Source organism: Botryllus schlosseri, chromosome 14, assembly GCF_051294905.1.
Source record: "Botryllus schlosseri isolate E-star chromosome 14, Bs_hap1, whole genome shotgun sequence".
NCBI lineage: Eukaryota > Metazoa > Chordata > Ascidiacea > Stolidobranchia > Styelidae > Botryllus > Botryllus schlosseri.
This window is the reverse complement of record NC_137249.1, coordinates 19,308,570-19,380,658: the sequence shown is the minus strand read 5'-3', so window position 1 is coordinate 19,380,658 and position 72,089 is coordinate 19,308,570. Positions and strand designations below refer to the sequence as shown.

The 72,089-nt window shown below is 40.1% G+C and overlaps 3 protein-coding genes, 1 long non-coding RNA gene and 4 other non-coding genes across 9 annotated transcripts in view; 3 read left to right on the top strand and 5 right to left on the bottom strand.

The window, feature by feature from the left end:
* LOC145455766 (NADPH oxidase 4-like) overlaps positions 1–13,623 on the bottom strand; it is a 13,658-nt gene extending 35 nt beyond the window's left edge. The window contains exons 1-15 of one of the 2 annotated variants that reach the window (XM_080333761.1): positions 12,898–13,623; positions 9,129–9,224; positions 8,957–9,067; positions 8,810–8,891; positions 8,441–8,538; positions 7,056–7,156; positions 6,910–6,990; positions 5,831–5,958; positions 5,350–5,498; positions 5,075–5,233; positions 4,333–4,456; positions 3,907–4,273; positions 2,891–3,008; positions 2,655–2,830; positions 1–1,138 (exon numbers count right to left, since the gene is read on the bottom strand). The exon at positions 1–1,138 is cut by the window's left edge and continues 35 nt beyond it. In XM_080333761.1, the coding sequence (XP_080189887.1) occupies positions 1,018–1,138; positions 2,655–2,830; positions 2,891–3,008; positions 3,907–4,273; positions 4,333–4,456; positions 5,075–5,233; positions 5,350–5,498; positions 5,831–5,958; positions 6,910–6,990; positions 7,056–7,156; positions 8,441–8,538; positions 8,810–8,891; positions 8,957–9,067; positions 9,129–9,224; positions 12,898–12,954 (1,968 nt within the window). In that variant the 5' untranslated portion in view covers positions 12,955–13,623 and the 3' untranslated portion in view covers positions 1–1,017. The remainder of the gene's footprint in view (positions 1,139–2,654; positions 2,831–2,890; positions 3,009–3,906; positions 4,274–4,332; positions 4,457–5,074; positions 5,234–5,349; positions 5,499–5,830; positions 5,959–6,909; positions 6,991–7,055; positions 7,157–8,440; positions 8,539–8,809; positions 8,892–8,956; positions 9,068–9,128; positions 9,225–12,897) is intronic. The other variant, XM_080333762.1, reaches the window with a different exon arrangement.
* A 10,872-nt stretch (positions 13,624–24,495) lies between these two features.
* On the bottom strand, positions 24,496–27,311 carry LOC145455808 (uncharacterized). Its single transcript, XR_013920423.1, has 2 exons — positions 25,817–27,311; positions 24,496–25,130 (listed from the first exon to the last, which is right to left on the bottom strand). It is a non-coding gene; the product is annotated as an uncharacterized LOC145455808 (long non-coding RNA).
* A 2,795-nt stretch (positions 27,312–30,106) lies between these two features.
* Positions 30,107–32,920, bottom strand: LOC145454959 (uncharacterized). Its single transcript, XM_080332886.1, has 6 exons — positions 32,738–32,920; positions 32,545–32,678; positions 31,177–31,250; positions 31,043–31,111; positions 30,507–30,590; positions 30,107–30,419 (listed from the first exon to the last, which is right to left on the bottom strand). Exons 1-6 carry the CDS (start codon positions 32,837–32,839, stop codon positions 30,250–30,252), a joined length of 633 nt encoding a protein of 210 aa, XP_080189012.1. The 5' UTR covers positions 32,840–32,920; the 3' UTR covers positions 30,107–30,249.
* A 3,872-nt stretch (positions 32,921–36,792) lies between these two features.
* Positions 36,793–36,865, bottom strand: Trnak-cuu (transfer RNA lysine (anticodon CUU)). The gene has a single exon. It is a non-coding gene; the product is annotated as a tRNA-Lys (tRNA).
* A 7,721-nt stretch (positions 36,866–44,586) lies between these two features.
* Positions 44,587–49,554, top strand: LOC145456337 (uncharacterized). The gene is made up of 6 exons (XM_080334409.1): positions 44,587–44,890; positions 44,952–45,085; positions 45,144–45,217; positions 45,286–45,354; positions 47,182–47,265; positions 49,286–49,554. The coding sequence occupies exons 1-6, from the start codon at positions 44,699–44,701 to the stop codon at positions 49,429–49,431; spliced, it is 699 nt and encodes a 232-aa protein (XP_080190535.1). The 5' UTR covers positions 44,587–44,698; the 3' UTR covers positions 49,432–49,554.
* An 843-nt stretch (positions 49,555–50,397) lies between these two features.
* Trnam-cau (transfer RNA methionine (anticodon CAU)) lies at positions 50,398–50,469 on the top strand. The gene has a single exon. It is a non-coding gene; the product is annotated as a tRNA-Met (tRNA).
* A 1,534-nt stretch (positions 50,470–52,003) lies between these two features.
* Trnam-cau (transfer RNA methionine (anticodon CAU)) lies at positions 52,004–52,075 on the top strand. Its single transcript has one exon. It is a non-coding gene; the product is annotated as a tRNA-Met (tRNA).
* A 13,000-nt stretch (positions 52,076–65,075) lies between these two features.
* On the bottom strand, positions 65,076–65,147 carry Trnam-cau (transfer RNA methionine (anticodon CAU)). Its single transcript has one exon. It is a non-coding gene; the product is annotated as a tRNA-Met (tRNA).
* Between the last annotated feature and the right edge of the window lie 6,942 nt (positions 65,148–72,089).

Genomic DNA, 72,089 nt, shown 5'->3' with positions numbered 1-72,089 from the left:
TTCTGCATAATCGGCCGGTGAATTTGGTAACTTGTAACAGTACAACATGAATGGAAACATGGAAACACCAATGTACATACGGATTTCCGGCGATTTTAGCAACCGCGTATATCGTGTGGTAATAACGCAAAAACGCTCTCGATATCGACCATTCGTAGCAAAATGCAGACGAATTTCTTGAAGAAAGCTGCGGTACACATATATATTATGGCGACACGTAGGAACAAGTACGGTGAAATATAGCAGCTTCATATTTCATACGTTATAAATACGAATAAGGTAAACGAAGTTAGTATTTAAAGTATTAAATAAAAGACACGTGTCATCTAAACGGAAATCCTAGCGGTTTGCGGTCCGGAAACATATCCATAGTCGTACGAATGATAATATAAATAAATTTATGCCCTGCGAATAAAACTATAGATATTGCTGACATGTAAAGGCAGTAATTTCAATACATATATAAATCTTAATTTAAAAGTGAAGACGAAAAGATAGTAATCATGGTTTGATGCTATTTTATTATTTTGACAAAAAGAAAATAACGCGGAATGAAATTCGATAGAAAAGTCACGGCTTGACAATTCTGTGGAACATTAGAGTTTTCTACGGGCATCATATTCAAGGTAGTTCTACAGTTCCTTTTCCGTGTACAATGAATACGAAATCGTGCCTAAAATGTGATTATATATGAGGGTTGTTACTCATTATAAATTTGTAGAATCCAACTCAATAGAAAGACTTCGTATCTCTGATTATGAACGAAAGGTTCAGAAAGTTTCGTAACCGAATAGACCATAATCGAATCGAAGATCACAGTCTTGATGTCTCTTCTATTCTTAGAGGCGATCTGGTGAGATAAAGGCGTTTAAGCCAAATCGAGTTTGGATTTCATATGCTCCGACTCCGACGTCGTCGTTTGTGACATCATCAAGACATTACGTCATTTCTTACTTTAAATAAAGTGTTTTTTTGAAGAATCTTTTGGAGTCCTTGATTTGATTGCTCTCTTTCGCTTCAAAACGACTCCTTGTTGAAGACGAAATTCGCTCTGGTTTTTGATTTGGTGCGCAGGCAATGCTCTCGAACCGCGTTGTTAAGTGATTTGGAACCACAGCAGAAAACTCCGATCGTAGATCTAAAATACACGTAACATTGAGCTGCAACCTGTCGGGAATTTGGTCGAAAAATTAAAAATGAGTTATGTCCAGGTGTGGTCGGTTAACAAGTATACTTAAATTACTAAACTATTTAGTTTTTGCAATTTTGATTTTTGAAAAGGTGAAGGAAGTTTTGGGGTTAGGTTTCGTCACCATACATGAAATAGTCCCAGGGTATCAGGGTGATCTAATTTATTTCTGAAGATTCTATCTATGCTTGGTGCCATTAGTGATTTTGCGTTAGTTGCGAAGATGCATCTTCTAATTTTGGAAGTATGCAAAAGTATGGCAGACATCAACCTTTTATCTGAATATCCGGACCCAGATGTTGAATATCTATCAGAATTATACGGCGTTAAACCTTGTGATAATGCTGACAGTCGGTCGTTGTTTGGGCGGAATTGTTCTTTCGTGAAAATGTGTAGCCGTTTTACCGCTACAACGGCACAGTCGAAGGTTTAATGACCCTTAGTTGCAAAGTAAATGCATACAGGGCAATTCCATAAGTCTCGTCCATAAAATGATTTGCAGTCGCCGGAGGCTTATTTAAGCATGCTTGTATGCGTACATTGTCGCTTGTCCAGTCGGATTTGAATACTCAATTCGCTATGTAGTACAGTTTAATCTATGTTTGATAAATATCCCACCTTAGTGTATAAGTATGACGCCGTTACTTCGTAGTAAACGGCCCTAAAGTCATGCCAATAACACTATAACTGTAACTTCGCTTCAACCTTTCTCAAGTCTACGCTACGTCACTGTCCCATCGCCGTCATACGAATATATGGATACAGAGATTACGACCACTAGATGGTGGTCGTAAACAGTAAAAGCGATCATTGACATGACATCAGTGGCATCCTGACAATTGCCAGGTGGTTTAAAAGCGGCAAATTCATGAAATAGCAGCACGACGAAGTCGAAGTTGAAACGACAATCCTACCAATAAACCGCCAATTCTGAAAACAAATGTAGAAAATGACTTTAGTGTACGTAGAAGCAACGTACCCCACATTATTGTTGTTGTTACTGATTTGGGCCATTCGTAGTGTCTTTGTGACTGCGATGGTCATTCACACCAGACAGATACTCTTTGTCATGATTCCATATCTGCCAACTTGTGGCACAGCCCACTTCTAGGCTTTTAAGATACCTCTTGCGCGGGTTAGACGGCGAGCAGGAGCCTACATAAACCTCCAACACATGGGACGGAATGCTGGAGTCATCATCGGTCGGACTCGCAACCGCAACCCATTGGTTTTGCAGTTGTGGATCATACCACTACGCTCTGATGTCGGCATCTCGCCGCAACGTACCCAATATGATCCTGATATAGGTAGCGTAATAACTTGCAACCATACCGTACTTCCTTTGTTTACAGCACGATGACACTTGTTATCGGTTATCTTGGTAGTAGCGCGTCGCATGAGCTATCTCGAATCTATTTAAGTGCAGTATAATCTCTCGAGTCAAAGTTTGCTGACAAAATCTCACCTTTGGTGGCGTTCGGACAGCTCGCGAAACATATCCTTAAATTGGGGCCTTCCCGCTTGCAGTCGACACCTGCTCAGACTCGGATATTTCTCTGAAAGGCACCGCATTTCCCCGAAGTCGGCGGAAGTCACGTGAAGATACACGTTTAAAAAGTCGGGCCGGTTGCGATTCCAAAGCTGGAACAGCGAATATCAATGAGTCAACTTCTCAGCGTGTCGCGAAGTGTATCGCCTCACCAGAGACTGAACTGCGTTGATTAGATCGATGAACCATTCGAAAGATGAAACCGATCGACATGTCCAAATTAGGTAGATACGTCGAAGCTTGCGCTTTTCCAATAGATTGTAGTTGAATCTGAAAATGGAATTGCCGTGAAATGAAACTTGCAGCAAACAGAAAAACTAAGACAGCACGAAAATGTCTTCAATTGTAAATATAGTAATTGAAGAGCTTCTTAGAGGTACCGAAAACCGAACGTCCGTAGCCTACACCAGTGGTTCTCAACCTTTTTCACCTCGCGGACCGGTAAAATTTCAAAAAATGTCTGGCGGACCGGTGAACTTTCAAAATTGAAATGAAGCAAAATGCAGAGTATGCAACCGTTTTTTGCAATTATATGGGACTAGAGAGTGAAATTTAGGGTATTTTGATCGTATTTAATTATTATTCATGATGGCATCCATGTGATTTTATGGCAGTGAGTCTGCCGAGTCGAGGTAAAATTGTCTTGTCCAGATAAACGTGCTACCACCGAGAGACCTTTACAGTTTTTCGCGCCGAACGACGTGGGCTTAGTAGGAGTAGTAGAAAATTGGAAATTACATTATACGATGGTGGACATGCAATGTTATTTCCATTCTCTACTATTTACTGACGATTACCCCTAACGAGTGCATGTCAGCCGAAAATCTTCGGGTTATAAACTATTAATAATATATATTATTCAGAAAAGTATACTTCTATCATTATACAAACGTTCTTAGGTCGATTTGAGAAAGGATTGAAATAGTAATTCCCACAGGGAATAGATGCAAACGTTCTATCGCTTTTTGAGTGAGGAAATAATAGTAATATTAGGATTAATATAATTCAATAAAATGCAAACTTTTACAATGCAATGCCTACCAGACGTAACTACAGTGATACCATGGAGAGTAAATATTCATCTTCTGCTTATTCTACGGACAGCAATCGCTGCCGACCTGTGTTTCTCAAGATATACGAGCCAAAGATTGCATCTGAGAGTACTAACCGAATCATATTTAATACAGCAGCATATGGCGTTATTCCAATGCCGCCTGCAACACACACGGACGTGCTGTATCGAAAGATGTCTTGCATGGGCGTGCCGTACGGACCATCGACGTAGAAACGAGGTTGATGCATAATTTCTGATGACGACGTTTCCAGAGCACCGTTTACAATCGCAATTTTAACGTCCGCTGATTGTTCCACTTTTGCGGTTGAAATTGTCCGATTATGTGTTTGGTTGTAAACGGTGTCTTCGCAATTTAGTAACGCTTTTGGAAATAATTCAACGGAATCCTGCCGTTCAGAATAACTTCTGCTGCTATTCGCGCGTTTGACACCATGGTTAGTAAAGAGATCCTTGACCTTTCCTGTATTAATACAAAAGTTATATAAATATTTCATTTGGAGAGCAGGAAAATACACCTACCGGTCCATTCTCCAGTTACTGCCATGTGTATAGTGAAGTAGGGATGATGCTTTGTTGGAACTGATGTGAGAGTAAAGGGATGAGATTCTATTGACGAAACCGAGGGGCAACGAATCCAAATGCTCTGAAGCGACAATACAAGATCTTAATTGGATACACCCCATGAAGTAATCGACATTATCTTCCCAAAGCTATAATTAGCTTTGATATAGCATAATCGCTGTCGGGGAAGTCAACAGCAGTGGAATGGATTGCATGGAGCTTCGGCTTTTACACTAAATCGATATGCTGCTACGTATGAGGATCGTAATGAGCTGATTCTACGACCAGAATCACCTGGAATATATTTCTGCTACCTTATTATTGGTGAGAATAATTGATTTGATAAGAAAATTTCAGGAATTGAAACTAATCCCGAGCCCGGGTGAAGAGGCGTGTTTCCAGTTCAGATTATTATAGATCCGCATTTTGCATTCATTATATTTGCAATTTGCTATATACATTAAAGAACCAGACGCATATGCAGTGCATGTACAATTTACATCGTACAGCTGACTATCAGTTGTCAGAATTGCACGTTGCACAGCACAAACAGTATACGCAATCTAAGCGGTACCTAAAATAACTCTTATATACGAGTACAAATATCTACATCAGGGTATCAATAATTTTGCATTGGAGGTATGGAGTATGACAATTGGATGGCATACGGTACTGGTACACATGAAGTACTTGATCTTACCTGCCCTGGCTCCGCGGCGATTGATTTATTGAAAAACTCGATTTCAAGGACATCGTTTGGATGTTCAACGATTTTGGTCGTTGACGCAGATTTTCCGAATAAACGAGTTCCTCTCTCGATAATATACAGTGTCAATGGAATCAACATCCAAATCCATGCCTTAACGAAATTCAAATCACAATTGTAGCAAACTGTTTTTAGAACCCCAAACCATGTGAATAATGCTGAATTGCAACTGAATACGATACGATGTATAATTTAACGATCATATTTACTTCGGTTGCGCAGGACTTGAATTTCGGTTCGGGCTGTCGGCAAGGAACGTAGTTCGGTACTGATTCGGATTCTTCAGACGAGTGGCCGAAATATTCGCCTTCTGGTATGGGACCTAATTCTGGGACCACAACCATATCCCCTGATAACCCTGATAAATTATAAGTGTCAATAGGTGCCAAAATACAGATGATGTTATTCGCAATGCTACACAATAGAGTTTCCTGGGTTTAGTATATGCCATAAATGAGCGGAATCAATTCTGTTATTTTAATTCCAAATTGTGACTTCATTTCGTATATCATTCAATCTTGAATCCAAGTCTCGAAGGACGAGTTAAACTATTAGAAATCCCATGTCTAAATCTAAATCCTATCACGAAAATCGTCAATCTAAATCCGATCGTAATCCGGGCAAAATTTCCAAATGCGGTTCTTCGAAATTCCATTCGCATCTCTGGCATACCAACAAAAAATTACTCACTCGGGTTGCCTTCCGGTTCTGGCTCCGGTTCGGCAACAAAAACAGTCCCGTTGGGATCATCGCTGTTGAATCCGACGAAGCAACCAGGAATGTGTTCAGAGATGTTGGTCTGGTACTTTAGTACCCCGCTAAATGCAGATCATTATTTTCATACATTATGTCCATAACATTAAAGTTACAAATGTCGCACTAATTTATTTCATTTAGTCCGCGAGGGGTCGAGTGCGTGAACACTTCTCTTTCTTATTATTGAACTCAAGTGCAGGATGCGTGCACGCTACCATATGGTACAACAGAGATAACAGTATTCTGCAAGATTTAGATGCTTTACTATGTTTCACCCGGGCTACCCAACGTATAGTCACGGCACCGATATGCCCAGTGCAGTAACATCGCTGATGAAGTGGACACGTCTGACGTTCCTCCGATTCCCAGATCCACAATTATATTGAGACCACGGAGAATTGTCCTGTCTCTAACGCATTGTATTTTTTGAAGCGGATACCATCTCCGGTAATGCAAAAGGCAACGTAAATTTGAATTGCCTCGATAGGATAATGAACATAATGCAGCGTTCTCTATTGTATTTCTGCGCCTTTTCGGTGATTGAATCACTTTAATCCCGTATAATAACAACGAAACCGATGCCCTTCTTATGTTCAGCACTCAAGTCACTTGTGATATCAGATGTAGGTTTAGAAAATGATGTAGCCGCTGACCAGCGCCAGTTGTAATTTGCATATAGACCTTTTCGTTCCAGATATATAATATCAAGTTGATAGAAAATGATCGACAATAGCCTAGGACCTTTACCAGGGAGCATATTGTATTCATCTCTTAAACTGAACAGATTGCATAACATAAAATAAAGGGAAAATGTTACACAAAGAAGAAAACCCAGCTGATTAGTCACAGATCACAACCCATTATGACAAGAGACAGAATGTTACGGGTACGCTGCTGAATGTTATAATTGCTATAGACGTGTCACAGGCTAGACCAGACATGATGTAATGTCTCAATGTCCCAAACAACGCAGTGCACAAGCATTTGATATATTAAGATCCATACCATCTCACCTGCAAGCGTGTAGCAACAAAAGAATGTAAAAAAGAATAAATAGATGATGAATCTTCCAAAATCTCCGATAATTCGCTCTTCTAACAAAACATCGAGGCTGTAATTTGTTTCGGTATTCTCACACAACACATCACTATCATCTCACCTGCTGGAGCTGGAAGCTGAGTATGTGATCATGCATAATAGTATTGCCATCGAAATCCCTGTGATTCCAGGAACTGACGTCATGATCAAAATAATGGGATGCTGAATTGGAATACAAACGCAATTATTTACATGTTCGTCCCCGAGGTTAGTTACGTCACCGGGTAAAGAGTACGGACTTGCGAATGAGTCATCGAGTGATTCAAGTGATATCGCTAATTTGTCTGTGATCTTATGGGTTTATGTCTTTTCAAATAGAAGTGCGGCAGACAATGGGACTATTCACGAATAACGGATATTAGGATGAGAACTTCCTGCGTGTGGGATTGAACAAAGCACAGATCGAAGTTGGAAGTCGACTGACTAAAACCTGCAGTAATTCAATAAATATTCAAATTGAAGTAAACCCGAATATTTTCGGCTGACACTCCAATATATTATGCAAATAGATAGTGAAGTTATATTGAAATTCATATTGAAATACATGTACACCCGAATATTTTCGAGGGACAGTTCAATCTATTATTTAATTATATGCTGAAGTTCTATTGAAATTCATATTGAAATACAACCCAGCGGCGAGATAGCGTAGTGGTACAATCCCCAGCTACAGCACCAATGGGTGATGCTACATGTAGGCAGCTACGGAATCAATCAATACCGGTAAGAAATATCGGCCTGGTGTAAATGACCATTGTAGTCGACAAACACCATGAATACCACAAAAACAAAACAAAACTCCCGAATATTTTCGACGGACACTCGAATATATTACTCAATTACATAATAAAGTTATGTGCCTCTAAGACTTATAAAACCTGTAGCACTTTAAGAGTGTCAAAGCTCACTGCACCATTGAGGGACATAAGAAGTAATTCCATTCTGTTTTTAAAATCCGTCGGGATAGGACCAGGTTACACACCGACGCCCAGCAGGCGTGTACTTCAACTTGTCTTGCCACGAGGGGAGGTAAGACTAGACACAAACTTACAGAAACCTGATACTTTACCGATATCTTCCTAGATACCCATACATCTGAAGTACTCTCATGCATTTGGGAAATATCACAATCAATTCGATGTGTGATTAGGTGTTACAAATCGGGTGATTTTAGTCGACGAAATGTAAAGAGTCTATGGTGTTCGGAGGGAAAGAAATTTTCGATCAGCGCTCCAATGGCTAATCTAGAGACCCAGTGGATAATATCCGCATACATAGTGTCAGATACCCATGCAGAAATTAGGCATAACGCATAATGGCAAAATTTGCAAATTTTATTACCTTAAGTTGGATAAAGTCCACGTATCGTAACACGGTTCACACATTACAATCCCCGTGACATTGTGCTAGCTTGTAGGCTACTTACACGATACACAAATAGCTAACCTGATTCGAAAAACTGGCGACGTTGATTTCGCCGTATCTCTTGTTAAAATGCTTCGAGAAATTGATTGAATTGAAAACATGAGCTCCACAGTGAATAGCTGAAATACGCATATAATAGTATGACATACGGGGCATATGTTATGCAAAAAATCAAAGAGTGAAGATATGGAGGGTGGAGGAAACCAAATAGCGAGAAGCCCCTGACCCAATCACTTTCCAATTTATTTTATTGCTTCCAAATCAATAATTGTATTGAGTTGGATGAAACTCGTACACATGAGAACTCACACGTGTACGAACCACTCGGCGGCTTATAAGGGTAGTAGACACTACGATTAGGTCATAGACACAATGATAGTGATCGTATACCTGCCATGATGCATAGCATATATCCGCACGCAATATGAAACGATTTGCTTTTATCTAGAAGTCGTCGCAAAACTCTGCATGTCTGAATGGACAAACGATACAATTAGTGACAGTGCGATATTATCTTACGGATCACAAGATATTCACCAATCGATAACCTCTTATCACACGAGTTATATTCCGACACATAGGAAGTAATATGACACAAGCATTCAAATTAATGCATGCCGCGGTGGCCCGGCTGATGCATAGTCCGTACTAAAAATAAGATCAACATTTTTATTCCGTCTATTTGCAGCAAATGTGTTCGCCAACTTACTCCGAGCATTTGGTGCAAGTAATAAAACTGCGGCCCGTAATAATAATACAAAAAGGTAAAGTAGAAAAGTATTGCGTTGGTCGCGGCCCACATCAGCTGAAAAATAAAACAAAATTCAGTTTGTTTTTGTGTGCATATATTTCCGTTTAAATAGCTGGTTCGAGGTACAGAACTTGAAGAACGCGTTCTCTTACAAGATCCATTGCATAAATGCATACATTCATTTGAATTCGAAAACTTTTCGGGTGCCCTTTTTCAAGAGTTATCGGCAGCTATTTGTTTCATTGGTATAATCCAGTTATTCATTTGACCAAGCCAAAAAGAGTTCCTGTATATGCGCCAATTTCTCATCAGTTTATTGTGCTCTGTGCGTGTCGTCGTTTTATTTACATTTGCGTTGCTACTATAGTACCGTATGATTCGAGGTTTGCTGTTGCCCTTGTGACAATGCGAATTTCACGGTCTGTAATTCTGATTGCGACGTCATACTTTGCCATAACTCTTGAAATAAATGTAGTATTGCAATGGATGATGTAATGAAAGCAATATTTCCGCTTATAAACAAGGGTGATGACGCTAAATAAACCAGAACACCCTTCCCAGAGGATGAAATGAGCCTTTGCAATGCGCAAAAAATTATTGCTGCATTATTCTGGTGTGCTGTTAATTAATGCACGATACCATGCTGCGCTAGTATCGTATGTTACAATGTCGAATTAGTTTTAGGTCACGGTATAACATCGGTACGACCGGCCCGATTCGGGGTGGCGAGATAGCGCAGTGGTATATTCCGCGGCTGCAACACCAATGGGTGCGGGTTCGAGTCCGACCGAGGTCGACTTCCGAATTCCGATACCTAAGTGTTGGAGGTTTACCTAGGCTCCTCCTCGCCACATCATCCGCGTCAGCGGTGCCTTACAAAAGCCTAGAGGTGGGCCGTGCTATAAGTCGGCAGTTACGGAAAATAAAAAGAATATCGGCCTGCTGTAAATGACCATAGTAGTCGAGAAACACCATGAATACCACAAACCAACCAACCAACCGGCCCGATTGCTAAAAACCTTCTCCCTCCGGGTACAGCAAATTGGTTGATTACGATGATAATGATCTGTTATGTGCTGAGAGACCCAGCATTCTCGAGATATTCGTTGGACTGGCATTGATGGCATCGACAAATCACCGTGAATCTTTCCGTGGTGTCATTAGAAAAGCCGATTGACTACAGACTATACAGAACAATAGTGAAGTTACTTTTGAGTCATCGCATATTTGACATAACGCTAGCATGACCTGTTTTCGCGTACTATACGTATGTTCCGTAAAAAGTATCGAAAAAGGATTTGGCACATTTATATTTATTCCAGGATAATACATGCTGATAACTTGTGACTTGAAACCGTAATCTCTTTAGGGGAAATCGAGTAGCAACATGGCATGATTAGGATGATCGCTTAATTTCCAATATATTTTAAATGGCTTATTTCCGAATGAATGATAATTATTCATTCGGTTATAACCGAAATGTCGATATACCCCTTCCCTATCTATCCCTTGCCGTTTCCTAAAAGCTGTCATAGTCTCTTGGTATTTTTATTTGACATTTTACCTATTATGCGCATCCGGAAACCTATTGGCTGTCCGAGCATCCAGACATCTTACATCGAATTGGCCTGTTCCTGCGAATACGGAAACCGCGATTGAATTTCCACTGCACAAAACCCAGCCTTATCCGACACGTGAGGCATGGCAGAACAAATCCAGCTTACACAATATATTTTGTCAACCGGCTGGCCAATCGGCAAATTATGTTTGCCTATTTTGGACTGCGCCGCTGAATATATAGGGAATTGTAAGTTCTCATTAATCACGACAGTTTCACTCAACTTTTATTTATATTTCATTGTAGTATACCGGGGTCTGTTTCAGTTATTTATCAATTTTAAATGCCAAGACAGTCTAATTAATTTAACGAATGCAAAGTTAAAATGCATTTTCGAAGAAACGTGAATTAGACTACATGGTATCAAAGATTTTCTGTCTAGTCAAGACGTAATCGAATCCCGTTTGAGAAGACTCCGATTTCACCCAGTGAAAGCTTCAGAAATACTGTGGCAGATTTTATGTTTATGCCGTAAATGTATCACAATACGGGTAATCGGCCATGGTCTATAAACAACAGTAATCTGAGCATAGCTAGTGTCAAAAAGCCAATTCGAGTTACAGAAATATGTGTAATATTTTACTTTGTTTGCGGATGGCTCAAGAGTTAATAGAGCGTGTTTAGTTGAATCAATATCAACAAGGTGTCTTCTTAGATTACATTTGGTTTCAACTATTTTACAATATCTCTTAACGAGTCGATTACTACCGCGCCGCGCGATCAACCTACTTCCATTGAGCAAATTTCGTCGAAATTCCGATTTGAGATTCTACGATGGCAAAGTTACGCGGGTTCACAAACCGTTCAGATCATAATCTATATTTTAAATTGAGGTGCTGATCCATTATACCCATAAAGAATGTCGTCTTTAATCAGGTATTTCGGCCAAGCTCTTTAATAAAGGCAACCGAATTTAGTCAGTGGTTACGATGATAGAATGTTATATCGAAGAGACCATAATGTGAACTCTCACATGACAGTGGTGTTTAACTTTTCTTATTGGCGCATGGCGTTTGGCGATCCTCTTAATTAACCAATATTTGCTTTACGCCCCAGACAATTTGGGCCCGAAGCGCCTGGCTTGAGATATGAAGGCGAACAATGATCATTAGAAAATTTCGATGGCGTCACGAGTGAGTTTTCCAATATAATTGCAAGTATCTCTCGTTTAATCTATATATGGGGAATATTTATTAAATCAGCCGCTCAGCTAGCTTCCAAAGGCTCGACAGCCCTTTAGAAGTCAGCTGAGTGGTCTTTGGAAAGTGAACGCAACAATTGACACCCCACTTGATTTAAATCGCAACTTGGACGATGCACGAGCACCAGAGAGTAAGTTGCGTAGCACGGTACATTATTATCGAAAAAGCTGCGTATTCACACCCGTATACCACCCTGGTGTAAGGGTGTGAATATACACCCGCGGAACACGAAACCAGAATCTATCTAATGCTAATTACTCGACTTTGTTATGTTATCCCGCTTGGCTGAAATTACAATGTGAATGGTGATTATACACTATAAAGTGTGTTAGGGCTGAAGGAAAAATACGGTTTGGCCATAGTTTTGCAAATGCGATGTAGATCTTTTTTTTTTGAATAAGCGCGAGATAGTAATGCAGCTGATTAACAACCAGCAAAAATACATTTCAATTGAAATATTGCGATCATAAATATCTGACCACCTTTTAGTGCGTTCTCTGTCTTATTATCAGTACCCGAAAATGGGGATCCTTATTGCGCCAATACTGGCAGTGATTGCCTGCTATTCGCTGTATAGGATACGAATAGTACACAATTCAGTACGACGAATGGCGGTAAGAATTACGATGGTCTCTGAGACAGAACAGTGTGTTCCCATAAAAGCGAGAAAAGAGGATTAACTATAGGACTGAAACGCGTCAGAACATCAATAAAAACAAATTGCATTCGAAAATTGGTCTTGAGATATTTCTAGCTTTGCGTTGATACGTTTGGATTCTTGCTGATAAAGAGACGTGATCTGTACTCTCTACATGTCTCTTGACTCACACTGTATGAAAACAACTTAGACATCAAATTAAGTGATATTTGCATCTATCGAATCGGAAGTCAGAACAAAGAAACTTACCAAAAAAACCGCCCTGGCACCGTCATTCGCCAAATAATTCTTCAGTCGCGTCACCATTACTATTTCACGAAGATAAATATTATTTGAATGGTAATATTGGTTGATTAATGCAGCCAAGAACTATCGCGCTATATTGCTGTCCTGCAATAAAAGTAAAATATGTTCCCACTGTTAATGTACAAATGCATGTCTCATGGCAGGCCCAAAATGCGAATCTACTATAAAAATATACGGGACGCAGATATAGGACACAGATGTTAAATCTGCCACGGCACGCTTCGCGGCATTATTGAGCTACCGAATCAAGGAACATAATTAGTTTTATTCACATAAGACACCCGCGAGCACACAAAACGTGTGCTATACTGTCAGAATAAGGACCACAATATCCAGAGCTGTGCGTGTCGGCATATAAGCCGGTCTTTAAATTTGTAGACCCAGTGCAATCCAATAGCACCGAACACCCAATTTAATTTATATATCTGGAGATTAAGACAATGTGTTTGCCACCTTACTACACCAACAGTAAATTCAGTTCTACTCGTTACTTAAACGTTTGCCTGTACTTCTCCATTCATTCTAAGTAATTATAATCGGCAGAGGTGCACCAACTAATAGACACCCTTCCGAAGCAGATTCCCGTGTCATAAGTCTTACCGGCACGGCTACTAATTTCATATCAAGGCAAAAACTGAACACGTAACCTTACGAGCCACGCTCTTCAAGCCTATGCCAATACCAGCACCCAACGTGTTTAAGTACACTTACAAGCGCGGCGTGATTAAGTCATATACTTTAATATATCTGTCTGCTTCTTTTCGGGTCACTTCTTTGTTCTCAAGCCTGTCCAGCTGAACGAGCCTTTTCAAAACATGCCGAGTACTAAATGTGACTCTGCCGGCGAATTCACGCTTCGCTTGTCTCGCATATATGTCTCGTCAAAACAAAAAAGGATTTTCTCTCCGAATTCACAGCTGATTTCGCCTGCAAAATTTTGCCGTTCACGTAGTGGCGGCAAAGCGACGAAAGTAACGCTGGATTACAGTTATTTTGGTCGTTTCGAAACAACGTTTGGGATATTACGAAACAATATTACTAACACCGGCAAAGAAGACTATTAATCAAACGCCTATCCGGCAGATGACTAAAACACGTGCGGAAGTTTAGTGCTGGCAACGGAAGTTCAGTGCTAAAAGAATAATGTACATTGTACAAGTACATTAACCTAATATGCTCCTAAACATGCAAAATTACGTGTAAATAAAGCGAAACGGCGTACGCAAATGTAGTTGGCCTGACTACACCCACTAAATTATAAATGCGTCATGTTGATTAAACCATATATTTGATGATATTTCGGCCGTATCATATGAAGTAGAGAGATAGTTCTCAGACCCCAATCGACAAATGAATGTATCTCAAGCACCAGATATCGTGTATCGTGATGTCCATTATATAGTGGATGTCGACAATTGCCCTTAACCGTATATATGTGGCCGTCAGGTTCCCTCCCAATGAACTATCAGATCGTCTTGGCTTGCTGATTGACAGCGCATTCCACGAAAGAACTGGAATGTGATGCGTAGCCTACTGTGAGTAATTTGAGGTTTGTTTCTAATAAACGCCACAGGATTCACACCTTCCCTCGTGCTGAGAATTTGAGTAACACGTAGTGTATCATTTCTGGATTTATATGTCAAGAATCATGGTGTTGATTGCTCAAAAGCACTCACGAGAAAACAATTTCGCTATAAAGACCCATGATCTGATACCAGGTCCGCATGAAGAGTCTTTGTTTGTGCACATTGTGCACGTTTCCGTCACTCCCGGAATCTTGTTTGTCTCAAAAATAGCGACATCATAAGTCACGTTATATTTTCTGCCGTCTAACCCAGACACGATGTTGAGTAAGTTATAAACGCCTATAGTGGATTGCGCGAGGTGTTTTCTTTGTAATATTGAAAATTGACATCATTAAGAAAAGCTCTTTGATAATAATAGCCGCGGTAGATACGAGCGTTCGCACCTCGGGGAATGAATGTCGGTGTCGTAAAATTACCTTAACTGTTTCTGTGTAACATACTTTAAAGTTGTGGGCGGAGGTCGCGAAGTATAGATTATTGCACACTATACGAAATTACATTAGATTATACATCCCTACCGTGCCGTAATATCTATATCGCTTCAGTCCAATATGCTGTATTTTCATTTGACCCATAAGCAATGTTCCCTCTAATTTTTCACGAGTCTGCGCGCACTCACCAGCGCACTGCGCGGTCCCTTGGACAACAGTGAATAACGACTAAAAAAGGTCATCACTTCGGCTTTCATTTGCGTATTTACGCGTATTTTGAGCCACGATTCGAGTAAAAACGAAGGTTTAACATATATTTCCAATGCGACTTTATTTGGATCTCGCCATCTTCAAATTTATACAAAGTTCGAAGCTTATCAAAAGTTCAAGCACTTCTTTATACTTCTGTTCATCGACGTACTAACTTTTGTCGTTAGAAGCGTGTGTGTGAGGGGTGTGCATGTGCACTTGTCCAGCTCAAATCGCCACTTGAAATGTTGATTGATCGACTGATGGATTATTTGAAGGCGCACATGGTAGATATGAAAACCGTCTAGCTGTTATCGTCTGTTCGCGACAACCCGTAATCAGTACCGCCATTCCAACGACGCAGCACGGCCGTCGAGGTAATTATATTCGATTGATCGTAAATATTCCGAGTACCTTTTTGAGAACCGTTGATCTCTAGGTCCATAATTCCGTTAATAACTAATTCCGCTCCATTAAATCAGTATGAAATGACTGGAGGAGAATCGATTCTGGTTGTCGCCCAACCGAATACGCCGAATGGTGATGAAACGGATTCACCTATCATAAATATATTACGTATGCTCTTGTTCATAAGCGTTAGGGCATTGTCACTATTATTGTCTGCCAAGGAAAGGAAAGGAAAGATGTTTTTGATGTTTTTGCGGCATATACATCGACCCATGATACACATACACACAAGATGCTCTTGAAAGATGTTTTTGATGTTTTGCGGCATATACCCTGATTCATGATACACATACACACGATCTGCGCATATGCATACCATGAGTGGATGATGTGCATAGGCTGCTGGACAAGGAAGGCGCAATTTCTAAGTCTTGCAACACCTCTCCATGCTGTCTCATTAATGCATGAGCGCCAAGCGGGGAAGTCATGGATACCAGTTTTACTAATCTGTTTTTGGTCTGACCCGGCCGGGAATCGAACCCACGGCCTATACCGATCAAGAAGCCGGACGCTTCACCATTACGCTATCTTGTCGGCGTCGACTATTTACGAAACTCTCTTAAAGGCTGTTGTTGTTGTTTGTGTATTGGGTATTGATTCAACGCGGCAACGCGTTGTCACAAATCAAATTAAGTCGCAAGGATGCACGCATGTCACCTGTCTGTACCATTGATCAGTAAGACCACTAAAGCTTAGGCAAGTGCACTTTCCAGTGTTTGCTGTTTCGGAGCATCTACTCGTAACGTTGGTGAGGTGTATTAGCTCGGTACATGCTGAGATTTTCCTTCGTTGCTTAGATATTCAGGATAGTTTGGGAAAGTGTGTTACACGCATTGGTTCTAACTTAGAGCACTGATTAAACCAGTGCGGTCGAATCGCATACACTCATGTAAAAACGCAACATTTAGTAACTCGTGGTGCAATCTAATAGTCTTTTCTCCACTGAATACGCTACTCGACATACTTGGTATATGCATTTTACTGTCATCTCTTTAAAGCGAAAAACTTTGATTATCCGTAGTAATGGGGACTTGCAACCAATCTTCAAAAAATGCTCATATCAAAACATCATTTTCAGAATACATATGCTCGAGAAGAATCCATTAAAGGGTTCTGGAAGCGGAGCATGGACATTATGGACAACCATATAACAATCACGTATAATAAAGTCGTCTTTATGTTATTGTTACAGCAGCAAACACAGTTTGTGTTACTTCAACAAGTTTGGCGACACATTTGGGTGTAACAAGTCGTATACTTTGTGGATAGTATCTAAGCTAATACAATCATATTACACATCCAATGTTGCTCAAATTTACCCGACAATTGACCTGGAATTACCGTTCATAAGAGATCCATTATGCCGCGCTACCAAGCCGGAAATGAAGCCACCAACCACGACCCACCACCAACAACCATAATGCAGCAGATGCAGCAATTCACAATGAAAAATACTAACAGCTACAGTGCCCAAATCATCATTAGCACTGCTCTTAGTCGGTGTCTGAATGTATTTTTACTTCCAATTCGATCCATTACTTCTATATGATTGGAGTTATAAATGAAACCAGCAGTTCCACGACAGCTATGAGACGGTTGCTGACAGTGACGGTTCAGGTCAAATTGATTCGGTCACTGCACCATACTAATAACAATATTGGGTGGCTGGTACAGTTGACTGTAGTTCATCTAGCCTAGGGTTACCATATTTTTGTGAAGCAAATTCCGGACACTCTTTAGCGCTCACTAGCGGATTTAAAAATGAGGTATTACACATTGAGTGTCAATATGACGTCACACGAGCAAAGCATTGCCAAACGACTGTATACAGGAATGGAGTGGGACACATAGGTCATGAATTGGGCCCTCTGAAATGTGAGCTCTGGTGATTGCTACTTGCTATGGTGTGCAATAGATTTCTCCACTGGCCGGATGAAATCGTCTGGCGGGCCGTGTTTGGCCCGTCTGGATTGTGTTTGACAGCCCTGCTATCTACTGTTAGGTCGGTGCGGCTATCTGATTGTGTGTTTTTATTTTAATCAGGTCCGAATCAACATTTTTTCCGCCCCCTTCCGCCCAAAAAAAGAGCACTGATCTCTAACCCAGCATAGGGTAATCGATGTAACTTTTTGGACAATTACTATATGCATTTGACTGTGAAATTTTATGAATGAATTCTTCAATAATATTGATTCTCCCATTAGGCTACCATAAAATGCACCAGCAGGTTGCACATCCGGTGATTTCCAACCTTTAATAGTCGCGACCTCATTTCAAACTTTAAAATGTTCCGTGTCCCAGCTAAAAACTTGATAAGCTGATTGCTAAAAAAATTTAACTTGCCCAAACTTACTCCCGGCCTAGGACGGTGATTACGTCCAACATCATCGCGATCCCCAGATAAAGGTAAACGACCCCAAGATTTGGAACCACTATCTGTGACTAAAGCATCTAATCGGCGTTGACCAACTCTAGTACTATACCGTTTGCTTATAATTGCGATTACCATTGGACTTATTTCAGTAAATGATGGTAATTTATATTTATTTTGATTGCATTTTTTGGCGAAAGTGGTGCCTGGTGCCCACACTAATATAAATATACGTGTCATTACCTCGCGCGCAGCGCGAAGAAGAATTTTGAATATCATAAATCTGCTTGAAAAAAATATTGTTTATGTTGATTTACGAAAAACTTTTCAGCCTACTTCAACCCTTCAAAATTCCGGACATTTAGGCATATTTTAGAAATTCCTCCCGGAAGCAGATTTTTCAGCGAAATTCCGGACATGTCCGGGAAATTCCGGACGTATGGCAACCCTAATCTAGCCGCCATTCAACAAAAATGTAGTTCTTGTATAGTTTGGGTTTTCAGTGTCACCCATTGAAATAAGTAGCTAGTAGCCTAACGAAGCTGTTGCAATTTTTGTACGCATCGCACTGATTATATCGCAATCAAATTACCGCAATGGTAAACATCGCCATTCAATCATACCAAGCCAACGCTCAAATCGCAACCTCTGCCGAAAAAGCAATTGTAAGGACACCAGTATAGTTATATCGGTATGGCATAACCCTCCGAGTGAGGACGAAGAAGGGAACAGAAGAAGAGCGCGCGCACGATTCTATATTCTTGCGATATTCAGTGCAGAACCTGCCGAAAAACAAATCAGGACGAAACTAACAGTCTCGTCGGCTTGGTATTTGATACCATTGACGTCGCTTTTTCACCTGAATTTCTTCACTGGAATGAAGTCATCATCCTATACAAGGTTTGTCTGATTCGTTGTACATGCCGTTCGGGACGAGAGATAAACAGGGATATCTAGTTCTAGATATCCCGGGAGATAAACGAACGCAGACTGTATGAGCCCCGTTATTGAAAATAGCTTCGGCCTCACAGCGGTAACGAAGGTTATTTTGGTCTTCAATTCGGCGATCGGTTATCCTACGTCAATGGTGGCCAACCTGTGGTTGCGATGTATCGTTATGCGGTCGTTAACGCGTAATCTAAAAAACATGTGCAATTGTACGCGCAATTCCGATTTACGAATTGTCCCGCAAGTAGACACACTGATTAAATAGCATATATTCACAGATGAAGCTCGTCATTCTTTGAAAATGTTAACCGTGTTTGGAGCGAGAGTCCGAAACTACTTTAGTATCAACTTCACAATCTCTACCTATCATCAAGCTCAAGCCTGTAACTGTCACTGTGATTGCTCAAAGGTCACCACCTTCGCCGTCAGAATGGAACGAAAAGCTATGCTGAGATTTATTGGTGTTATGGTTCTTAGAGTGTTTTTCCAACAGTTTGTGGTCCGATTGTGCTGGCGTGCACTTGCTTTCGCGTTTTGTCGTGATTTAGTTTTGTCCTTGCATTTTGAAATTATTCCAAATTTGCAAGCCCTAGTAGCCGACGGAAATGTATAGAATTGTTTGAAATTAGAAATATGTGAAACGCTGCCACGAAAAATATTTTTAGAAAGGAAGTGGACAATGATGCTCAATTGCTCTGTAATGGGGGCGCCGAAAGTGGTCGCGTGAAGTTTTTGTGTCCCGAAAAGGGGTCCGCCCTGTTTGTGACATGAGGCGTACTGTTTCCACAATTAGAAACTGTCATGTGCAGTATACTCACAAGGCAACAGCGAAACGCAAGCGCTGTCTGCGATGTGAAGTCTGCAAGTAGTTAATTTAACATGGGACACCCCAATCCTATGTCTATGTCTATTTATAATTGCCGATGGTCCACATCTCTTAAGCTAATAGTAGCAACTGTATGAGTAGTGGATCCCGTCAGTTTAACGTCGACTTAATTATTTTAATTAATTATGATCGAGAGTAGACTGTCTGTACGTTTGATCTGGACAAGAGTGGGATGCCTCTCATTTGCTGCACTAAGTTCTCTTGGTATTGCTGCTCTTGGTTTAGCCGTTTCGAAGCCAAATAATTCTCATTTTACTCTCAAGTATACAGAAAGAAATATGTGAAAGGATTTGTCACAAGTTAAAGAACAGTGAATAAATTTCTCTATTTGTACATGAGCATAATTCTACAAGGCTATACGTCTTTGGTGTGTATAAACTACTAGAATAGTACTCATTGCACACATGGGATAAATATCTATAACGATTAGTGTATTTGCTCATAGTTTACTCTCATTGGAATCTGTGTGAAAGCAAAATTTGGTACCAGAAAGTACCGATACGGCTTGATTTGCGCCCTACATTGCAGTGAAAATTCAGCAAATACACTTATTTTTCACCGACGTGTTTACAGTCTGTGTAGTTAGAATGTATATTAAATTGGCATATATTACGGTAGGGTTCCAAATCACATATTGCATCAGTAATCAAAGCAAACTATAGGCGAGAGAGCAGATATACGGTCATTAGGTAAGGTATGACCTTATCTGGTAGTCCTATATGAAGTTAGTTGTGATATGACAAGCGGACAAGCTTCAAATGACTGCATACTAGGGTTGTGACTAGGAAAAAAATCGCCTGTAGCAGGAATTGATGAGAATTTTGATATAAATTTAAAACAATTATTATCATTTTGTTCAAATCCGAAAAAAAATGTCCCGCACAAACCAACTTCAATTTTCGACACTGGTCCAAATATAGAAAAAATTTACAATTCAAAGGTATTCTTTGCTACAAATTTAATCTTCATATATGTGTCCTTTTGTACTTCTGGTAAAGTTCATTCATCAATTTGAATTCCCTTTCTGTTATTATGTTAGTGCCAGGGACATCTACGACGGACATATCCGATTTCCAATGGGGTTTTGGGGCACTTTATCGCTGCAGGACATTCTACCGCAAAGATAGCAGCAAATAATCTTTGGTATACTCTAGAGCCCGATCGATATTGGATTTTTGGGTCGATACCGATAAAACCGATATCTCACACATTGACCGAGAACCCCAATACATTCATAGTACGTAGTACTGATCTGGAAACCAAAGATTGGAGACGGGTCATTATTCCCACACACCGAGCTAGTTTTGATATTGTGCATTCAATATGCTGCTTTCAAGACAATTTGAAATCAATGGTGACGCCGAGATATTTTGCTGAGTCACATATTGAGATTTGTTTATGATTGATGTTCACAGTGAAATTATGACTGGCATTATTTAAAACGAGCATCTCGGTCTTATCTGCATTCAAACTTAGTTTGTTTGCTTGCAGCCATCTCGACACTTTTGGGAGTTCCCTATTCACAGATGCATGCAAATCATCGACAGTGTTGGAGGTTATGAAGAGGTGAGTATCATCAGGAAATAGCGTTGTGCGGAATAAAGATGCATTAACAATGTCGTTAATATAAATGAGGAAAAAAGTCGGTCCAAGGACTGAGCCTTGTGGCACTCCACAAGTTATATCTCTGGTAGTCGTTCTTAATGTCCCCAGTTTAACAAATTGTTTGCGGTTTGACATGTAGCTTTCAAGTAGAGTTGCTGCAATACCCCTGATTCCATAGTGTTCTAGCTTGTATCTTAAGATTCTGTGGTTAACTGTGTCGAAAGCTTTGCGGAGATCGATAAAAATGCTGCAGCCACTTTCTTTTTGCTTGATGGTTTTGTAATAGTCCGTTACAATTGATAGTATTGCATGGTTGGTATTGTGGTTGGATCTGAATCCATGCTGGGTCGGAGACAGTACTGCATTCAATTCAAAAAGTTCTTAAGTCGGCAGTCAATCAGTTTCTCAAAAACCGTGGTAAGATTTGGCAAAACAGATATTGGTCGGTAGTTAGAAATTAGCTTTTTACAGCCTTTCTTAAACACTGGCATTACTCTGGCAGTTTTCAGTGCATCTGGGAAAATGCCTAGACGTAGCGACTCATTAAAGAAAATGCATATAACATCACCAATCAGACATGGGGTGATTACTTCGTGAATGTAATCGATTGCGATTACGATTACTTCTGAATGACGCGATTACGATTACGATTACGATTACAGCAAAATCAGGAAGTAGTCGATTACGATTACGATTACATTGGAAAAGTAATCACGATTACTCACGATTACATTTATTTTGCATCTTAGAAATTATATTGGAATACAATATATGGATTGCGCTGTAAGGCCTAATGAGATAACAACTTTCTTTAAAAAAGATGCGACATTTGTTTGTAACGTCATAAAGTAACCATTGCCCATTTTATAGAAGACGATTTATCGCACCCAACGATTTGCATTCTTGCTACGTCAACAACTGCCGCACCCTAAATTTCCTAATGGGGTGGAGAGCGAGCTCGAAAGGAAATCAAAAGTAGGCCTAATTCGTAAACCAACACAAATTATAGACTATTTTTGAGAGATTTCGTGAACTTGAAAATTGTCTACGAGCATCGCGATTTAAATGTCTCTACATAGCTTGATTTTAAAATACTTACGTCTCCTCCTCAAGAAAAAAAGCATGCATAATTTATAGTAACAGGCATTTAGATGCCAGTCAATACCGCGCCACGACACACCAAAAGACATGCAGTTTCGGCCAACATACGAATCCACGAAGTGTGCTACTAATGAAAGACATTGGCCGAAACTTGGGGTATGTGTCCGCTGTCTATTGTCAATAGCCGCGCTGGGTGGGCGTGACTAATAGTATAGTCCGGTCCGTCCAATTTGAGCCCACAATGCAAATGCCGCCCGGGCACCCACAGAGCATTAAAGACATGGCAATTTGTGTGTGCGTCTCACGCAAGTATTTCTTTTAGTCTGCTACGTCTGGGCCACTACAATGTCTCTTTGATTATATAACAGACCGGAGGTCACGAATTAACAACACCCCCTAAAGTAATTATTACAAGATACCAGATGTTATAATTATGAATTACGTGCCCCCAGGTCATCAGGTATGAGGCCCCAAGATCAACGTTTCGAGTGGGGGACGATTTGCTGTTTAGGTCCTGATTCTAGCTACAAGCCACGCTAACATTGTATATAAGCCAATGGCTATGGCGGCAGGTCCAAATGTTGAGTGAAGCATTGTGAAATAACGCGCCCGTTTCAAGTAGAATCGTATGAGAATAAGAGAAAGTGAACATAAAATTCTGCCTTCAATTTAATACAGATAATGTAATACAAGCGGCCAATACGAGAAACGGCTCGGTTGTGATATATCTCAGCAGCTGTTGATTTTTAATGCTTCGTCGTGGAAACCGTAATGTTTTATTTGACGAGTAGGCCTACAATATTTCAAACCTTTGTCCGGTGTACTACTGTACGTTCGTGCTACAGAAGCCTACTGCTCGCCAAGCAGCAACGGTCAAACTGCGTTTAACTAAGCATAACCAAACAGCAATACAAAAGTTACTATTTTAAACTAGGAAGAGAGGTGATTAACTATCCTGATAACCTGATATACAGCAGGGTGAGTGTTCTTACAATCACACCAATGTACATCGAATATCTATTCACTATGTGTGGATTGCTGGATACTTCATACTTACGCAAGACGAGCAAATCTAATAGGCCACTTCTGACGTAATAATGAGCAGTGTCATTTGGAAATCTGACGTTTGTGCTATCACTAACTGGTATAATCCTTGATCATGTTCGCGAATATTCAGTTTATGTCATAGTCCTGTACAAATAAAAAGTAATCGTTCTTTCATAAATAAATCGATTAAATATGGGAAGTAGTCGATTACGATTACGATTACTTAGGAATATTTTCGAATGTAATCGATTGCGATTACGATTACTTGAAAATGCTGTAATCGTCGTAATCGATTACGATTACTAATCGCGATTACCCCATGTCTGTCACCAATAATATTAAAGACTAGCTTCAGAAAGTGAGTTGGGATGAGATCGGGTCCTACTGCTTTGTTACTTTTCATTTCAGATAATACGATCGCAACTTCTCCTTCGCTCGTCGGCTCAAGAAAAATGGATTTCTGAGGGCCAGGACTCAAGTACGAGAGAAAGTCATCGGAGGAGTTTGGTATTGAAGCTGCAAGATCCGGACCAATGTTGCAAAAATACTGATTGAACTTTTCTGCTACTGCAAGCTGGTCTTTGATGATGCGAAAATGCGATAATGCGATAATATTATGTTGGCTACCAATGTATTGTGGTTTATGAAAACCCTTGCTCATCACTTCAATTTGCAGTTTCACAACTATCCCATCATCTGCCACATGAAATTGGCCCTGCCACATCGTGCTAAAGAATTTGAATCTCGAACGCCCTTAAACCCACGCGGTATTGAGGAGTATATTGAAATTGTCAGCAATACCTTCAACAACTACAAAATTCCTCCACTCTCAATTGACAACTACAACCGCCATTTTGAAAAATTTATTGAGGAACTGCGGGCAGCCCTCGACACATCTTTCCCAATTAGGAAAGTCAACCGCAATGCAAGGCGCTTGAAATCGAAACCCTGGATTGGTCATGACATACTAGTTGCGATCAAAACAAGGGATTGGATGCATAAGCACTACTATCTGCAAGGCACCATCGAAGGCAAAAAAGTGTACAAAAAATATGCAAACCAAGTAACGCATATGAAAGAAAATGCTAAAAAAGCATACTTCCAAAAAAGATTTGAAGAGTGCTCCAAAGATCCCAAGAACACATGGAAATCCATTGGAGAAATTAATAATAATAATAATAATAATATAATAATTTATAGAGCGCCGAATATAACAATATATCATTACGACACTAGGGCGCTGTACATAAAAGGTAATGCTCCCAAGAGTGCTGATGACATCGAGCTACTCGAGAATGGCAGCATCATCAAAGACCAGCTTGCAGTAGCAGAAAAGTTCAATCAGTATTTTTGCAACATTGGTCCGGATCTTGCAGCTTCAATACCAGACTCCTCCGATGACTTTCTCTCGTACTTGAGTCCTGGCCCTCAGAAATCCATTTTTCTTGAGCCGACAAGTAAAGGAGAAGTTGCGATCGTATTATCTGAAATGAAAAGTAACAAAGCAGTAGGACCCGATCTCATCCCAACTCACTTTCTGAAGCTAGTCTTTAATATTATTGGTGATGTTATATGCATTTTCTTTAATGAGTCGATACGTCTAGGCATTTTCCCAGATGCACTGAAAACTGCCAGAGTAATGCCAGTGTTTAAGAAAGGCTGTAAAAAGCTAATTTCTAACTACCGACCAATATCTGTTTTGCCAAATCTTGCCACGGTTTTTGAGAAACTGATTGACTGCCGACTAAAGAACTTTTTTGAATTGAATGCAGTACTGTCTCCGACTCAGCATGGATTCAGATCCAACCACAACACCAACCATGCAATACTATCAATTGTAACGGACTTTTACAAAACCATCAAGCAAAAAGAAAGTGGCTGCAGCATTTTTATCGATCTCCGGAAAGCTTTCGACACAGTTAACCACAGAATCTTAAGATACAAGCTAGAACACTATGGAATCAGGGGTATTGCAGCAACTCTACTTGAAAGCTACCTGGCAAACCGCAAACAATTTGTTAAACTGGGGTCATTAAGAACGACTACCAGAGATATAACTTGTGGAGTGCCACAAGGCTCAGTCCTTGGACCGACTTTTTTCCTCATTTATATTAACGACATTGTTAATGCATCTTTATTCCGCACAACGCTATTCGCTGATTATACTCACCTCTTCATAACCTCCAACACTGTCGATGGTTTGCATGCATCTGTGAATATGGAACTCCCAAAAGTGTCGAGATGGCTCCAAGCAAACAAACTAAGTTTGAATGCAGATAAGACCGAGATGCTCGTTTTAAATAATGCCAGTCATAATTTCACTGTGAACATCAATCATAAACAAATCTCAATATGTGACTCAGCAAAATATCTCGGCGTCACCATTGATTCCAAATTGTCTTGGAAGCAGAGAGAGAGAGAGAGATATGATATTCTTTTTCGCCTGCACCATCGAGATGCTTTGACGACGGAGTTGCGATACGGCCCCATGAGGTCATCTAGTCTGCGCCCCCGTTTTTTTTCTCCTCCATGCTATCCGTAATTGCTGAGCGCCTAGCAGGATAGCTGCGGATACCATTTTTCGAGTCTTTGGTATGACCCGGCCGGGGAACCCACGACCCACCGCTCGACAAACCGGACGCATAACCATTACACTATCTCGCAGCATATTGAATGCACAATATCAAAACTAGCTCGGTGTGTGGGAATAATGACCCGTCTCCAATCTTTGGTTTCCAGATCAGTGCTACCATCTACTTCTCTCTTTTCCACTCTCATCTGCAATATGGAATCGTAGTATGAGGAAATGCATGCACAACATTTTTGTGCAGAATTCGAACCCTGCAAAACCGTGCGATACGGCTGATCTCATCTGTACCTTTACGTACCAATTTATCGCCTTACTACCGTAAGCATCGAATTTTGCGAGTTGATGAACTATATCGCTTCGAAGTATCAAAAGTTGTTCACAAATATTTCTCCAATAGTCTGCCTCCTGTGTTTGATGACTTTTTCATACCTGCTAAACATGTCCATTCCCATTACACGAGATCCTCGTCTAAAGGAAACATCTACTTACCCCCACCCAATAGCAACCTAACTAAGAGATCTATCGACTACTCGGGACCTATCATCTGGAATGCATTACCACCACATATCCGTGAATTGCCTTATAATGGATTCAAAAAAGCCCTACTTGATCACCTCTTGTCGTTACACTAACACTGTTGCCCTACCTCGCCCAGACATTGCTTCATTGATCATTTGCCACCATTGTTTAATTTTTTTTCTATTTTCCTTTAACTAAACATTTCTTTACAGCCAGACTGTTCAGAGTCAAGTGTACCTGTTTGATGCTGGTGTGATCAGACTAGATGACCTTCACGGTCTTATCGATCATTCCTATCTAATACCGAATACTGTGCACGCATATTTTCTGTACCACCATCACTGCCGTTTGTTATGTATTTTGGTTCGATGAAAATAAAGACTCTCTCTCTCTCTCAACAACGCCATTCCGCCGCCCAGTATCAACAGATGCTGAGTCACATATGATATGACATTTTCAAATTTTCATCATATTCCTCTAATCGGTATTCTAGACCGCTGAAAATATGTTGAGTTGTTCTACTTTCGCCTTTTCGAACAACCAGTTCGATTTGTGTCAGACAAGTTGAAATTAAACGATCTATATAGTCTACATCTAAAATCGACATTATTAATTATTTATTAATTATTTAATTTTGACTGTAAGCAAGAAAACGATAAGAATAATTCAATATGAGCGATCAAAATTTACCAAAATACTATTTTAAATCTTCGCAATTGGAATTGGGCCAGTTAAATTAAAATCAGTCGGTATATATATTATATAGTCTGTACCCACAAAAAAAGCCTATCCTTCATCCGGTGAAAACTAGAAAAATTTTGTTACCCAGTCTCAAGTTTTGGTAATTTTGCAATCAGGACACAAAAGTTCATCGTTTGTGACTACAGGACACACAAATTTTGATTTTTTTTTCTTGTCGTAACGCTACTGCATACGCCTCCCAGATATGTTTTTCGTGCCAGGAATTCGCAGGGTGATAACATGTCTGCTTCATCATCACAGTCCCTAGTTACCATGTGTGATTAACTGATTATGACCAAGTAACAGCATGTAATTCTGCCATCGGACAGCACCTATTGAAACACCCATAGTGTGCAAAACTTTACAATAACAATCGGTTTTCCATAGTTGCCCGTGGTCGTTCTCTTTTTCATTTAAAAGTCTTTGAATCAACCATTATAAAGCTGCCAAAGCCGATCCTCTGTCGCCAGAAGGAATATCTCTACACGCTGGGAATCTTTCATTAGTGTTGTTTTGTTATTCGGCTGTTTACAGCTAGGGCTGGGCAAAATCGAGTACCTGAGTGATTCGATTCTGAATCACGTACTATGCTTCGAGTCGAGTCGAGTATTCGAGTATCACACATTATGACGTCATAACAGAATGTAATATGTCAAAGTTCAAATATGTACCTTTTATGCCACAGCAAAGAATATAATGCCTGTTATCCACCACATTAAAGATGCTTTGATATTTTTTCGACCATACCGATTTCATTGCACTTCGTGACAAGGTTATGGGATGATTATGACTTCGAAAATGTGTTATTTCACGTAAGCTTTGTAGCTTTGTACTATGTTTCGTATGCTTCAATGCAGCCAATCAGTGTTTTAAGCCTTCCACATTGGAAACTAGCATCAAAACTATAATTCTCGTTGATAAATTAACTTTCAGTGGCGAGGAGCTTGTAATTTCAGTACTCGAAAATATCGTCTTTTACTGCTCGACTCGAATCATTAAAATTAATACTCGATTCAGATTCGAGTACTCGAATCATTGTGCCCAGCCCAGAAATGTCTTTTTCAGCCTTTTGTCGCGAATTTAAATCTCATTTACTCTTGTCATATTGAAGTTAGTTAGATTTGCATTGTAATTGCCGTTTATTGGATTTGATAATCATACGTTGCCAAATTGTTTCTTTTTTAGAATTTGAACTGACAACTCTGTACATTTATCCATCTTCTATTTATTTGTTGTTTTCATTGCATTTCATTCTTTAGTTTACTTCTTAATTATTGTTGCCTGTTACTCTGTTGTTGTTCCAACTTACCACTGTTCTACCTGTTTTTAATTTATTCTTGACGCGAGACTCTATTAAAAGACGATTTTTGTACTCCATCGCTGCAGCTGACTAGATGGTCCCTAAGGAACCGTATCGCTGCAACATGTATTTTGTTTTTGAATGTATTTTTTTTGCTCAATAAAAACTCTCTCTGTCTCAAACTCTCTCTGTCCTATTTACAGCTGATTTTGTGTGTGCTGTACCGTAACCGCGCGCTGTTTACTAGCGTTCGAGCTACTCTGTGTATTTGTCATTATCACGTCACAACGCCAAAATTTTATCTATATTTCGAACTTGGGTAACCTCATTTACTGTCGTTCATTGCTGAAAAGAGCCAGTCGAAAAGCTTCCAGTGGAATAAATTTGGCAATATGAACGTATTGTTTGCTGCAAGAATTGTTATATTGTTCCCATACGCCGATATTTGCGGTTCAAGTGTTCCGGAAAGGTCAAATTGCTGCTACCGGGTTGCTTCAAGTAATTTAGACTCCCTAGCACCACCTGCCGGGGATATATGTCGTATTATTCTGAAGCTCTCGATTTTATGAAAGAACTCATAGACCTTTATTGACAGTTCACACTTCCCTATGGATATGTTCTCAGATAGGGGTTTCATGGTGGAAATATGTCTTACGAGTACCAATTGGTCACAAGTATACCAGAAAAAAAGAGTTTTGCTTTTTGTAAGGCTATAGGGCAGGGGTGTCAAACATACGGCTCGCCAGACGATTTCATCCGGCCCGCGAAGCAATTCTGAGTAGATTTAAAAATTCTTTTATTTTCCAGCACATTTGTAACAAATGTTGAGAATAAATGTGTTGCGACTTGCTACTTAAAAATCCAATAATCCGAGTATTATCTATATATTCTTTTAAGGTATTGGAGTCAAAAGCACGTACGAGTACGAGGCAACATTTTGGAAACAGTTGACTGGTAGGGCCCGCAAGCTATTTGAAGGCTTGAATCCGTTCGCACCGTAATTTGAGTTTGACACCCCTGCTATAGGGGTTAGACCGTATATGGGTAACTGTTCTGCTTTCAAGTCCGAAGTGGTGAGCTAGCGATGACTTTCTATGCGTCAATAATTAGTCAAAACCCCTCTGAAACCGTTTTCGACCCATAATCCACTAATGTACAGTTAGTACAGGGATATCTAAACACAGTTTTAGATATCCCTGGCTAGTAGGCGCTTATCCTGGCTATCGTCCTCGCAATCCCATTCAAGTTGAAAACGGCAAATATCATATCTTAATTTGCCCATCCAAAACGTTTGAGAAGGGGACAAGACATATCTGACTCGAATATTTATTTAGGTGTAAGCCAATATAAAAATACACAGACAAAAGAGTTGATGATGCGCATAGAATGAAAAAAGTTTCACAGACGATCCAATAAAATATTTCCCGTACACTTATAAATGCTTCACATTTCATTACTGAACTGGTCTTTTTCCTAATCGATTCCGCCTGTTGATAATTTCCTTACAATTCAACTTGATCGGAATTGTCGTGATATTATTTTGCTTGAGAACTCCATGTATTCGTTTCTCTAGCAGCGGCGTGACTCGCTTGTGCATCGTGTAGGCGGTAACTGATACATCACCTAAGAAATATCAAAGCAGTTTTGACATTTGACAGAAATTTGATTGGAATTGGAACAGGAACTTGACGTTGCAATCGAAGAACGTACCTGTTGGCATGCATGTAGATGTTATGAAATAGTTCTTATAGTCGGTCAGGAAAGACACCAAACCAGCCAGTGGTGAGTCAACGACTGAAACAGAACATATTTCTATAGTGAGTTATACGAAAATACGCCCAGACAATCATTTCTCTCCACCAATTCTCCACTAGCTATTACTCAATTTTGACCGGTCGCTTGTAAAGCTTTGTGGTTGGACCGTACCCCTAACTAAACCCAACGAATGCAGCCCACCCTCTATTAGCTATCGATTCGAATAAGGGAATACATCTCAACTTGGCTATTCGGAGCAGTTTCGTATACTTCCTTCATTTACAGACTTCGGATTACAGGTTATGATTAGTTTTATGTTATCATTTATTGATTAAATATGAAATATTACATGGATTGCGACCTAATCTCCCAATATCCTATGGTCAGTGCACTCTGTAACATGTGAGTGATTTACTCACCTGTCGGTTAATCTACTGCTATGAATTATACAAAAGATAAATCCAGATTATGATAATATATTCAAAACTAACCTTCGCGAAATATCTTCAATCTGTCTTTGATCGATAAATTGTGAATGAGGACGTTTCTCCAAGCTCTTCCTGAAAATACAAGAATATAAGTGGTGAAACGTCCATAGATTCTGAGCGAATAGTAGCGCTGTTACCGAAGCGAGGTACTCTGTACACAGCCGGGGACTGGTACCGTCCTGTGATTTCATATATTTGATGTGCTTGCGACCTATGGCGAAAATAGAAAATGAATATTGGCAGCAGTGCCGTACAGCGAGTTTCAAGGTCGCAGAGCAGGGGTGGGCAAACTACGGCCCGCGGGCCGCATGCGGCCCGCCACGCCGTTCTGTGCGGCCCGCGAGAGTCTAAAGAAACTTTTTAAAAATTTTGATAAAATGCGTACTAAAAATCGAATTAATACAGGGACTTGATTAACTATTTCTTAGTATATTTCACCATGATAATTCTAAGACAGTGGTTTTCAAACTGGTGGGCGCGCCCCCCTTGGGGGTGTGAAAGCATCTGAAGAGGGGCGCGAAGCTGAGCTCAACTTAAGAAAATTTTCGCGCTTCGCGCGATTTTCATACCATTCATAGTTGTTGCTATGTCTTTAGTCTGAATTACATATTTAAAAATCTCTCATCCACAGTCGTAACCTTCCATGCCATCAAACTACCCATTAGGTTTGCTAGCTTCCTGGTTGCGTTTTGTGATATGACGATAAGGGGGCGCGAAATCTTTGACCATCATAAGGGGGTGGGCACGTGCCTTAAAAAGTTTTAGAACCACTGATCCAAGGTAAATACTTAATATCACAGTGGGATAGCTGCAACGAGATTGACATCATTTGAATCACCAGTGGGCTTTCAGATTGGCCACTTCATTTTCAATTATTTTAGTGATATGCTCATGAAAAACGATTCGGGCGTGTCTTAGGTAGATTCGTTGTCTGTATGCGTAGAATGGGGGTATTTATATTTTATCTACACATAGTAGACGTGTTTGAAGCTAACATGGTTATTATGCTGTCAGCATTGTGTGTCCTGGAACTGAGCCCAAAGTGGAATTCGTAAATCTATGAACAGATCGCTGCTCACAGATTTATATTTCAATCCTGTTCTAAGAATCGGGCCAAACCGACTTTCAACTCCATAGTTTTGACAAATTGGTTATTGAGGTCCGCCAGCCTATGAAATCTCGCCACTATATGTTTCTAACGCATGTACGATATCATCAAAGCAATACTTGGCTAGTTTTAAATAAGCACATATATTGTCTCCATGTCCTCACTATATAATCAAATATCAATATCGCGTTTTGGTTTATAATCCACATTTTATATAGTGCGGCCCGCGAATGAATTCAGATGTTGCATGCGGCCCGCGAGTTAAAAAGTTTGCCCACCCCTGTCGTAGAGGAACGGACCCCCTTAGACTCATATTTACAAATATATAAACCCATATAAAGAATGATTGCGTTTGATTAGCCTGGCTGAAAATGAGTTTCGTGTTTCAATTACTCACCCATACTTTTGATTAATGACGAAAGACTTTATACCGTTTCTGGTGGCACCAGATATTGTTACCCGTGAACACGAGAAATTGTCTTTGTACTCGTCCGCGGTGTGAAGCGCCCACATCCAGGGCCCTCTGGGTAACTGTAGAAACATTATTATCGATAAGAACTCCTGCTATCAGACAGAATCAGAGCGGCTACCTTTTTCCAATCGATATCCTGGGTCGGACGGTTCAAATCGCACGTCTTCTGACCTAGTGTATGGCCAACAATACATACTAGAAGAATTATTGTTCGAGTCATTATTTCTCTTCGTTGAATAAGATAGCGATGGCTATAAGACTATAATGCAGCTTGATTTCTTGCTCCTTCTTAGCCTCTATATATATACCGGAGCGAATGACCTTTTTCTATTTACCCTCAAATAATTCCATCAACTGGCGCAACTTGCAAGGCAAACATATTATAAATACCCAGGGAAAGCCATTGAGTCAAGGGCCTGATAATCCGTTCACGCCTACGAAAATATTTGTCGTTACTGCAAAGAGTTACTAAAACCCACAAACGTGTGAGCGATTTGCTAAAAATAATAATTTTGACGCACTTCGGGTGTGCTTTGGAATTTTATGTCGTACGACGTACCTGAAATACCTTGAAAAATGGAGCTTGTACGCATACACGAGCATCATTAAATAAACTGATTACGATCGTAGTGGTTACTATGCAAGTACTCGAAATGTCCTTTTCCTCTGTTGCAAACTAATTGCGACTATGACTCTATGCATAATTACGGGTATCGCCGCGTTCGACGTACAGTACATGCGTTGAGAGGCAATTAGCATGAACAAATCAACAGCGCCTATACAGGCAGGCGCTGATCGTGAAACTTTGTTGAGTGCTATTACCTTTTCTCGATAGTTAAGGTAAGGATAACCGTTGTACGGTACACGCCTTGTTGTCACCTGGTGCATGAAATAGAACACTTTGTTACATTTTCAGGGCTCCACCCTGTAACGGATGTCGATCATTATATCTTGTCAGGTCCGAAAACCTTTTTATCAATTTACCGGAATTCTTACAACTCTTATGAAGCATGTTGTCGAGAATTGATGCGCTAGTAGTTGTTGTTTATGATATTGCTGATGTTTCGACTACCAAGGTCATTTTTCACCTGGCCGGTAGGCTTTATTATGATCCCTGAGCTGCAGACTTGTAGAATGGCCCATTTTAGTTCTAGGCACACTATCGCTCGTGCGTCAATGCATAGTAATGTCAGCATTAAATTTGCAAGTTTCTCTGGAAAAAATCCGATCGTCTGGGGCTCTTCCGTAGTACTAGGAATTGGACCTCATTTTCGCGGATATTGCCGGTTTTTACCAATGGTCATCGGTATATGTAAGATTTTGCGACTTCGAGTCGGTGCCGCATTGTTATTATAACATGTGGAGCTTATTTGAGTTATTTCGACCATAATTTCATTTATCTTCAATTTTAGCGTGGCGAGGTAGCGTAGTGGGAAAATAATCCACAGCTGCAACACCAATGGGTTGTGGGTTCGAGTCCGACCAAGGTTGACTCCAGAATACCTATGCCTAAGTGTTGGAAGTTTATCTAGCCTCCTCCTCGCCATCTCATATGCGTTAGCGGCGTCTTAAAAACCCTAGAAATGGGCCATGCTAAAATTATGCAGCTACGGGAGGAGTATCGGCCTAGTGTAAATGACCATTGTAGTCGACAAACACCATGAATATTACAAACAATAACACCGATTTTAGAGCCTTTATAAGTTGTCTCTCAATGCCTTGAAAAATCTGTGTGTCAGCTGTTAGGGTTCGATATAAAGATTCGTAGTGATGGTGCTGCTGGTGGTGGTGGTCATGAATGGGCACCATGAATCGAATAATGGAATCAAAATGAGGCATTAATTCTAATGATTTGAGTCGAGTTGCGATAGATAATGCTTTCAGAAATTTGGAGGTGCGCGCTCGCAAGCGAATCTTGGTAGGTTCTGCATGTGAACCGTTCCATATAGGCTACTACATTTTCCGAGTCATTATAACATCTTCGGTTGAAATTCTTTGTATTTCAATTTCGGACCATTCTTCGCATGAAGCCTGTTAACCTGCATGCAGCATGTAAAGAAATTCAGCATGCAGCCTTTACCAATTAAAAAAAAATATTTGCTTTTTGTCGGGAAAGTTCACTCGAAATGTTCAGTTTTCCCGTTTGTGAATATTTTGTGACTGTCTGCTCTGAGCTATCCCTGCGATCACACAATAGCAAACACGAAACTCACCGCATGTATAGGTATATCGGCCGAATTGTCCTGGATAAACTAATCAATTTATTGACATCAACTAAATTAAAGAATGCATCGTTGTCTAATGTAAAAAAGCATAGGCACAGGATGCATCTAGTTGACATGTTTATTGTATCGTAAAACCGAAATCCGTCCGATTGGCGTGACTAGTAGGCTAATTATAATATTAGTATAAATGATTGAATATATCTATATGTAAACCGTCCCAGCGATACTTTCAGTACATTGATATTTTTCAACATCATTTGGATACGTAGCCTATACTTTCATATTCGTCGAATATAATCCTGACGCTTTAATTATTCTGAATATTGGTGGCATGAACTTTTGCTTTTGATGTTTTGCGTGAATGCAAAAAGTAGCGCCACCACACTCTGTATTATGATCACATGAAGATATAAATAAATGTAACATGTTTCTGCTAACAGACATTAATCGGTGGCGATCAGTAATTTCCTGTCGTGGATTAACGAAACAATGCGTTGTGCGTCACATTAGCCGTGATTTCACTTGCAGATTAGTTCTGTTTATGAATGTTAGGCTATTATATATATATTGTAAACTATACTATACTATGCTATATATTTTGTTTACTTGTTCCTATTTTGTTTATTCTGACCGGGCCGCTCTCGGCTTGTACAGAATGACAGTCGGAAATAGTAGTATATCATTTAACCACAGGGGAAGTAATCAATAATAAATCGTATGTGAAATCATCGGTGTCGTTACTTTACCAATACTTATTCGTATTTACTAGGGATGGTGTGAACCAATGAAAGGTTCAGGTTCGTGTGAACGCGAACCTTTTTGAAAGGTTCTGTGTGAACGCGAACGTGAACCTCATGACGTCACGTGACGTCATATTGCTAATTCCAACCCTACATTTCAGTAAAGTGATAGACTATATTGATGGACACGATACATAACGACGACTCGGGACACATAATGCCACAATGCTGAATTCCATTTTGACGCTTTAAACGTCGCCAAATGTATCAACCAGGGCAATCAAATGATATAATAATCCCATAAACCAATATCTTCCGTCGCTTTGCCAACAATTTCGACGAGGACTTGCAAGGGAATATAAGCTTACGCCTTAACGGTCAACGCCAGACCGGACAATGTATTCGGCGTCTGAGTATTGCTACGTTGATATTGAGCAGAGTGTAAAACGGGTTTCTATACTTGCTACCGATATTACCCCAATAACAAGTTATACAGCAGTAGCCAACACCCCAGTCGCACGGATTTGGTTTTTATGATACAATGAACATATGAAGAATGACACCGTACGCCTGCTGGATTTATTTTTATATCGGATAACGGTATCAAGTTTCTTGATTGGTTGAATGAGCATCATTCGCTGACTATAGCGTATTTGGTCTTGATGTTGTGTGATTTCGGGTCAAGCTCACAGCAGAGAGTCACTAAATATTCACAAACGGAAAGCTGGATATTTCGAGCAAATTTTTGTAACAAAGCAAGTAAGATTTTTGAGATTGTAAAGGTGTATGGTCGTTTAATGTTGATCTTTTTATGCTGCCAACGCCATGCATAGAGTGGCCCGCGCAGTTGAAATGCAATAAATTTCAACCAAAGATGTTATAATGAAGTGAAAATTTTAATATATAAAAAAAAGGTTCACAGTGCAGAACCTACCAAGGTTCGTTTGTGAACGTGAAACTCTAAATTTCTGAAGTTCACACACAGAACGCGAACGTGAACCTCGCGTTCACACCATCACTAGTATTTACATTTTGCAAAGCTTATCCAGTAGCAATTCGAACTACTAGAGACCTCATCACGAAATGTGTGTTTGCATCTAATTTAAAAATTCTTTTAAGTAAACCGTACTAGTAGTGAGATTGGTAAAATCTTATCGTGATCCCTAAAACTTTTTCGGTAGGTTATTAAATCGACTATGACAAAACCACGCCCAACGTGGGGCTCGAACCCACGACCGTTGGATTAAGAGTCCAACGCTCTACCGACTGAGCTAGCCGGGCGGTGCCGCCGCAGATGTTTGTTGAGCTATTTATTACTATAATGGTATAGCGGCCCGGTCTTCGGATTGGAAATGCTTTATTATTATTACGGAGCTTCACAATCACAAGCTAACTGCAACGTATCGACACCACAACATTCAACGGCATTACGCCGGCGGTCACACGACCGACCAGCACGACGGCCAGTCAATGTTCAATGCACTTGATCATCATAGTTTGTCTGTTTTTAATGGTCTCATAACAGAGTATAATACCCATTATGGATATTGAATTCAATAGCAGATTAATTGATCTGATCTCACAACGAGTTACCAATTCACAAGAAGCGACACGAAGTTGGATGAGGCTTGGACAACTATTGCCGAACGACTATCTACCAGCAGTAAGAATTTTTGTTACATGCCGAGTTTGTTTGTACGATTGTGTTCATTTATTGATATTGCAACTCTCTTATATTTAACATAGAAATTATCCATGGATTTGTTACAAAGAGCGTCATTTTACATCTGGTTCCTGATAATATTTCAAGTTTACTGTTGCTTGAAGCACCTATTGTACTTATTCATGGTTTTCATTATGACTGTCTTCATTTCAGTTGATGTATGCCAGAGACGGCGGAATAGTCTACGCACTCAATACGGAAGAAAGCATAAAAAGCAGCAAGATGTTCCCTCTGGGTAATCTACTCAGCCAACACAAACATGGCCATACTATACCCAGCTGAGTTTTCTTGATTCCATTATAAAAATACAAGGAGTAATGACAACATCCATATACATTTGGGCTCTTCAAAAATGACTTTTTTTTCTCAAATCGTACTGGTTACTTGATAAAATTGTTAGATTACCTAATTTAAGCCTACAAACAAAATTTGGTTCAATTCCAGCCAGTAACCGCTTTGCTACAGGAGAAGAAAGTTTCTATTTATTATGTAAAAATAAATAATAAAAAATTTGAAAATTTTCTGTTCACCCCATGAAAGTGTTAGGCTGTCTATAGAAACGATGCTCACCAAATTTGGTTCAATTCCAACCAGTGGAAGCGGAGTTATTGCCGTCGAAAAATTTGGATTTGAATAAAATAGTATTTACGGTGAGCACAACTATAATAAATAAACAAAGAATCGGTCACCGTAAATACTATTTTATTCAAATCCAAATTTTTCGACGGCAATAACTACGCTTCCACTGGTTGGAATTGAACCAAATTTGGTGAGCATCGTTTCTATAGATAGCCTAACACTTTCATGGGGTGAACAGAAAATTTTCAAATTTTTTTTATTGTTTATTTTTATATAATAAATAGAAACTTTTTCTCCTGTAGCAAAGCGGTTACTGGCTGGAATTGAACCAAATTTTGTGTGTAGGCTTAAATTAGGTAACCTAACAATTTTATCAAGTAGCCAGTACGATTTGAGACAAAAAGTCATTTTTGAAGAGCCCTAATATACATTTATTGGCATTTGTTTTAATTTTCTGTCTTAGCTTCAGAACTGTGGACAATTTTCTTACCCTTACTGAACTGAAGCGGAGACTGAATCATCTGCTGCTGATACCTCCTTGGAAAGAGATGAATGTACGAACTGAAATTTTTCTTTATAGTCGACTGTTTATGAAGTAATTTGTTGCATTAGTGGTTTCAGGTGACTTACCAAACACTGAGACACCAAAAGAGACACCAATATCGCAGGGGGAACAGTCCAGTATACGAAAGAGGCCTTGCAGTAATGGAGTGGACAAAGGCGGTGTCCAAGTGACCATTTTGACTTGATATTGCCCTTAATGTTGTAACCAGACATATCGCATGTCGATTTTAGTGTAGGCTACTCATTCACCTAGTCTGAGTGAGAGATGATAGAAGTAGACTCGGTTATCCCAAACTTTCAGTTGCACAGGTGTCTTTTTAGTAAGAGGTAGTTCATGGCCGTAGGCAGAGTATTTATGACTCGTGCATAATAGAATTATAAGAATTGAAATTTTTACCGAAATTGTGCTATAAGAGGCTTATATATGGTGTGGCAGAAATTGAACTGTCTCATTAGTAGTACCATTGTTGCAGCAGAGATGCTCTTACTCAGCTCTACGAAGTTTCTTGCCAGCGTCATTTGCTATGTCGGAATGTACTTACATTATGTGACTAATCTTTTATTCATATGTTTAGGTAGAGACGACGAAGATGTTGAAAACTTCTACTGAAGAAACAGAAAAAAAGGCCTGATCGCTTTGAAAATTTCGCCAAATTTATTGCAAGCCAATTAGGAGCTATGCATGAAGAAAGAGCAAATGATATCATGAAAAATATATTCATTTCACTCTTTGAGTGATTCAGAAATCCGTGAATGTCTGATATATTGATGTCTGTAAACGACCGGACCGCTAGATTTTATTGCCGTTAGATGTCGTGAGAGTGAGCGATTATCGCGATCAGTGTGCACAAGGGCTGTTCCAAAAAAACTTTTTTTCCCGAATCTTGCGGGCTCTGTGATTAAATCGTTAGGTAGCCTTGAAAAACGACGCACACCAAATTTGGATTCATTCCAACCAATAATCGCTGATTTCGTAGAGTTTGAAAATTTTGAGTTAGCCATAAATGCAAAAACATTTTTTTAAAAATTTCTCTGTCAGCCCCATGAAATGCTGCGCTGTCTTCAAAGACGATGCAAAACAAATCTGACTCAATTCCAACCAGTAGAAGCTGAGTTATTTGAGTTTATTTATGATAATTCTTGGATTATCCACCGATCAAGGATAATCTCCGAATTATCAAAGAAAAACTCCCTTGGTGCACAAAAGGTGTGGGTAGACCTGCTTCATGTGCGAGCCGCATATAAAAATTCGATGCATATAAAAAGAGCCACAACACAAATTTTCAAAAGTACAAATTTATGACGTCACAAGGAAATGTAGGCTTTCGAATGAAGTTTATTATTGTGTGGTGGTACGATGCGTCTCCACCGGGGCTGCGAGGTGTTAGAAATCAGGCTGATATGACGTCTAAGCCGTGGGTAGCAGTACCTTCAAGTGCTGATGAGGATTTGACGTGGATTTTAGCTCGGTAATATCGACGACATTTTCTTGGTCAAACTCAGCAGTGATTGCTAGCCTTTACAATACAAATGGAAGAGTCGTATTCACCACCGCTAGCCCGGAAATTATTGTGACAAAGGCATTCATCGTTGCGTTTGAAACGTTTATGTACACTCCATTCGAGAGTCTAATCATAGTGTCCTATATGGTGTCGACACAAGCAAATCGCACGGTTCAATGAAGTTGTATCACGTCACAATTTCCATTTGGCTACAGGCAATATGACGGTCATTTTTGACCGGCTTGCCGAGCATTAAATTTGGTGAAACGGGTATCAATCGAAAGCTGACTCTGCACTGATTACGAAAATATAAATTTTATTCAGCTCGTGGCCCTGGAACTCCCACAATCAGCCTCGAATTTTTCATTGTTATGGAGATTGGCATTGGGACGCAACAATGCTGTCTGGCGAAACGAGAGATAAACTCATGACGCAACAATGTCGTCTGGCGAAACGAGTGTGTAGCTCAAGAGAAAAAGGTCCAAAAAGCATTGTTGCGTCCCGATGCCAACCTCCATAACAATGAAAAATTCGAGGCTGATTGTGGGGGTTCCAGGGCCGCAAGCGGAATAAAATTTATATTTTCGTCATCAGTGCAGAGTCAGCTTTCGGTTGATACCCGTTTTACCAAATTTAATGCTCGGCAAGCCGGTCAAAAATGACCGTCAAATTGCCTGTAGCCAAATGGAAATTGTGACGTGATACAATTTCACTGAGCCGTGAGATTTGCTTGTGTCGACACCATATAGGACACTATGGTCTAATTGTAAATTTCTAACCCTGCAGTGCCACCTAAATTTTACAAGTCTTGCGTATAGACCAAAAGAAAATAAACAACACGAAAACAATACACATAATGTTAACGCGCGATAAATGCATCAATTTATATTCAGCGAAACGCTGTGCAAAACGCTGTGCATTTGTGCAAGCAAAGGATTAAAGAGCCGCGGTTCTCCCACCCCTGGCATATAACAATATGCGCACTGAGTGCACAGTCCCGATACATTATAGCAGAGGATAATTCGGCTATAAAAATATCCGAAAAACAATACAACACTAGTGAAACATTGCCCGAGTATACATGTGCTTTCGGGCATCACAAGATCATCTTTGGCAAGTTTATAATGGTACGACGCGCGGGGGTGGTTCCGTACCTTTTTTAGTCCAGTTCCCCTTCACAGAAATTTTCATGGTCCCCCCATGGCCCCAATATTCGAGGGTTGCATTAACGACGATTGGGTAGAGTTCTCTGTCTATGTCTGGTCGTTTCTTTGTGGTTCGGACTTGTCTTACGCCCTTGAATCGCGCCTGATGATCAATCGACTGTAATTAACGATCAAATAATTGTTTTGTACTATATTTTGGGGATTAAAATCAAGGGTATTAGGCCTATAACAAACGCGTTTCTGAGCACATACCTATCAGCTTCGAGTCATATGAGGTTCACACACCGAAAGCGACCGTAGGTTGGTAGGCAGGTTCTGCACTGTGAACCTTTTAATTGTATTACACATTTTTCGCACCATTAAAACGTCTTTCATCGAAATTCCTCCATTTCAACTTCGAGCCATTCTCTGCTAGGCCCTGAAAACGTGAAAAGAACACGCAGCCAGCCAATTTAAAAAAAATACTTGCTTTGTTTGAAAAGATTGCTCAAAATATCCAGCTTTCGGGCTGTGAATAAATAATGACTTTCTGCTGCAGCCCGCAATTGCCCAACATCAAGGACGAGATATAGGTTGCCTAATGCCCATGTAGCTAGTCAGCGAAGTGTTTTTACTGAGCCAATCACGAAGTCACACGAAATTGATATAAAGATTGCATCGTTCTCGTAATGTAATAGGTCTAGCAAATGTATAGGATCTACCTTGATTTCAAATGTTGATTGCATCACAAAAAACTACTGGTGCGTTGGAAAGGGTAAAACTTGTTTTTGACGCCGCTATCAATATCGCTGACGTCGTAAGAATACTTTGTCCGGTCTAACTTTGACATTGACAATTGAAAATATAGGGTAAATATGGCCCCCTCGACACTATCACTGTCATAAACAAACCAAAAATATCTTCATCCGCGACTATATCGTTATGCAGCATTTTTACGGTCTGCGGTCATCATCATCAGAACAGTCATTCCGTACCAGTGATTTAGATCTACATGTCATATATGATAAACAACGACGATTTCGATGGCTCCAGCCACTCCACATCGTATACATTGACTATATCGGGTGCAAATCGTCCGTAGGCTCATACTGCATGTTTTTTGAAAGTTTATTAACACAATTATGATGGCATAAACATATACAACGTTTGAATAAAAAATAGGGTTTTTAAAAAGGCATTAGAAAAAACTGTTTAAACATATTTCACACAAACTGTTTTAAAAACACCATTTGTTTTAAATGGAACCCCACATGCACGTGTTCTAACAAATCTATAGGGAAATGCTGTTTTATCCGGTCGTTCAAACGTTGTGTCATTTTTCCCACGAGGCTTCATGCTATACTGTTAGATTAGCAACACGCATATTGAAAGCACATAGAGTCATATTGTCGTGCATGAGTATCCTATAGTATTTTTACCATCAGAGCATTATGTTTAGGATGGATTTTCCATCGTATTGAGATTGTTGATGCCCTCTATCTCCCTTTTTTTATTTCTTTCTTTCGTTCCTCCTGGTTACCTACCTTACTTTGACAAATGTATAACAGAGAAAATGTAACATTATGGAAGCGGGCGTACAATATGATCTTGAGAAACGGGATAATTGGTTAGTATATAGCCGGGAGTCAATGGTTTGCAATTGAAATGCGATGACATTTTCATGAAATTTGATATTACTGCCTATTTTGAGTTTGCTCTATGTGGATCAGGCTTATACAGTGCAAGGCGTAGTTTTCTGAAGAGGTTAGTCTGATTTTTCCTGTCTTTAAGGCTTTTGATATGTTGTGGTAAAAAGTTTGGCTAATGGTAAAGTAAAGCACCGTGTCTGTTAGAGGTTTGAAATGTCCCTGCTTGGTTGGTTGGTTGTCAGCGAAACAGGATACCATCACTCTTGTTTGTTAGAGATTTGATCATCCTTGTCTAAATTGTAAGATTTACTGAAGTCGTTGGGCGCCATTTTTTCTGTTCAATTCGCAACTCTTCAACTCATTATGCCGCTACGCAAAACGTGGGTACATTAGTGCGTTAGGCCTATATAATATCATAAAAAGGCTATTTCATATAGCACTATTGAAAACAAAACTATGCAAATCTATACTGTAAAATTGAACCTAATGATATGTTATCTGGATACGTTAGTAGACAGACTAAACTTCTAGTATTTTTATCTTAAAATATGAGTTACTACGCATTTCGCAATCTATTAATCTTCTATTATAATCTATTAATCTTCCTATTAATTCTTCCATCAAAGAAAGTTATCGTAATATGAAACCTCATGAGGCATAAAGGCAAAGTGAAATTTCTCTAGTAATTCCGATATAGCCTGATCCCATCCGAGAGCATTAGAACACAATATTTCGAAAACAAGATTTGTTTCTACGCGAGTTTTCATTAAACCAAGATTTAGGTGAAACCTTTATAGCATATATATCATATGTAAAGAGCTGTCTTTGAATCTAAACGGACTATTGACATGTAGCAGCATTACTGCCATTGTTCTTCAATACTCCATGACCTGATCATCTTGATCAGCAATACGAACCTCCGTGTGACGATGCAATCACGGATCATTATCATATATGTAACTGTAACTTACTTTCGCATATCTTGTTATCTGATACCTTTTCAACAATTCGTGGTCGCTGGTGTCACGTATCATATAAATGATGTCAACTTATTTGCAGTGATATAGACCACCTGGAGGTACTGTACAACGAGTGAAACTCCTCTACCCAAACTACAATACTTACAAGCATTGCAAACCCTCTCCCTGTGTGTTGCTATCTGTAAACTAATTCACATGGAGACTAATTGAACTAATATATTCCTTTTATGGCATTTGGGCAAACCATGGGACTCAATGGAATTTATAACTATACCTCGTTTATTATCGCTCTGTAGGTAGCGACTATTATCATTGACTATTAATCATTTTTGCAGAGTCAAAGCATAGCGGTCACATGACTAACGTTATGAAGTTTCTTCGGTACTCTGTTTAATATATCTGTTGCTAAAATATTCGAATAAAAACGTATGGATGTGATGGGTGTACGTATGATGTTCTAGTCAATGTTACCAGAGATGCACAAGTCGTACGGTTAGAAAGCCAGTCTAACAGCACATCGAACCAATTCTCCTCTCGACGCGTCCATTGCAAAGTTCTCAATGACGAAGCAGTTTTGACTGCGTTCCAATATCTGGTTGTTCGGTGGCTTAATTTTATGGTCATTACGTAAACGAGTCTTGTAATTAAAGCGCTGCTACATAGGAGTGTACTTGGAACTATCGGCGAGCGTACCTATTCATGTAAGGCGAAACACTCGAAAGACAGTGAAATTTTGTCATAAATGATTGCTTTCCTTCAATCACAATCACACGGGTTCTAAACATGGAATGATCCCGTGATTTTGTATTAGCCTTAGACCGCATTACAAGATTTTGTGTACGCCTTGTAGTTTTACATAATGACAATCTTATTTTTGATTGAAGGACATGCCATCTTCTTAAAATACGCATCCATTTATATGGTATCGAGGTCACGTTCCAGGCTGACAAACTGTATAAATCGGCTTGACAAATGACAGAGGAATCATACGAAGCGCAGTTTGCATCGAGAAATTTAACTGGAGAAAGGATTCCAAACATAACTGATCTCAACACTATGCGTTATACACTGTTCCTTATCTTGCCCTTGCTGGGTTCATCATCGGCGTTTTACAGAAATATGTGTAGTTTTTTGCCTCCCGAAAAAGACATTGACTGGAAAAGGGTGAGACACTGAATGGTTTTATTTGTCTAAAAACGACTCATGCTAAGTCGACTCGTCTTAGGTGCGAAGCGGGCCGTGGCGGTGGGCAGCGTATACACACGACGAGTTACAAGACGCGCTGGCGTGTTCAGATGTTTACATCAGCGGGAAAGGGCCCGTCGGAGACGACACGTTTGACATTAGAATCCAATATGGGTAAAATTAAGTTGACCAACTGCTATTTGGGGGCATTCACTGTTTTCTTTATTGACAGAGAATACTTACACCAAGTGTTTGAGATGACGGGAACGTATCGGGGCCACGGAGAATATCATATGCCTTACTTCAGTAAGGGAACGTATTTTGATGAAATAGCTTAAGGAGTTATATTCGTTTCCGTTTTATATTTGATCTAGCGGAAAGATGGAGACACATTGTACAGTTTACTACGCCGGTTTGGAAGAGGAGTAGGATTTTAAAGGAAGGTCAGTATTGATAATTGAAATTGCAATCGTCGCACGCGAAGATAAAATGGAAATTGCGTAATGTTGATGAAAATGGACGATATATTTGATTTGCGTACAACGGCATAGTACGGAATTGTGTCAATTATTATCATCACGCTGTAAGATATTGTTGTCAATTGTCGTCAACAGGGCCGAGGACAATGGTTTGAGTACTCGAATAGGAATGGAGTATTAATTCTACTGATTGAGTCGAGTCATGAGAGATGATCAGAAAGCACAATAAATTTATCAACGAAAACTATAGTGTCATAGAGTATACAGCAGTGGTTCCCAACCTTTTTCGACCCATCGCCCCCTTTTCAAGGTCAACACCAATCATCGCCCCCCAAAATTTTGTGCACCGATAATTGGGCATACAGACTGTAATCACCGGCGGGTTGACTAAAAAAAAAAAAAAAAAAAGGTCATCTTACTCCGCTCAGAGCTGCAAATAACGTTTTTTCTCTCCGAATTGCTAGGTGGATGACTAAAAAAAAAAAAAAAAAAAAAAAAAAAAAAAAAGGTCAGCCGTTTTGACGCGTCATCGCCCCCCTATCGCCCCCTTCGCTATTTTCGCCCCCCGTCGCCCCCTTTGTCCATTTTCGCCCCCCTATCGCCCCCTTCGTCATTTTCGCCCCCCTAGATCGCCAAATCGCCCCCTGGGGGGCGATATCGCCCACGTTGGGAACCACTGGTATACAGTATAGAAGCAGCGAAACCTCGATTGGTCGCATTCACGACATATGAAACATGTAGTAGAGACGTATCTGTGAATTCGGGATGAACCCATGGTCACAAAGTGCAATGAAATACGCATGGTCGCAAAGGATACCAAATTAGTATCTTTAATGTGATGTAGAACAGGCATGCTACTCTTTGTGGTCGCATAGAAGGTACATATTTGAACTTTCCATATCTTCATACTGTTGGGACGTCATAGTGAGTGTTAGTGATAGTCGAATGCTTTACTCGATACAGAATCGAATCACTCAGGTCTTCGATAGTGCCCAAACCTAGTCAATGCACAACGTGCTTAGTGGCATGAAAGCGTTACCATTAACTTCAGTCAACGTTCGTTCACGTCTGATTCGCAATACACCGAAATAAACGGCCGAGACAAGCGTATACTTGGGAGCACCCAATTTTCATTATAGATCCACTACATTTCGTTAGAAATAAACTGACTGTTGACGCATTCTTATACTATCCATAAGTGCTGCGATTAATATGAATATATGTAAGTCGCATATCTTCAAATATCACTACAGGTGAAATAAAATGAGCAATGAGCATGATGGGCAAACTGCTTCGAGTGACAGTCGTTCTCACGCATAACTCTTTCCGGAGAGCGCAACAGATATATTTCGCATTTGTCATGTTCGCATTGGAAATGGGAAATCCTAATCTAAAAATAGACCACGGTCCCGGTTCTGATACTTTTATTTCACAAACAATTCACGCCACGCCAAGCCTCTGCATCCGGCTTTAAACCTACAAGTCCACTGCAGCTTAACATAACTTACGCAACTGAACAACATATGCTGAGCACTTTGTGACGTGAGAGAACAGATTTCAAATACAATTGTTCATACCACGACTGCTTTCAATCTGTGGCATTGCAAATCTTTTAACGGAAGCGGTAATTATTCTTAGTTGTTATACTTGGAAATGATTATTGAATCACGTTCACAATAGAAATATTTCTCTTTCGCACGCGATATTGGCAATGCTTGAATCTCATACTGAAGTTGTCATAGTGCGCACTTTACGTAATGTCAGCTGATATAAGTTACTATCTTTGCACAGAAGTTGATATCGAAAGAAAAAGCAACATCATGTTCTACACAAATTACAGGAACTATTTCATCAGCGCGATCTGCATGCCTAATGGTACGTACGTCATTTAAACTTTGCAAAGGGAAATAGAACGTTATTATGATCATGATTGCTGGGACGTGACTTATATCTTACACGTGGTCTTTATTATTGATGCATAGTACCATGAAATACTAATATAAAATGGATTCTATCGCTACTTTCGTACTATGCTACCACTTAGGTTGGCCAATACCGAAAGGGAGCTTTCGAGGGAAAGTGGAAATGTTACAATAGTCCGTATCTAACAGTCTTCCTTTTGAACGAAATAGATATCTCGTAAAATAGTAATACAATGTTTCAAATGTTTCAAATTTTTTACCCTTCCTGAGACTCGCTGCATGGTAATTCGGTCTTGTTATAAAGTTAATATGCTTTTCTATCAGATATAAGAATCGCGTCATAGCCGAAAGGAATCTTGTATCTTTTAAAATCGATATGTTCAACTTCTTCCCGGGGCCTGCGATAATTTAATTTAAGTAACCGTAGCCCCCGTTCAAAATCAATATTCTGTAAGATTTTCTCACACCTAACTGCTTCTCTGAGGTGTGTCAGGATTTTAACTCTCCCAAAATATCCATTAGAATGCATTTTCCTGTTCGACATGCAAAATTACCGAGTGCATCGTACGCCGCGACGCTGCTCAAATCAGCTTAGCCGACGCCATATGTTCTGGAAGAAGTTTGTACGATATATCGTAACCGGGAAATGGCTTGACATTTATGTGTTTTGACATTTTTTCATCTAAAAAAGTGATTTTGACTTGGAAATAAGGTGCCACATTGCCAGCATCAGTTATTTGCGACGTGTACAGACGATGAAATCGCAATACTAATATTCGTAACCTACATGTGTAATTGATATATAATGCAACCCCTAAATAGGTTTATAAAACAACAATGTAACGGTATAGATTTGCATATATTAGAAATCGACATAGCTCGTCAGACAAGATGAGATCGTGCTGTGTTGGGTCGCTGAGAAGTTATATAGCAGTAGTAATTTTGGGGTTCGAGATCCTTCTTGTTGATATTGCTGTTTTGTTTTCACTGTGTTTCGACATCTATGATCTTGAGTCTTTACCCGTCATACACCAGACTGATTTTATTATTATGATTCCTGCTCTGTGAAGATTTATAGACTTATAGAACGGCCCTCTTTCACCCTGGGTCATTTGTGCCCGCGGCGCAGATGTCAATGAGGAGCCAGGACGGGCCTCAGGAAGAGAATCTATTTCGCACCCTTGTCTGTCTAAAACAGGGCTGGCCAACCCGTGGCGCGCGAGAAGGTTTTGAGTGGCCCGCGAGGTAATTTCCGAAATTTCAAATATTATCAAAAATGGATTGCACAGATTATGAACTTGCAACGCCAACAAAAAATTTGATTAGTCGGGCCGCAACACTTGAGATGTGATGACTAAAATATCAGTTCCGACGCATTGGCAGATCCATGAGCCAGTCACATTTTGGTAGATCTTCGTACACTACAATAAAGCAGAATAATTAGCGATAGATTTATCAAAAGTAAAAATTCGCTTCGAGCAACATGTTTTGTCACTCGATTTCTTGCTTTTAATATTGTTGCTCCTTCATGAAAATGAAAGAACGCCTAATGTATCAGATTGAGTCCAACTATATTCGCGATTACGAGACAAAGTGTCGTTCAACATATGCGACCTTGCGTTTGCACTCGCAGTAAGACCGTCGACTATGAAACCTAGACACAAAATGATTGACGCATGTTGGTCGAAGCTTGTGATATCGATATGTTCAGGAGCCGAATAGTCTAGTCCTTGCAAACTGAGCCCAGCGATATACAGCAGGCCCGCAATATAGTCAAGTGACAATATTATTGACCTATGAACTTCAAAAAATTTTCGCGCTTCGCGCTTCGCGCGGCTAGTGGCCCGCGCAATAGTTCGTCATTCGAATGTGGCCCTTTGGCTGAAAAAGGTTGGCCACCCCTGGTCTAAAACCTGCAACACATTGGTGTTGCGGCAGTGAAACGAGCCATCTTTCATTTATGTTTATTCCAGGAAGAGTATCGGTGGCAGCGTACACAACTTACAAAAGAGCGAGGCGACCTTTAATGCGGAGAATTTATAGCGTTCTTCAAAAATATCGAGTTCTTGCGATCCCCGCGCAAGCAGATTGCAGATCGAAGACAGAGAAGAGTGTCTGAAGCTATTTTTCTCCTTTTTTTAAAATATAAAGCAGATCTATATTTCAATTGTGTGAAAGATATAAATATATGAATTTCGTTTTCATTTTTGTATTAAATTAAAGCGCATTATCGAAAGTTCTATACATGGATTCTTTTTCAGTACGATAAGTAGCTTCATAAAGTATATCGAGAGGTCGCATGAAGCAGTCAAGTGCGGATGGCTTCATTCGAAATGGCAAGATACATCTTCGTGATCAACAGAAAAGGACTATCATTGACACTTCAAATAGTGACAATTTTCTAAACTATATTCATTGCCGTAATACCGGGGTTATTTCATCCGGTTGTTATGAAAATTTCACTCACAAAAGGAATACGAACTTATCTCAAAACTACATTATACTTTCAATATTAAAAGTTAATATCGAATGTACATTTGCCGAAACAATTATTCAAGTGTACCCTGAACTAGTCTAAAATATAGCCAGCTGACTAAGTAGTATGTGTAGTCAAATTGTACTTGGATTATCCGAAAAAGTAGAGCTACTTCGTTAGTGACGACTTCTGCGGCACACTGCACAGCGCTACGCGCGTTCATGCAATGGTAATCTCAGTCAGGTAGTGTTAGACCTGCGACGTTGTAAGAATGCGATATCCGCCGATATGTCATGCGTATTCACCATCCCTTGTCCAGTAGGCAAGATCGTCTTCCTATAACTTATGTAAGTATCATCGTATGATTGCGTTCGGATTTACCGTATCTAGATTAGTCTATATGCAACATAACTGATCGATGCATAGGCCTACGCTTAAACTAACACGAATAACGGATACGCGCACCATACTGTATGAAATGTGAGATGCTGAGAGACCAAGTACTGTATGTTTCAATGACAGCAAGCGGAAAGAAGTTCGAAGGGGATCGATTAAGACATAATTACCATTTTGAATAATATAATTACGTTCCGAGTTACGCTACATAGCAGCAGAGTGGCGCAGCGGAAGCGTGCTGGGCTCATAACCCAGAGGTCGATGGATCGAAACCATCCTCTGCTAATTTCGATTTTATTTTCACTCTTTGTTTATCGCCATTATGCTGTACGAAGAGTGTCATACTAGCATGGTAGACTCCGCAATATTCACCATTGCATTTGTAATATATCGTGTTTTTTTTTCAGCTCCGTACATAACCAACTTAGAGTAACCTTACAGTCTAATATATACCCTATAATCTAATTCCATGCATCGATAATTGGAGATTAGTCTCAGTACTTATGAAGAGATTTGTTACAAACCCGCTTTATTGCAAATATTAGCAATCCTGGGAGAGCAAACGAGCCGGGATGATCGGGATTGATCGGAAATTCGTTGCTTATGAAATGTCAGTCAACCGGTTATCTCAGCTGGCTTTAGTGTCGTGCGAATAACGCGAATGTCACGGAATCGAGACCCGGTCACCCGGTTCTGCCCCGAGTTGTGATACCTTCGGAATGATGTACCCCTGGTCGCGGCAGAGTTATTGGTTGATGATTCTAATCTCATCCTTATTTGCGAGGCTGGTGCATAATATTGCCAACTTGGCTTCATTTATTTCGTACCGACAAAATAAATTCCCCAACGATTGACCCAAGCATTCTTCTTGTCTTCATTAAATTTTTTGTTCTAGATCCAATCGCAATATCACGACGGAATTTTGGCCTGTACCTGTCTTTTGCGATTGGGCTGAAGTCCAGTGACATCCAGGAACGCATAGCGGCTCCTCATACTATAATATGCGGAAAACAGTCAATCTAGCAATCTATCATACTTGAATTTCAAACGTAATGGAAAAATAGCCTTTGATGTGGTGCCGGACCTTTGCGCTTTGGTAAAATTTACAGTGGAATCCAGGAATGTGGGAGTGCATCTCTGTTCTAAATGAATTATATATTATTTGGATTTGCGATATCCAACCAGCATACTGTTTCTAAAGTCGTACTCAGGCAAATCACTGCTGCATATGGTTCGGCAATAACAAATCAACCACAGCGACACTCAGTGTCCACATTACGAACCACCATTGAGATGTGCGCTGATTTGACTTGACTTGAATTTCAACTCATTGATTTCTTTTGTGATAGATTTTGAAATTATAATTTTTTGAAGACTTTTCGTGCCCCCTGAAAAATATTCATTGCCCCTTGGGAACCATTGCCTTCAGGTTGGGGACATCTGGTTTAGAGAATACCGTCCGGTGTAAAATGTCCATGACTATAAAGGTGTGATATGATGCCAAGGCTTAGGAAGGCGGGAGTATACGTGCATTTCGTTGCCTTTGTCGTGAATCGGTTGAATAGCGTGGAGGTGCAGTTCTACAAGAGTGTCGCTCGGTCGCAAGCCCAACAAGAATCCGCTTATAACAGAATGAATGAGTATGTGTATACGTGCTCGAAAACTACAATTGCGCAGCCCGTGCATTGAAGAGATGCTTGAGAATCAAGCATGTTGCGATTTGTGTTTATAACATATTGAGCATGTTTGGTTGCGGTCGAATTCGTAATTGCTCACTATGCATCAATTATTATTCATATGCTCAATTGTTCCCAGCAGCAGCAGAGTGGCGCAGCGGAAGCGTGCTGGGCTCATAACCCAGAGGTCGATGGATCGAAACCATCCTCTGCTATATTGGTGATACCTTTTTGTCACAGGTCATTTTGTTCCCACACGTAACTAATATTCTGCCAAATTACAGAAACAATGCTATAATTGCAAGGACCAGGTGCAATTTTAACAGAACTAGTAGATTGTAGTAGTTACCGACCTTTTCTCTTATTTCCCTTTCATTCCTATACCAATGATATTTAACGCAAAAAATATCAATTTTTAGAAATCCCCACATTTAAACTTACATAATTTCTCTGCAATTTTCCCAAATTGTGGCCGAAACCACTTCTTTCCCATTCCGAACGGAAATAAATATCGGATCGAAGACAGCACACTCGGCGGTATATAAACCAATTTTTGTTTGAAAATATCAAACCGTCCTTCGATTTGACATAGCTTTGTGGCCCCACAGACAAAGCTCTATGGGCGATGATCAACAAAGCGGAACTGTCGTAATTATCACAGCACCAATTGCGCACGCTTCCGCTGCGCTGGATTTTTGGATTCAGTGCGACAATAGCATTCCATTAATTCCAATTATTATTACTTCTGAGCTGGTTTACGATGGGTTGCGCAATCCGGGGCTTGGCACATATGTATACGACACCTCTCTGACTCATTCTTCTGTGCCCAGAATTCGATTAAAGAGAGCAACATCAATATCAATATTGACTGGCTTTTATTAATGAAGTCACTTCGAGTCATACTAAAATTAATATTGAAATACGCTTTGTTTCCTAGACCAAACCGTAGGTTGCAACTGCTCTGGCAAAGTTGTTACTGAAATTCTCTACATGTGATATAGGTTAGGTTTAGCGGAAAAGTCTCAAAATGGAAGGTGTGCATCTCGCGTTGAACATGCTGATGTATACTAGCAATCCCGTTATCTTCTCCGCTCGAAAAACTTCGACTGTGATTGGGTGATACATTTACAGCATTATTACCCTGGAAAATTGTAAATTGGTGATCAATATTATACCTATTTGATGATTTCTAAGGCAGTAATCAATGTTTCTCGATGCATAGTAACGTTGTAGCACTAGTCCCAGGGTGGACAATTATTTTTCCCGCGAGTCAAATGAGAAGCAGAAAATATGTTGCCGGGCCGAGTCGAAAATTGTAGCTGTATTCTCCAGCCTGTTAATTTTATTTCTACATTGAAAGCAGTGAATTACACTGTTGATAAATGCTGCGCAGGGGATGATACATTTTGAACTCTTTTTAAACCACTTTCCTCGTGTTTTTATAAAGATATTGAAATGCATTTGGCATACCACTGTGATACTTATTTTCTTGGTTGCTGCCTTCCGAGCAGTGTGACTAAAAAAAATTTTTTGCCTGTAGCAGGAATTGATGAACATTTTGGTATAAATTAATAAAATTATAATCATTTTGTTCAAATCGACAAAAATGTCCCGCACAAACTAACATCAATTTTCGACACTGGTCCAAATATGGAAAAAATTTAAAATTCAAAGATATTCTTTGCTACAAATTTAATCTTCAAATATATGCCCTTTTACACTTATTGTAAAGTTCATTCATCAATTTGACTTCCCTTTCTGTTATTATGTTAGTGCCAGGGACATCTACGACGGACATATCCGACTTCCAATGGGGTTTTGGGGCACTTTATCGCTGCAGGACATTCGACCGCAAAGATAGCAGCAAATAATCTTTGGTATATTCTAGAGCCCGACCGATATTGGATTTTTGCGTCGATACCAGGGTTGTAACCAAGTCACATGGTTCCGAGTCACGAGTCAATCTTACTTTTGTGGTTTTGACTCGAGTCAAGTCGAGTCATTTTCAGTTCATCACCGAGTCGAGTCCGAGTCCAAGTCACCATTTAAAGGGTCAAGTCCGAGTCATAGTGTTATGACTCGAGTCCGAGTCCAAGTCACAGTATTGAAGTCATGCTCAACTCATGTTTTCAATCCTGCTTGGGTGATATCGAATTCTGATGCTACAGGTAGACAAGACAGGCCGCCAAAATGATAACTCCACTAATCTTAGAACTCAAAATCAAATATCTGTCTTGTCAGTCCGATATACATCACAAAAGCAAGCATTCAGTTTTTATTTCGAGCACATCGACGACAGCTCACAAATAGCTGATAGAGAACCAACGAATTCACGTCTACATGCTATCTGATAAAGAACCAACGAATTCGCGTCAGAGCTAATAGAGAATCAACAAATGCATGTTTATGTCTGGAGAGGTATTGTCACCAGGCCAGCATGCTGTAAAAGCGTGCAGCTATGTGCACTGTGCAGTCACAAAAGAACTGATACCGTTTGATATTACTAAAGGTTTTCCCAATTGCCTTACAGACTACATCGCATTTACAGCATTGGAGAAATTATTGTACAACGGGGCTGTTCAAAATCATTTTTTCAAATTTTCCGAATACTTCTTTAAATTGTACATAGTAATTGTACATTGTAAAGTCATGCTCATGTCACATCGATAGGATTATTTATCAGCCTAATGCCTGTGCGCAATGCATCACTGATCTATAACCACCGCACACCTGCTGGTTTCCAACCGTTTATGGTCGCGACTCCATTTCCAATATGAAAATGTTCCGTGGCCCAGCTCAAAATTTGATAGGCTGATTACTAATTAAAGGTCGGCACATTTGCCCAGACTTATCCACGGCATATTTGGAAACTGATTTGATTGCATTCAACATCTTCACGAACCCCATAATAAAGGCAAACTACCCCCAGGTTTAGAACCTCTTTCTTTGAATAAAGCACCGAAACGGCGTAAACCGACTCTACGAATATACCGTTATCTTGTATAATTGTAATTGCGATTACAATTAGACTTATTTCTGTAATGAATGTTATTTTTATTTATCTTTGATCGCAGTTTTTGCGAGGGCGGTAGTCCCCATATTAACGACATATGTGATACTAAATTGCGCGTAGCGCAAACAAATATTTCACGTAGCATAAATCTACCCAAATATAATATTGTTTATGTTGATTTAGGAAAAAAATATGAGCTTACTTCAAAATTCCAGACATTCCGGCATATTTTCGAAATTCATTCGGGACGCAGTTTTAACAGTGAAGTTCCGGACATGTCCGGGAAATTCCTGACGTCTGGCAACGTGAAACATCCGATGGGGGCGCGAAGAAGCGGTCAACTGAAATTTTTTTTCGCGCTCGCGAAATTTACCTCTAATTCACGTGTGTTTCTTTGTATATAGACCAAATTTCATATTTTTCAATTCTCTCATCAACAGTCATAACCTTCCATGACATCAAACAATCTATTGAGGTTGCTAGCATCCCGGTTGGATTTTGTGATATGACGATAAGGGGGCGCGAAATTTTTCACTATCATAAAGGGGGGCAAAAAAGGTTGAGAACCGCTGAGCTCTTTCAAGCTCTTGACCATCTGAGTCTTGAGTCATTGCATTGGCTCTAATTGAACTTTGCTTCGATTGTTTGCTTGTATAATTGAAGAGTATTGTATAATTGAAAAGTCTTGAGTACTTTGATAGCGGAGGATCTATTGCACCTTCATTACTGGATCATTTTGTGCAATGCATTGCTAATATGTACCATTGTCTGTTGTTTTTACGGCGGCATATCTGATATCAGACGAGTGCATCGGAAGCAGTGGTGACAATTAGCGATCACGGCAGAATTCGTCAGATGCGTTGATCTAGCCATTACGATTTGCAAATTTCTACATCTTCAAGTCATATAAAATAAGCCGAGTCAATGACTTGGGTCGAGTCATGCGTAATGACTCGAGTACAAGTCGAGTCAATCCAAATATTGACTCGAGTCGAGTCGAGTCATTTACCCATTTCAATAAAATGACTCGAGTCAAGTCGAGTCACCGAAAAATCATGACTCGAGTCATTACAACCCTGGTCGATACCGATAAAACCAATATCTCACACCTTAGCCGATAACCCCAATACATTCAGCCGATATTCAAAAGAAGTTGGATGTATACATAAGCACATTTTCAAATATTCAGAGGGCATTTATTTGAACTTCTTTACAGCCATTGTTATACTTGAACATAAAATGAACTAGAAAGGCTGCATCTGGACACCTGTAAAGTGTAAGCTATATGAAATATATCAATATTCTCAGTCTAGCGATCAAAGATTATAGTTTTCTGGCTTCCTTCCGCCATGTTGTGACGCCACACGCAAATTGCCGTTAATTTTTCTGCTCCAATGGCCGATACCGATAATTCTTTCAAAGTGTGATATCGTCTCGATATTATCGACGAACCGATAATCGGTCGGGCTCTAGTATATTCCATCTTTAGACATCTGGTTAGAATGCCAATCTTCCTGACACGCATTTGCGACAACTAAGCATCTCCAGAGTTATTCTCTATCTCGGGAAGTGGAAGTACGCAACGCAACCCTTGAGCACCCTCTCGCATTGCGTAGAGATGGAAGTTCACGCCATTTGATCAGTGGTAATCTATACTATTTTCTTTGAAAGAACGGCATGTTCTGCACATGCCATAGATAAACTTAAAATCATCCCTACATCCTCGGTTTCCTAATATTTTTATCTGAAATTCGTGCTTGGTGGATTGCACCTAGTTTTCGTAGTGTTTTACCACATCATCTCCAAATTTGTAGCCGAGAGTTGGATTTCTTGAAGACGTTGGATCGAAGAACTCTAATGTATGCTTTAAGAATCGATAATATGATGTTGGCAAGGGATATGAAAACCCATGCTCATCATTGCATTTCGCAGTTTCGAAACAACGCCATTCTGCCGTCCAGTATCAACAGATGCTACGGTGTCACATATGATATATGAGATTTTCAAATTTTCCTGTACATCATATTTTTCTAAGCGGCTTTCTAGACTTCTGAAAATACCTAGAGTTGTTCTACTTTCGCCTTTTCGAACACCCAGTTTGATTTGTGTCAGACAAATTGAAATTATACGATATATACAGTCTACATCTAAAATCGAAATTAATAATTATTTATTAATTATTTAATATTGACTGTAAACAAGAACACGATAGGAATAATTCAATCTGGCCGATAAAAATGTACCAAAATACTATTTTAAATCTTCGCAATTGGAATTGGGTCAGTTAAATTCAAATCAGTCGATAAATAAATTATATAGTCTGTATCTACAAAAGAAAGCCTATCCTCCAAACAGTGAAAACTGGAAAATTTTTGTGCGGGAGGTTTTTGTTCAAACAGTCTTAACTTTTGTGAGTTTTGAAATCAGGACACAAAAGCTCATCATTTGTGACTGCAGGACACACAAAATTTTGAAATTTTTTTTCTAGTCATAAACCTAGTATGCACTGTGCAGCTTGGTGAAATAGCCTTGTTGTTAAGTCAAACTTATAGTTCTTCTGAAATTAGCCCACGCCCTCCCTTGCCAGAGTGTACGACTGTACGTCTTCGTGCTTTTACCATAAGAGAGACTGAAATGTTACTCCTTAACCACCGCTACTTGCTCGGCACTAATTACGAAAAAGACTGGTAAAGACTCCGGTAAAATAATATCTTGTGCTCATAACCTCCTTTGAATTTGATCGTTCGGCTTTCACTTTTGACATGCCCGTTCATCCTTTATGGGTGATGATAACTCATATCAGGGATATCTAGATATCTAGATATCCCTGACTCATATAGTGATCACGGGCACTGATTGACTTGTTTTACGAATTAGCGATTGGGAAACGTATCAAGAAACAATTTGAAGCACTGACCATATGCAGTCATTGTAATGAGTAATGTGACAACGACAACGAAGAAGGTTTGGTGACCTCTTGTTACTTTAGTTGTTACGGCATAATTTGTTATATTGACTTTATTTGGAATCTGAATTGCACATGCGAGTTATACGTGCAGGCTGCGTAATCGCGACATATTAACACTCGACCATATTAGACTCCCTTTTCTGCCTTCTCTGAAGGAAAATTTCAATGCTATACCGAGTTTCAGGCTTCGCATATCGCAGTTTTAAGCAGTTTCTTTCTGCTGACTAGATTATTGCGGCGAATTTGTAAGCGGTAGGCATATATGTAAATATAACGCGGCAAGAATTTGTTTTGTAAATATGCGTAAAATAAGGTTACCATATTTTGGAAATTTGAAGAGGTCAAATTTCTCGCTCATTGCCCGAAATATAGTTTTTCTTTCCCGTTATCAGGTGGTTGACTAAAAAAAGGTCAACTTTCTCGTTCAGCGCCTGAAATACAGTTTTACCTTCACATTATCAGGTGGTTGACTAAAAAAAGGTCAACTTTCTCGTTCAGCACCTGAAATACAGTTTTACCTTCACATTATCAGGTGGTTGACTAAAAAAAGGTCAACTTACCGGCTCAGCTCCAGAAATACCCGCCGGAGCGCTACTTCGGTGCTAATTTCAGTCGAATTTGGCCGTAATTTTGACCAAAATTCTCAAAAAGGAGGACAAAATCTTAAAAAAGAGGACGTATATGCTAACCCTAGCGTAAAGCGTAGACCAGTGGTCGGGAACCTTTTTTGCCCGAAGAGCCATATTGGCCCTATTTTTTCCATCTCAACTCTCAAAGAGCCATACATGCCAATCAATTGTTACGTCACAATTGGAAATTCGTGACGTCATGGTAGCACTAATTCGAACTCACTGCATGGGATTCCTCGTGTGCGCCACATTTTCCCTGTAAAAACTGATATTTATTGTTCGAAAATAAAGCTCGAAACGAGAGGTAAAGCACAGACGGGCCATGTTATTGTTGGTGGCGAGTAAAATAGTACGCTACACAGCTGTAACACCAACGGATTCTTTGGCGATTGGTCGTTTCTATTCCAGGGGTTCTTAACCAGAGGTTCATAGCCCCTTCGTGGTACGAAGCACCACAACAGGGTGTACGAGATGCATTGTGGAAATAGGCCTATATGCTGTGGAATATCTCCTGGGCCAATTCATGCAACTGGAAAATACCCTTCGCGCTATGCCCGATTTTATGTGAATGGTCTTTCTGATTTTTATATAGGTACCATCAGAAATTGTGTTAACAATGGGCAGGGGCACGGGAAATCTTATTGAAAGCACAAGGGGTAAGGTCGCTAAAAAGGTTAAGAAACAATGCTATTACTATGGCACAATAATAATTATATCTAAGTTGTTGTTGATCTGTTCCAATATTAATCGGAGAAAATTTAACGCTGATCCGGGAGAATGCTAATCATGTAATTAAAAACTGCTAATCGGGACGCATCTCAGGCGGAGATAATAAAGTTAGCTGATCCGGAATATTGCTAATCGTGTGATTGAATACTGCTAATTGCGACTCATCAAGATGGAAAGGTTACGCCCGATGGTTAGTCGAGGTGTCCCGAGTTTTCAATCAAGTGGCGTTATCTGTTACATCATAATGCGAAAACGCGTTAAAGGCCATCAGTTGTCAATTTGTTGAATGAAACAGCTATATCCAGGCCTGTTTATTTTTGGATGTTGGGTTTTATTTTTGGAGATTCTCCAAAAATAAGATTTGAAAACATCCAAAAATAAGATTTTTTTGGATGATGTTTTTTCAAGTTTTTCAGTGAAATAAACAAGTCAGAGCGATGTAAACAACCAGGAAACTCATAAAAACAGCATGTGTGTGAGGGAGGGGTCACCAAAACGCTAAAACTACTTCCACTCATTCCAGTCCACGTTTCTGCTGACCTTGGCTTCCCGCCCCCTCAGTCTTTGCACTCCTGTAAGTTTCACAGTGCGACACGTAGAGAAGACGGGCAGGCAGCCTGAGTGAGGCAATGGGAACGGCGAAATCAATTACCACCGCCTATGTCACAATCACTTCGTCTACACGATGACGGGACCTATTGGCTGCCTCAGATGGCAACACAACTTGATCCAGGAGATGGAAAGTACGTGTCCCAAGTTTGTTGACGCCCGTTGGTTGTCAATGAAAAAGGTGACCTCTTGATTGACTGGACACCGTACTAAACTCCTTGGTGTTATGGACGAGAAAAGTCCGGCACACCTTCGCTGCAGTAGTGTGAACTGATCGTTGTCAATCGCATAGTCACAGAGTTGAGCACCACCGTCAGGAAGCTTCAGGGTCTTGGCGTTCTGATCGTGGCGTAGGAGGAGCTCCAGCGCCTGGTCGAACGCCTTCGAGCTCTGTGTCCAGGTGAGGACTGCGACAACGACGCCCGCCACAAGGAAGGTTATCTGGTCAGAGGGTGTTGGGCTGTCAAGTTCAATGAGACACGCATCTTCGTGGAGGATATGAGGTTTCAAGCGCATTACTGTTTACTACGAGCGCTTGTCAGGAGCAAAGGCTCAGAAGTTTGAGGAGGTTGGAGAGTTTGCCACCCATCTGTTTTTGGACCCCTAGGCTCAACGTTTCCCACAATTGCGACGGTCGAGGCCGATATCTCGAAAAGGATAAGGGTCTCGGCCGGGTGTCTCTCACCTATTTTTCTTTAGAGGACATTCTCCAGGCCAACGAATTAATTTGTGACGAATGTATTGGAAAGTTAGATCAAGATCACTGATGATGTCGATGTGTTAGAGCACTTTAATACATGATAATAACGTACTTTCGGTGGAGTTTTCCAGTAGTAATAGGGCTAATAACACCTTCATTTCTTATTTTTGGAGATTCTCCAAAAATAAAATTTGAAAACATCCAAAACTAAGCTATTTTTGTTATTTTTGGAGAAATCCAAAAATAAACAGGCCTGGCTATATCTCATGTACCATGAAAATCATCATTTTCAACAACAGCAGCCTGCTGATAGCGACACTGTCACTGTAATATGTCGAATTATCATCATCGCGAAATTAAGGTCGTGTCCAGTTCGTTCGGTACCGCTAAGAAATGGATTATAGAATATTGGTATCGCTCTGCAATGGCGGGAACATAATTAGTGAAGCTATTACCTGAGAGACCACTGGCACGGTCATTATCGGAAATATTTGTGCGTAGGAATGGTAGGCAGTTTTTATCGATAACAAGTTATCTATAGTTTGTTCCGGTTTGATAAATCAAGAGATTAACACTAACTTTATGCGCTGCGATCAACCGGTTTCCTTAATCCTGGGTTGCTAAATCCTGACGAAGGCGATAATCGACTTCTACTGCTAATCCAACTTTATTATCTCCGCCCTAAATACTTATCTACTTCTCCATTCTCAAAGTATTCGGCGGTAACATAACGTTGCGCTACACGCATAAATTTTATACTACACAGAACGTGGAGAATACGGAACGTGGATAGCTATGGCGTTGTTTGTGATTCGAGTTTGTAATTGTGAATGTCACATCCACAGCAGTTCATTTCGCACCGTAGATCAGGAAGACAATGTGTATTTGAAAACTGCGTTTTGAAATGGGCGACGCCATATCTGCTGTGCTCTTCGACTCAACGTATCGCACAATTCATGATTTCGATTCGGATACATCGCCAGGAGGTTTGAGTCAGTAGTCATTTCGATGGGGTGGGTTCGAATCCCATCGCTGCCACCACGCCAGGATACAGAGCCTGTACTCCCTGTTGCACCACAAAACGATGTCGCCACACAATAAACGTTTATTACAGAAGAGACATCTTAACAGCACGAAGTCGTTATGCCAGGCAACTAAATAAACGGCGCAATCAGAGAACTAATCATTAGCGTGCCAATTAACAAGTGCCGAGATTCGGCTCCAGTATATTACAAACAATGCCGGCGCATGGAATTTGCGAGTGATATTGGCCGCCGGCGTGACAGTAACTTATATTTGATGATTTTGAAGAGAGGGGTCCGAGCCCCTAAACCTGAAGACGGCATTGTCTTTACCTCTCAAATACATGTTTATACTGCCACGAGAATAGTTATTTCGATCGTGATGAAAATTTAGCAACAAGTCGCTGCGATATTGATCAATTCAGTGCAAAAATAAATATTTGGCAAAGAGCCATATCTTATACCCAAAAGAGCCATATATGACTCGCGAGCCATAGGTTCCCGACCACTGGCGTAGACCCTAGCAGAGTGTCACTAAATATTCACAAACGAAAAGCTGGATATCTCAAGCAAATTTTTGTAACAAAACAAGTAGAATTTTTGAGATTGTCAAGGTGCATGCTCGTTTGGTATTGATTTCTCATGCTGCCAGCGCCATGCATAGAGTGGAAGTTGAAATGCATTAAATTTCATGCAAAGATGTTATAATGAAGTAAAAATTGTAATATATGAAGAAGGTTCACAGTGCAGAACCTACCAAGGTTCGTTTGTGAACGTGAACCTCTAAATTTCTGAGGTGCACACACAGAACGCGAACGTGAACCTCACATTCACCTTATCCCTATTTGAGAGTAAACGAATTTACGGTCCAGCTTATATATCCTATGGTTTTAGTCCACGCAACAACATTAAAAAGTAGGTTTTATATTTTCAATTTCAAGCAACCTTACGCGGACTGCACAGAATAGCTCCGCGGGCCGCACTTTGTCTAGGCCTGATATTGGGCAATGAACAGAGTGTAAAATGGGTTTCTGGACTTGCTACCGATATTACCCCATAAACATGTTTTACAGTAGCCAACACTCCAATTGCACGGATTTGGTTTTTATGATACACCAAATATATCATCATGGATCCCGTACGCCTGCTAGAATTCTTACATTTGACAACAATGTATTATTTATGCCAATTTCATTGATTGGTTGAATAAGCATTACTTGCTGATCACATATATGTACTGTATTTCATTCTGGATGTTGTTTGATTGCGGGTCAAGCTTGCAGAAGAGAGTCACTAAATATTCATATACGGAAAGCTGAATATTTCGCCCAAACTTCTGTAACAAAGCAAGTAAAATTTTTGAGATTTGCAAGGTGCTTGTTGGATTAGTGTTGATTTTTTATGATGCCAGCACCATGCATAGAGGGTCCGAAGTTGAATTGCAAAGAATTTCAACCAAAGATGGTAAACGACGTGAAAAATTGTAGTACATGAAAAAGGTTCACAGTGCACCTACCAAGGTTCGTTTGTGAACGTGAACCTCTAAATATCTTAGGTTCACTCACAGAACGCGAACGTGAACCTCACGTTGACGCCATCCCTACTGCTAATCGGTATATATCAGTAGGTCCAGGAGGTCGTTAGATTGATGGACAGCGTATGGTAATGTCGAAATACTCTCACATGTTCATTGTAAAGTATTTTATTTCCTGTATCGCAGGAGTCAGCAACCTTTTTGAAACTAGGAGCTACTCTTTGGGTACTGATTGAAGCGACGGGCAGCCAGTTACTCCCGTCGTTTACCCACCTTCACTTGTATTTCTTCACTTAGACAAGTGGTTCTCAACCGGGCACTTTCAGGGCGTTCGCAAAACCTCAAAATATGCAAAATTGTCGATAACCTAGGGTTTCCATACGTCCTCTTTTACGGGGATTTGTCCTCTTTTTTGACTTTTTCGAAAGTGTCCTCGGAGGACGCCCTTTTGTCCTCGTTTTTGAGATTTTGTCCTCTTTTTTGAGATTTTTTCCTCTTTTTTGAGATTTTTTGTCAAATATACGGCCAAATTCGACTGAGATAACTTAAATCAGCACCAAAGTAACGCTCTGGTGGGTATATCGAGAGCTGAGCCGCACAGTTGACCTTAAGTCAACCGACTTACGAAGTGGAAAATTTACCATTTTTTCAGGATTTTCCTCCGAACATGCAAATTTTAAAATTTTGAAAAAGTGTCCTCTTTTCAGATTCCCAAAATATGTTAACCCTACGATACCCTAATTTGTATTTTCTTTAAAGTAAAGAACTCACAATGCTGTTTCGCGACATAACTGCTAAAACTTCAGGACTCACATAAACAGAATTGCCGTCTGAGGTTTGTATGTTTGTTTGTTTCGAGGTATTCATGGTGCTTGTCGACTACTACGGTCATTTACATCAGGCCTATATTCTTAATTTTTATTCCCTAACTGCCGACTTATAGTACGGCCCACTTCGAGGAAGAGCCTAGATAAACCTCCAACACTTAAGTAGGAATTCTGAGGTGAAATATTATACTGTGTTGACTCATTTTAATTGCCAAATCGCCAATATCCTACTGATACAAAAATACACTTGCTCCTGTGATATACATAATCGTTATTCCAGAATAACCTCAAGATGAGTTGCTATATAGATTGCAATGACTAGACTGGACGTGATATGGTCATTAAAATCTGTTTCTTAATTTTGGTGCCACATATGTTGTTATCATATAAGCAAAGGTGTCGTCGGAAGCGTTACACGTTACTTATCACATTCGCCACCAACTATTTTTGTGAACATTGCTTTTTGTCGCTCGTTCATATCAAATCGACGGCACAAATTTTCAAGAAATTTCAAGAAATGTAACTACAGAATTCGCTTTGAAATAATATAAGTCTTCTCAATTTCTACATAATTAGAAAGTTGCAATTTTCAGGAAAATTCATGTTGTTGCTGCTTATCTCTAGCCCACAGTTAGTATTTGCACAAGACAGATGACAGTTACACGACAATTGATCTAAATTGGAACGAAAACTGGAGGGGTCCGCAGTGGTCCGTGACGGTCAAAAGGGTCCACGACGCGAAAAAGGTTGATAACCACTGACTTAGACATTCAGAGTACTGGGCAGGGTTTCCGTCCCTTACCAAGAACAGAAAACTCTCATTCACCGGACTCACACCAGCATCTCTGGCATCAGTTGCGTTGCCGCACTGTGCGCCGAAGAAACAATCTCCGTGTCGAGACTCGGGAATATTAACTAAATTCCCGTTAAGTCTCCACGTGGGCGATGATGAGCAACGTCCTGATCGAAAACTCCGTTAGTATCTTCCTTAGGGTCGACTGACGCATGTTCAACTGCTGCTCATATGAACCTTTCACCACTACGACTTTCAAATCTTTCATTTGAATATTCGCTACTGCGACCGCTGGAGACTCATTTGGTTCTCGCGTAGGTCTGTCGTAGTTCTATGAGCAATGGGCACAGAAGGTAATCGCGGCCACGTAATAAATATGGCCCCGCAAAAATAGCAGAGGATGGTTTCGATCCATCGACCTCTGGGTTATGAGCCCAGCACGCTTCCGCTGCGCCACTCTGCTGTTCCAATTGAATTTGCAATTCATACATTTTGAAAAGTTAGGTCATCAATCCCCAACCAAACATGCATCAATGTCTTATAATCACATCATTGATTCGGAAGCATATCTCAAATGCACGCGCTGCAGTATGATGGATACCGTATATTATAAGCTCATATTCAGAGTTGGGATGACTCGAGTCAAGTCATGACTCGAGTCACCTTTTTCGTATGACTTGACTAGACTCGAGTCGCTTTACTAAAATGACTTGACTTGACTTGACTCGGCCCATCAGAAATGTGGATTGACTCGCGACTCGGAGTAAAATTCACGAATCAATTTCAAGTCATCAAATAATCGGTGTCGATGAAAATCACTGTATCTTGTATATGTTCGGATTGTTCGCGAAACGCTGGTGTGAGCCGTGAGAGCGACCAATCATTCAATGAACGTGTGTTTTACTGAGCCTCCATTGCTCTCTCACAAATAAATTGACAACAAACGAAGGGACTGAAGCTTACAGCTTACGTTGTCGTAAACTAGTATAGTAAAGTAATTTAGTGGCGAATTATCTATTTCTGTTCTCTGTTCTTACCTTAACCAAACCTCTTGTTTTATTGAAATCGAATTCGAATACAATTAATATACTCAACAATTGGCGCAGGTTCGAATTGTATCATATCAATATGTAGATGAATAATGTATTTGCTGTTAGCAATTCGTTTCTCCATTCTCCATTCTCCATTTGGCTGGAAACTAAAAACGGAGGCTATGCAATTACTTACGTAGTTCAACATTTCTACGTATATGTGAGCGATGCAGCGCCTTCGTGGATGTATATTTAACTCTATATTCGTTCATCGTTTCAGAACCAATGATCACTCAATCTGTATTTCATACAGCTAGCAAAATGCAATGATGTATTCATGCCTCATACTTCAAAAAGGCAACTTGACTTGGATTGTGACTTGACTCGAGTCACCTTCGAAAATCGATTGACTTGACTTGCCTCGAATCAAAATGTGTAATGACTTGAAATGACTCGTGACTCGAAAGTAGTGACTTAATCCCAACACGGCTCATATTGTTACAATCAAACTCTTTGCGACTGCGACTATATCCGCTTGCCGACTCACGCTTTTCAAAGTTTGTGGGAGTGCGTGAAGGGATAAACGACAAACGAAGTATCGCAATCTATCCAAAAGATCGTTTACAGTGGTTCTCAAACTTTTCAAGACACGTTCCGTTTTATGGCAGTGAAAAATTTCGCGTCTCCCTTATCGTCATATCACAAAATGCAACCAGAGTGCTAGCAATCCCAACGGATAGTTTGATGGCATGGAAGGTTATGACTGTTGAAGAGAGAATTCTCCAATACGAAATTCGGACTATACCCAGAGCAAAAATCATGAAATGGAGGGAAATCGCGCAAAGCGCGAAAATCTTTTTCGGTTAATCGGTGTCGATAAAAATCACTGTGTCTTGCATATGCTCGGATTGTTCGCGGAACGTTCGAGAAACCCGTGAGAGCGATCAATCGTTCAATGCTCTCTGACAAATAAATTGACCATAAACGAAGTGATCGAAGCTTATAGCTTACGTTGCCGTAAACCAGTTCTAAAGTAATTTAATAGCAAAATATATATTTCTGTTTTCTTTTCTTACCTTAACCAAACCTCTTGTTTCATTGAAATTGAATTCGAATATAGTCTATATACTCCTATATACTCCCACTTATATATGTACGTAATTAATGTATTGCATGTTATCAATTCGTTTCTTTATTTTCTATTTTGGCTGGTAACTATCAACTGAGGCTATGGAATTACATAGGCCTACGTAATTTAACAGTTATACGTATATATGTGAGCGATACAGCGCCTTCTTGCGTGTATTTTTACCTCTTAATCGTTCATCGGTTCAAAATCAGTGACCACTCAATCTGTATTTCAGACAGCTAGCAAAATGCCATTGCGTAGTCTTCCTCATACTTCGAAAAGGCAAGTTGACTTGAATTGTGACTTGACTCGTGACTTGACTCGATTCACCTCCAAAAATCGAGTGACTTGACTTAACTCGGGTCAAAATGTGCATTGACTCGAAATGACTTGTGACTCGAAGGTAGTGACTTGATCCCAATATTCCCACTGCCCGATATAGCCGACGTATACGATATGGGATGGATGGAACCTCGGTTCAACAGCTATAGTACGTAGATATTCCGTCAAATGAGCTATATTTACCCTATATTTTCAATAGTTCTTGTAAATCAACTATGACGTCACAATTGAATATTGGTGACGTAATGGCTTGAAAAAATGATAAACATGTTTAAGCAAAGTCCTTGTTGTAAACATGTTTGTTTTAAATAGATTTTTGTTTCAATTGCAACCCTAGTATTGTCGCCGCGCACCGATAACTTCATAGCAATGCGTCGAAAGGAAAACAACACATAATTTGTAGGATTTGCAGTGTTGTATGTATAGTGTGTATGTATGTAGTAGTGTGAACCGTTGGAATTTATATAGCGAGGGCTAACACCTACTTCTATGTCAGTATGGCTATAATTGATGCCTGTCATTCTCCAGTTTCACAGCTATCTCATAGTAATATGACTGAATTATAGGATCTGGAGCTTCTGTTTTTTAGCATCCAAATCTGTTTTTTTTTTCGAAATATCCCAGGGGTATCCCTGCCGAAGACGGCTTGAACTTCAAGTCAAAATATTCATCACCAAAGTAAAATGTATCAACTATGGCAGCGGCGGCCAACTTCTTCAATCGACGGGCCGGATGTAGGTAAATTAAGTACGTGGCGGACCGGATAGCTGAATCGATACATTATTCACCCATTTGTCCTCATACAAGGGATAAATCGCATGTAATGAATGTATTGTAGCGACAGCAATGTCATTTCAAAGCCATTTCTCGGCGATAATGACGAAGACAATGTGGATTCGAGAACACCATTGTCATACAGGCGCCGTCATGTCTGCTTCTCCCTGATCAATCAACACATGGTGCAATCCCTAATTATGATTTCCAGGCGTCCGATAACCCCGGCACCTCAAATTTACAGAGATATGAATTCAGTTGGGTTGAGTACTTCGTAAATGCCGACAATGAAAGTCATCTCGCTTCTACGAACTCACGCGTAAGCGTACGCGAGAACGGTCAATCCCATGAATCTAACTTACTCATGAAGAGTTGTCAAGAAATTTCTATCCGAGAATCGACACCGAATGTGTCAAACCGTCATGCACATGCACACGATCTGTCTATAAACATAACATGCTTGCGTTGCATACCCTGCATTCTCGGTAATATCCATTCTCAGCGGTGTTCATTCTCGGTAATGGCTTTCTAGGTAATGATTTTCTCGGTAATGATTTTCTCGGTATTGACCGGACACTGGCCGGCGGACCACATTATCAACTAAGATGGGAAACTGTCCGCGGGCCGGACAAAATCCCCTCGTGACCTGCGGTCCGTATGTTGTCCGCCCCTGAACTATGGTATTGAAGAATGTTGTTATGTTAAAAACTATGGAAGGAGTGAGGAGCGTCTGAAATAGCATACCATAGCATAAAATGCTTTAATCCAGGGGGCACTAATCTTTTTCAAACCAAGAGCCACATCTTGGGTATATTGATTCGCATTACATCAGTGCTTTTGAAGTTGCGAGGTAGCATAATTTACAAAACTAATTCTAAACGTATTCGCAATTGGGAAAGAATGGTGTATTCCGGGTATCGCTAAACACCGTCGGAGAGCGTTTGGATGATGTAGTCTAGTGGTGGCAATATGCTACGGTGCGAGGCTATTAGCACAGACATTTCTGGGCAGACCTTTTCCGCACCAGGACACATGAAGACATGAAGATTTGGTCAACATACGTTTGGGCCAAGTGCGGTTCAAAAATGAACGGCGGCGATAAAACCGTCTCTGGTTGGCCAAAACTCTCGCTATTGATATGTCCGGCCACCGAAATGGTCCTTGCAACCTCAGCCCTACAGCATAAATGCACCCACAGAAGAAAACAATGCACATTCGAAAACACCTGCGTCATACATGTTTCATAGATCTGCGTTTTGAATAACTCATTGTCGCGACTTTTTATATTTCATACATACCCACTCACATTTTGGTCGCGGTAAGAAATTTGAGAACACCTGTCTTATATAAGCTGTCCTATATTAACCGTATACTCGCAATTACAAGAACCAATATATTATTACCACGCTATCCCTTGAGGCATTGTGAATGCTTTATTCTGCGCAATGTGTTAGTTCGGGAAAATATGGGACCATCTCGGCTCAAGAATATTCTTGTCTGTGAGGCATGAAAAATGGGACATGGTGATGAACAATCACGTGCCCTAAATATTCGAAATTGTCACCTCCATCATGTCTACCAGTACCAGTAGATAGATACGACTCGTTCGTGAATCGCGTAACGCCGCCTTGCGTTCGCTACGCCATGAGTAAGTGTACCGCGAGTATCTGGTGCCACAACCTGAAAATGTTTGGGATCCACAGTCTTTGACTCACACTATTTGAAGGTTGTGGTAGGGTAGTGCTTGAAGGAATAACGATATAGCGTATTCTGTCAAAAACCATGCCGTCAGATCTTATAGCAACATAAAGGTTTGAGACCAAGTTGTCTGCCGCTTCTAACTAGCCAGCCGCTTCCGTTATGCGTGAATAGAACAATAGGAGATATTTTGTAAATATCCATTCCCACTACAGTGTCTCTACGCAGGGACTCGACACCTATACCCTCAAATCTTCAGCGGGCAGTTTCATCACTACTCTATATACCAGGGGTCGCCAACTCAAAACTGGTCGCGGGCGGCATGATTTCAATATCGAGATAAAAGTAGAAAACGTTGATTAACTCTACGTCAATATACAACGCTGTGCCCTCTGACTGATAACACTCTTCAGCAACTAAAGCAGAGGCCGCCAACCTTTTTGCCATTCACGGCCGCAATTTGATTCCTTATGTAGGTAGCCTTTACGGCCGCATTCCAGTGCATATTAACTGGAGGCCGCATACTCACCTTAAACTGTCCGACGGGCTGTTTAAGAATAACTTTTTTTCCCGATTCCAGCAATTCACTGATTAAATTGTCAGGTTACCATAACAAAGCCTGCATACCAAATTTGGTTCAATTCTAACAAGTCTAAGCTTCCGCAGAGCCAATTAATTTTTTTAATTTATTACGTAAAATTTGAAAAAAAATTTCAAATTTTTTTTGTCAATCCCATGAAAATGTCGAGTTGTCTTCAAAAAGGATGCAAAACAAATTTGGCTTGATTACAACCGGTACAAACGGAGTAATTTGAGTTTTTCGGTAATAATCCTCGGATTATCGCCTATCATGGATAATCCGAGGATTATCAACGAAAAACTCAAATAACTCCGCTTCTACTTGTTGGAATTGAGTGAAATTTGTTTTGCATCGTCTCTGAAGACAGCTCAATAATTTCATGGAGCTGACGGAAAAATTTGAAAATTTTTTAAAAAAAATTTTCATTATAAATGAAAAATGTTGATTGGATCTGCCGGAGCCTTATACTTGTTAGAATTGAACCAAATTTGGTGCGCAACGTTTTTTAGGGTAACCTGACAATTTAATGCCTGAATGGCTGGAATCCAGAAGAAAAAGTTATTTTTGAACAGCCCTACTGTCCGTCCATGTCCAATTGTCCATTGCCAGCAAACTTCATACTACTCTATTTACTCATATCGGCTTTCCATGAGCACGGAAGTCATGAGTAGTCGTGTTATGAATAGGCAAGAGATTCGCATTCTAATCGCGCAAAGCGCAAAAAATTTTTCAAATTCATGAATGCATTTCGTAATTGATATAATGATAATATAATTTCACATTTTATTAGCAAATAGTTATCCTTTCACCGCCCATGTGATCAGATTCACCGGTAGACTTGATGCAGCAGTAGTGCTACCATATTTTCGAGTCGGGATAGGAGGACATGTACTTTTTCCCAATATTCAAAAAAATTATTTTACAGTTTGGCTCCGCTTCGGCTCCCAATTTACGCACTTTTTATCAAAAATTAGCGCTGTTGACTAAAAAAATGTCATCACTTTCGTTCGGCTCCCCAAAAAATCAGTGGTGTTGATTAAAATAAAAGGTGTCACTTTCGATCAATTATGCCGATTTTTACTCGAATCTATCCATTATCTTCGCTCTACAAGCTGTAAGGAGGACGAGTTGCCAAAAAAGGAGTACATTTAAGCGTCATCGACGGACACTTTCAACAACCTGAAAAAGGGGGGAAATCCTCCTAAGGGAGGAAGTATGGTAACCCTATGCAGCAGGAGTCTTCAAAAATTTAGGGAAGTTATACATTCTGTGCTGCTTCTTTGGGTGGACCAATTTTTATTGTGGACCGTTGTTGCATGCTGTCATATTCTTGATCTCCCATCAGGATTGTCGGTAGACTGGAAATATATTGGATTCGCCCAAGCGTAGGCCTATACCAGAAACAAATTTACGTCGTCATGAGGATGACATGATCACAAACTGATATTTCTTTGTGGGGCGCATCATTTTCTTTTGCTGTTCGCATCTGTACTGTGGGGCTCATATTTCAAAAGACACTATAGTCTACTTCTACTATATTAAAATCAAAAATCAACTCGTATTGAACCGCGCATTGTGAGAAGAAAATTTCAAGAATAATTCAAACCTCTTATTAATTAGGGAGTCAATTCGTAAATTCAATTTACATATTGACAGCCGCCATTACATCCCAATCGAATTAAGTGTCGACTGACGCATAACCTTCCTTCTAATGCCGTAGATTGGCCACCCATGGACTAAACCAGTGGTTCCCAACGTGGGCGATATCGCCCCCCAGGGGGCGATTTGGCGGTCTAGGGGGGCGAATATAACGAAGGGGGCGATAGGGGGGCGAAAACGGACGAAGGGGGC

Excerpts from the sequence above, each read along its gene's own strand:
- LOC145456337 (XM_080334409.1), top strand. The coding sequence starts at position 44,699 with ATGACAGAGGAATCATACGAAGCGCAGTTTGCATCGAGAAATTTAACT. Across the intron at positions 45,355-47,181 it reads GAGTAGGATTTTAAAGGAAG|AAGTTGATATCGAAAGAAAA; the intron begins GTCAGTATTGAT and ends ATCTTTGCACAG. Across the intron at positions 47,266-49,285 it reads CGCGATCTGCATGCCTAATG|GAAGAGTATCGGTGGCAGCG; the intron begins GTACGTACGTCA and ends TGTTTATTCCAG.
- LOC145454959 (XM_080332886.1), bottom strand. The coding sequence starts at position 32,839 with ATGACTCGAACAATAATTCTTCTAGTATGTATTGTTGGCCATACACTA. Across the intron at positions 32,679-32,737 it reads AGGATATCGATTGGAAAAAG|TTACCCAGAGGGCCCTGGAT; the intron begins GTAGCCGCTCTG and ends ATGTTTCTACAG. Across the intron at positions 31,251-32,544 it reads GTCATTAATCAAAAGTATGG|GTCGCAAGCACATCAAATAT; the intron begins GTGAGTAATTGA and ends TTTTCGCCATAG.